The sequence below is a fragment of the Callithrix jacchus genome, chromosome 10, assembly GCF_049354715.1.
Source record: "Callithrix jacchus isolate 240 chromosome 10, calJac240_pri, whole genome shotgun sequence".
NCBI classification, from domain to species: Eukaryota; Metazoa; Chordata; class Mammalia; order Primates; family Cebidae; genus Callithrix; species Callithrix jacchus.
Genome location: NC_133511.1, coordinates 25285657 through 25357745, shown reverse-complemented (window position 1 = coordinate 25357745; position 72089 = coordinate 25285657). Strand labels below are relative to the sequence as shown.

At 41.4% G+C, this 72089-nt stretch overlaps 1 protein-coding gene and 1 pseudogene across 4 annotated transcripts; one reads left to right on the top strand and one right to left on the bottom strand.

The window, feature by feature from the left end:
- Positions 1-46730: 46730 nt before the first annotated feature.
- On the bottom strand, positions 46731-48912 carry LOC100406258 (rac GTPase-activating protein 1 pseudogene; annotated as a pseudogene).
- A 3331-nt stretch (positions 48913-52243) lies between these two features.
- Positions 52244-68927, top strand: ACRV1 (acrosomal vesicle protein 1). Of its 4 annotated transcripts, none has more exons than XM_035265007.3 (5): positions 52244-52364; positions 65443-65547; positions 65713-66099; positions 67462-67578; positions 68514-68927. In XM_035265007.3, the coding sequence occupies exons 1-5, from the start codon at positions 52313-52315 to the stop codon at positions 68636-68638; spliced, it is 786 nt and encodes a 261-aa protein (XP_035120898.3). In that variant the 5' UTR covers positions 52244-52312; the 3' UTR covers positions 68639-68927. The 4 variants fall into 4 exon arrangements, with proteins under 4 accessions (XP_035120898.3, XP_035120899.3, XP_017833123.4 ...); XM_035265008.3 differs by having other exon boundaries at positions 65479-65547; positions 68514-68915; XM_017977634.4 differs by having other exon boundaries at positions 65443-66099; positions 68514-68915.
- Positions 68928-72089: the final 3162 nt, after the last annotated feature.

The following is a 72089-nucleotide window of genomic DNA, read 5'->3' as shown; positions in this document are numbered from 1 at the left end:
CAAGAGAATGAAAAGGTGAAACACAGACTGGGAGAATATATTTGAAAAAGACATCTGATAAAGAATTGTTATCCAAAATATAAAAAGAAGTCTTAAAAATTAGCAATAAGAAAACAACCTGATTTTAAAATGTGCCAGAGACCTTAACAGGAACCTCACCAAAGAAGATATGCAGATGGTAAAGAAGAACATCAAAAGATGCTCAACATCATATGTCACTAGGAAAATTCAAATTAAAACAGAAATGAGATACCACTGCACACCTATTAGAGTGGCCAAAATACAGAACACTGACAACAACAAATGCTGGTGAAGATGTGGAGCAACAGGAACTCTCATTCATTGCTGGTGGGCATGGAAAATGGTACGAACGCTTTGGAAGATAGTTTGGTGATGTCTTACAAAACGGAACCTACTTTTATCATGGGATTCAATGATTGTGCTCCCTGGTATTAACCCCAAAAAGCTGAAAATGTACATCTACCCAAAAACCTACCCAGGAATGTTTATAACAGCTTTATTCATGATTGCCAAAACTTGGAAACAACAAAGATGTCCTTCCATAGGTGAAGGAATAAAGAAACTGTGGTGGATTCTGACAATGAAATATTTACTATTCAGTAGTAAAAACAAATGAACCATCAAGCTATAAGAAGACATGGAGGAAACTTAAATGCATGTTATTAATTGAAAGAAGCCAATCTGAAAAGACTACATACTGTATGATGTAGGAAATGTCAAAACTATTGAGACAGCTAAGAGTCAATAAGAGAGGGATGAATAGGTGAAGCAAAGGAAGGAAAGAGGAGTTTGGGGAAAGGAAAACTGCACTGTATGATACTATAATAGTGGATACACATTAGTCCAGATCCATAGAATATACAGTGACATTCTACAATGACATATAATGTACACTTCGCCAAGAGTGAACTGTAATAGAAACCATGGACTTTGAGTGATAATAATGTGTCATAAGTTTCTTGGTTGTGACAAATGTACCACTCTGAGCTGTTGCAAGTGGGGAGGCTGTGGTTGTGAAGGGACAGAGGGTAAATGAAATTCCTCTGTACATTCTATTTAATTTTGCCATTAATCTAAAACTGTTCTAGAAATGAAATCATATTTTTAAAAAATATATGTAAATGGTCTAGGAACTGACATTAACAAGATAGCAGACTAGGTAGTTCCATACCCTCATTCACCCATGAAAACATTAAAACAACAACAGAAACTAGAGTCTGGCTAGTTTAATTTTACAAGAGCTCTGGAAAACAAAGATACATAGTAACCAAGTGGACACTCACTCAAGAGAAAACTACATTCAACTGGCAGAAATATTTGTGGTGTTTTCATTTGCTATTGCTATTCACTCTTCAGTATGATGACATTGGGAGAAACAGCCCAGTTTTCATTTCTTCCCCTACCTGGAGAGGGCAGAGCAGGCCTTATTCTAGCCTTATTTTTATGCTGGAAGGCAGCATGTCTTGGAACTAAGGCTGAAAACAGCCAAAAGTAGTGGTGGTCCCTTTTCACGTCAGCTGCAAGGTGACTTTAGACCTACGGACATCTAGGGGAAGAGATTTTGGGTAAAAGGATATAATAGAATATTTAAATGTCTAAGAAAAAGTTGAGGGAGACATTTTGGGAAATGAAAACATTAAAAGCAGCTGTGTATATAAAGGAATAGGAAAAAAAAAAGCACATATACAAGCCCAAGGAAGACACACACCCAGAAGAGATTTGAGGAGAACTTAAGTCTTCAACCCAGGTTTATACCAAGGATCAAAACATTCTCTGCTAATGAATAAATATCTTTTCTGCCCTTCTGCAAAGACCGGAGTGGCTGTCTTCTTAAATATCCTTTTTTTAAAAATCACAGACCATCAAAAACAACAACAATGACAAAAACTAACAGGAAAACATGGCCCATTCAAGGGAGGAAAATAAATATCCAGAAACTGTCCCCAAAGAAACACAGACATTAAGCTTAACAGAAAGACTTTAAAACATCTGTATTAACATGTTCAAAGATGCAAAGGAAAACACAGGCAAAGAACTAAAGAAAAATGAGAAAATTATATATAAACAAAATGATAATATTAAAAATAAGAGAGAAAATATTAAAATATCCAAACAAAATGGAGCTGAAAAAAATGTCTAAATTAAGAACCTCACTAGGGAGGACCAAAAGAAAACTAAAACATGCAGAAGAAAAACAAACTTGAAGATAAATCATTTTAAATCAATGAGTCTGAAGAGCAAAAGAAAAAGGAATAAGGAAGAGTGAACAGAGGCTTAGAAACATCAAGCAGACCAACATATGCATTATTATAATACCAAAAGAAGAAAAGGACAAAGAGAGTACATGAAAAAATAATGCCTTAAAATTTCCTAAACTTAAGAAAACACGTGGGCCTACAGATCAAAGAAGAGCAACAAACTCTAAATAGGCAAACACAAAGAGAGAACCAGACTAAGAAACATTACAATCAAACAACCAGTACAGTCATGCATTGCTTGATGATTGGGAAGCATCCTGAGAAATATATTATTAGGTAATTTCATCCCTCTGAGAAGGTCATAGAGTGTACTTACACAAACCTAGATAGATATTCTACTACACACCTACCTAGGCTGTATGGTACAGTCTATCACTTCTAGGCTACAAACATGTATACAACATGTTACTGTGCTGAATGCTGTAGGCAATTATAACACAATGGTAAGTATTTGTAAATCTGAACATAGAAAAGATACAGTAAAAATACAATATAATACAAAAGATAAAAGATGGTACACCTGTATAGGGCATTTATAATGAATGGAGCTTACGGGACTAGAAGTTGCTCTGGGTGGCTCAGTGAGTGGTGGTGAGTGAACTAAAGGCCTAACACATTACTGTATACACACACATAGGCAACACTAAATTTATTAAAAAACATTTTTCTTTCTTTAATAATAAATTAACTTAAGCTCACGGTGCTTTTAGTAATATGAATGGATCTCTATGTCCAGGAAAACTATTCTTCAATTAACAAACTTAATTTTTTTAACTTTCTGACTTTTTTGTAATAATGCTTAGCTTCAATAACATGAACTCTTTGTACAGCTGTACAAAAATATTTTCCTTATATCATTATTCTCTAAGACCTTTTCTATTTTTAAACATTTTTGTCAAAAACTAAGGTACAAATGCACACATTAGCCTAGGCCTACACAGGGTCATAATTATCAATATCACTTTCTTCCAACTCCACATCTTATTTCACTGAAAGTTCTTCATGGGCAATAACATGCCTGGAACCATCATGTCCTGTGGTAACAATACCTGCTTCTGAATTACCTCCTGAAGGATCTACTTGATACTCTTCTTGAGGAGGTGTCACTCTTTTCCTAAGTATTTCTATGGTGGTTTGCTTGTTTGTTTGTTTCACCATAAAGTTGCTTGTAAGCAGGTACTGCATCATGAACATTCCTCTGTATTAATCAAAATCTTTTAGTTTTGGGATCTATGATTTCAACAATTTTTTTTTAGCTTTTTGAGGTCTGCAATAGTTTCTACTAAACCATTAACTGTGGATTTTGTGGGGAGTTCTTTTTCTTCTTCTTCAGTACTTTTTATCTGGCCTTTTCTTCAGCTACTCATTTCTGTTTCAGGGCAGTTATAACCTTGTGGGACCACTGTTGTATATGTGGTCCATTGTTTACCAAAATGTCATTATGCAGACTATGAATGGATCTCTATGTCCAGGAAAACTATCTTGCAGGTTACTGTCTAGAGAACTTTCATTTCAACTCAAAGGACTATAGAGTTTCTTATAGGTTAAGTCCAGTGCTAATGGAATTCTTTCAGCTTTCATTTGTCTGAGAATTACTTAATTTATCCCTTAAAGAACAGTTTTTTCAGATTTAGAATTCTTGGTTGAAAGTTTATTTAAAATTTCAGCATTTTTAAATATAACATCTCACTGTCTTCTGGTCTGCAAGATTTCAGCTGAGAGATCTAATGATAGTCTTATTGTAGATCCATTTTATGTGATAAGTTGCTTCACTCTTGCTTTCAAGATTGTCTCTGTTTTGGTTTTCAATAGTTTCTTGGATTTGTAGATTCCCGTGTACTTCCTCAAGTTTGGGGAGTTTCTGGCCATTACTCTTCAAATAAATTCTCAGTTATTTTTATCTCTCTTCTTTTTCTGAGATTCTTATAGTGCATATGTTGGTCATCTTGACAGTGTTTCATAAGTCCCTTAGGCTCTGGTCACTTTTCTTCTTTCTTTTTACTCCTGAGACTGAATAACTTCAAATTACCTATCTCCCTGTTTGTTGATTTTTTTTTCTCTTTGTTCTCTTGAGTCAGCAGTTGAATCCCTCTAATGAATTTTTCAATTCAGTTAATTTATTTTTTCAGCTCTGGAATTTCTATTTGATTCTTTGTAATAATTTCTGTCTCTTTGCTGATATTGTCATTCATTCATATACTGTTTTTCTCATTTCGTTTAGTTCTTTGTCCATGTTTTCCATTAACTCTTTGAGTATATTTAAAACAATTTCTAAAAAGATTTTTTTTCTAGCAAATCTAAGGCATAGGCTTTCTTATGGTTGGTTTTTGGAGTTGTATTATATTCCTTTGAATGAGCCATGTGTTTGTAGACTGAATTCATATGTTGAAATTCTACTGTCCAATATGACAATACTAGAAGGTGGGGCCTTTGGGAAGAAAGTAGAATTAGATAAGGTCATGAGAGTGGAGATCTGATGAATGAGGTTACTGCCCTTGTGAGAGTCATGAGAGAATTCGCCTCCCCTCTCTGCTCTGCACCATGTGAGAATAAAATGAGAAGCCAACAGGCTGCAATCTGGAAGTGAGTCCTCATCAGAACTCAGCCCTGCTTCCAGCCTCTTTTGTTGTTTAGAAACTACCCATTCTATGCTACTTGGTTGTGGCAGCCCAGACTTACTAAGATGTCGTGTTTCTCTGTTTGCTTTTTGTTGTTTTGTTGTTGTTGTTTTGTATACACTGTAATCTTTAGTTGAAAATTGGACATTTGAGAAAGTGGACCTCCCTCCTAGTCTCTGAAGATTGGTGTGAAAGACAACTAATTCGTGGTCCTCCACACCTTGGGGTCAGCCCTGAGCGGAGGCTTATGGCCTTCTCAGATATTTTGCAGATGTGTCCTGTCTGGACATGTGTTGTGTACATTTTTTAAAATTTCCCTCATATCTAAGGCTGATTTAAATGTCTTAATTTTCCAAAGTGTCTCATTTCAGCTTTGAAAGGGCTTGGATGTTCTATGATATTTCTCTGCCCATACTCGCGTGCCCTGAGGCATTCGTGGTTCTACAGTCCCCTGCAGTTTTCACCACCATGACACCCACTACTGTCTTCTGCAGCTCCCACCAGCCTAAGATCAAACTGTACCACTGTTCCTTACCTTAGTTCCAAGTCAGGCAAGATAGAAACCTAGAAGTTCACAGATTCTAGAGGTTCACAGCCAGGCCAAAATGTTGCATACAAGTTTTACTCTGCTCAATTCTTCCCAAGAGAGAATCAGAAATAATTGGGCCGCTTCCTCTTGATAGCCCTATGCCACACTGAGTTGGAGTTGAAGCAAGGGCAATAAAAAAATACCATAAAGTTTCCTATTATTCAGAATGTGACTTTTTCTTAACTTGGGTGTTTTCTTCATAATTTTAGACCTTGAACTGGTTTCCAGAGCTGCTATAAAGATAATTTAGAGCCTTGAGCAAAATACTAGATTCACTTATGGAGAAGAGTCATTTTTATTGTATTATATATTCATAGCAAAATATTAAAATGTTATAACTTTCAATTTATTTTAAGTCCTATCTCATCTTTCTTATGAAGTTCGTTTTTAGATACTTTTAATTCCAAATATTTTTTACTTTTATCATATATATATACACACACACATACACACACACACACACACACACACACACACACACATATACACACATACTATTTTATTTGAATGCTTTTGGCAAAACCAGAAAAGAGTCAGAAAAGTTCTGATTCTTCACTTTGTATTCAGCCTCTGCACAGATTTCTTTTGGCATTTTAATAGACTTTCAGACTTTCTGAAGCTGCAATTCATGAGTCATTCTCTTCCTTTCCAGTTTTTATACCTCTCATTTATTTCTCCTGTGTATTTGCTTGGTTTGTAATGTTAGATAGCAATGGTTAGTACCTTTAGACATTACTTTAATAGAAAGTATTTTGCTTAATGTTTTATTATCCTTAGATAATTTCCAACTCTTTTTAAATAGCCTTCTCAATTTTATTTACTAATATGTAATTTAATTTTTTCATGTTTTAAAGGGGATGGATGTTATTTTCATTTATGCTCCTTTGTCAAATAAATTGGACAACTTGCCATATTTACTAGTCATATAAAAGGAGCCAACAAGCTTTTTCTGTAAAGGGCAGAGGGCAAAGAGACAAAATTGAAGCAAAATACCAAATTTGGAAATATTTTATAGGTATACATATAATTAATTTCCACAATTTTTTTATTAATTAAATTCAAAATATAATACACTCTGAGTATAAGTTTTGTAATAAAAGTCTGCTACAAAGAAGAATAAAATTCTTTTGGGGGATAACATTTTACTTATTTGGGGTTCAAAATTAGTATTCCCTGTCATTCTAATTGATTGTAAATGTTTATCTGTCATGCTAATCTTTTATAATAAGATTTTATTTTGTTTTTTTAAAATATCTTTCACTCAAGTATATGCTGCCAAATACTGATATTAATCCAAAACCATATTATTTTAATTGAGATATTTATTGTTTGCAAGACATTTATAGATTCTTCTGTATATTTACTTTTTAGCATGCTACTGCACTGCAGATTAATGAACTCCCACTGCTGTTTACTCAGTTAATCTCAAGGGGCTCACCAGGCAGCCAAGGTTTGGGGAAGGAGTGACCTCTTTCCAGCATCATGGCTTCTGGCAAGAGACTATTACAAGATTATGCAAAATTTGTAAATGAGGAGTATGTTGCCAACATAAACCAAAAATTACTAAAATTTTATGATGTCCTTAATGAGTATGTCCAAAAAGTCTCATAGGAGGAGAATGACATCACTGTAATGCTGTACCTGCCCTCGTGGGGAAATGCAGATGTAGTTAAGATTTTGTCTGCACAGCTAGTGAAGTGCCGTATGGGTAGCCTGAAAAATAATGTATTGCAACTGCAGCTGAGAGGCTGTTGAAAAAGGATGAAGTCAAAAAAATCTATTAACCTAATATATAAATAACAAAATATTTACCTGTCTTCTGTACAGAGTCAGTAATTTTAATATTATTATGTATTGGGCATGGGGTACTTAGTGGATGAAGCTAGCATCAAAATGGTTGTAATCCATCACGAGGCATTTTTTCCTTGTTTTCACCAAGGTTTAAAAGCAGGCAAAACTAAACTGTCAAATGCAGAAGCACTGGGGATCTGGGGATAATCACCAATCATTTCCCTCCTTCCTTCCTTCCTTCCTTCCTTCCTTCCTTCCTTCCTTCCTTCCTTCCCTCCTTCCTTCCACCCTCCTTCCTTCCCTCCCTCCCTACCTCCTTTCTTTTTCTTTATTCTTTCTCTTTCTTTTTTTCTTTTTCTCTCTCTTTCCTTCTTTCTTTCTCTCTCTCTTCTTTCTTTTGAACGACCTCCTTTTGTAGGCAAGTAAAATCTCCTGCTTTTTGTCTCCGTCTGCTCTCTGTAGGTTTTATTGTTCTTTTGGCTGTTTACTTGATAATATCCTGCTGGTCCCAAGTGGCCTGTCCATAGGCTGCAGCCTCCCTCTCTAGGGAGCCTAATGACCCCTGAGTTATCTGGATCCATTTCCAGGAGTGTGACAGTGGCCTCCCCAGTGTTTTTGAGGCTCTGGGCTGTGAGCACGATGCCCTTGGCATGCCGGTAAGCAGCAGTGCTCAGTGAAGGCCCCCGTGCATGACCTAGACATTTTACTTTCTTGAATCAATTGCATAAGTTTCTCGGGAGTCTAAGGTGGGGCAAGGATAAAGTGTTCTTTCCCCCACTTTTCTTTCATCAAGCATTTTGCCACTGGTATCCATGGGCATGATCCTTTGTACCCCACTAGATTGGGGAATGAACTGTGACAGCAGAAGGGAAGCAACACCACAGTTGTCCACATCCAGAGCAACCAGGGTTTCTTAGGCGGATGTCTTCACATTGGCTCCACGTGTGGTTCTCAGCTCACAGGTGCCTCTGAAGAGCACTCGGCCTCTACTCAACAGGGCATGCTAAAACGCACAGAAAAGTAGAAAGTCAGTTTGCCCCACCACTTGTCAGTTTTGTCCTGCCCACTGATCAAGCCTGCCTCTTGGCCCTTGGAGGGGAGCAACACATTGCTCCCTTCAGAGGAGACTTTTATAAAGTTAGCTAGTCAGTCAGAAAATGGGTACCCCGGGAGTCCATCTTCCTGGAATCTAGGCAAGTAACAGCTGAGAGCAGAACTCAGAGAAAACTCAGCTTTGAGTTCTCAATTTAGGATGGAAATCTATAGTAACACCCGACAGAGCAGTAACACCAAGTTCAAATGTCTGCCAGCAGGTGGCAGCACCTTCCCAGGAAGCAGCTGCCAGCTGCTGAGACCAGTTTGCAAACCCAGAGCCGACCCACAGTGGCATATCATTCCATTCCATTCCATTCCATGTTTGGCAAATCTAGGCCAAGCAACCCTACTCACTGTGCCAATTGTTTTAAAATGTAAGTTTTGTCATTATTCAGGAAAGTTGAGGCCAAAACATTAGAAGATGATTTAACTATACTTGAAACTGGACCTCATTCCTCAGAATAGTTGGAACTCATAGAACCCAAACAACTGGGGAAAATACAGGCTCTGCTTTAACACATGCCAGCATTAAACCCAGGCTGATTCATTAATCATCATCAAAACGCTTTCCAGTGATTTGCCAATTTCTATCCACAGCAGAAAGAGACTCAACTTCAGCAAGTTTTTTATTCTCCCTTGGCTAATTCTCAAAACAGATTCTGTTAGAAACCAGATAGCACCTTAGCTGGCAGGTGGTGGAGCACTGACTGCTTAATCAGGCTCCCAACCATTTTACAATGCACTCAGCCAAGGCAGATCTCAATCTAAGCCATTTACTTCTGTCAGTACTAGGATCCCTCCTCCATCATCCGTTCCTTTTCTCTGCCTCTTCTCACCCTTCATTGCTCTAGGCTGCTACAACTGTATGTGGACTAAAGATAATCTCACCGCCTGGGGAGAAATGCCAAATGTGGGTGACGGGGAGAAGCAAAGCAAAGCACACGGCCATGTGCGTCCCTACGCAACTGTCTTGCACGCTCTGCTCATGTACCCCAAAACCTAAAATCCAATAAAAAATTAAAAAAAAAAAAAAAGATAATCTCACCATCAGCAAATTTTTGTGCAAAGCACACTACACTATCCACCTCACTGGCACATGGTAAGACTGGATGAGTAAAAAGAGATAAGAAAGAAATAGTCGGGGCCGGGCGCGGTGGCTCACGCCTGTAATCCCAGCACTTTGGGAGGCCGAGACGGGTGGATCACAAGGTCAAGAGATTGAGACCATCCAGGTCAACATAGTGAAACCCCGTCTCTACTAAAAATACAAAAAATTAGCTGGGCATGGTGGCACGTGCCTGTAATCCCAGCTACTCGGGAGGCTGAGGCAGGAGAATTGCCTGAGCCCAGGAGGCGGAGGTTGCGGTGAGCCGAAAATGCGCCATTGCACTCCAGCCTGGGTAACAAGAGTGAAACTCCGTCTCAAAAAAAAAAAAAGAAAAAGAAAGAAATAGTCCTTTCTCTATCGACTCTGTTACTAACAGGAGGGAAAAATGATCATAGGGAATACAATGGGAACGTCACTACAGAATCAAGATGTGTACACAAGGGACTCCTACACAAGGGACTCTGCACAGGCAGAGAGAAGGGAGGCTTTCTCAGTGTAATGGAACAAACTGGGCCTGGAAGATGGTTAATATTAAAGAAAAGAAAAACAGCGTTTGAGTGGGAGTCAGACCTCACTGAAGAATAAAGAAGGATGAGATTATGCCAGATGTGATAAGAGATGTACCTTGAAGCCAGAGCAGCAGTTCCCTTACAATGTGTAACTTGTTCGTTGAAACCACGGCACAAAATTCAAACTTGCTACTTCCTCAGAGGCCCCCACAGACAATAGAGGTCTGGATAGTGGCCTCACCCAACCATAGAATCCTACCCGTGTGCCGTGTCCAATCATAGAACAACAGTGGGCCCCATCTGACCATAGGCCCTGTGGACAATGGCAGCCCATCATTTTCTAGATGACCTGTAGTGTATTCACTGTCTTTGCTAAGAAACTGTCTCTTCTTCAGATTTGGTCTCATTAGAAAACAAGCAGCCGACCGGGCGCGGTGGCTCACGCCTATAATACCAGCACTTTGGGAGGCCGGTGGATCACGAGGTCAAGAGAGAGACCATCCTGGTCAACATGGTGAAACCCCGTCTCTACTAAAAAAATACAAAACTAGCTGGGCGTGGTGGCGCGTGCCTGTAGTCACAGCTACTCGGGAGGCTGAGGCAGAATTGCTTGAACCCAGGAGTCGGAGGTTGCGGTGAGTCGAGATCGCACCATTGCACTCCAGCCTGGGTAACAAGAGCTAAACTCCGTCTCCAAAAAAGAAAAAAGAAAAAAAAATGATGAAGAAAACAAGCAGCCAGGTCAGCGAGGAGCTAAGACAAATGAGATAAAAAATGCAAATCAGGGAGTACAGATGGCTCTCCGGATCACGGAAAAGAAGAGCAGAGGCAGAAAAGGGAAGAACAGAGTTTGTAGGCACTGACAAAAGAACAGGTGGCGAAGGAGAGGAAAACCTGCCCTAAAATAACAAGAAAATCTGCTGGGGGGGCTTTGAAGACATAGCCATCTGGAGCACACATTGGAAGCCCACGTTGGAAGGTATAGAGCTAGATAATGTCTCAGACCTTTGAATTCCCCAGGGTGTGGGCAGAAAAAGAGCACTAGCCCAGTACGCTTGGAAATAATTTGCAATTAGATCCCTTGACCTTCCTGCTATCGGCCATTTTAAAATTTTTGGCAGGCATGTCACATGGTGGTTGAGGCTGAGAGGGTACACACTGAGGCCCAGCCCTCAGCTGACTGGACTAGGACCCATCTTGGTTAGATTAGGGTCCAAAATCCTGATCAAGGATGTCAAGAGCCTAGCAACGTGCCCAGTAGTTAGCATGAGCTGAATAAATATTACTACTCTCCTCCACCTGGTACATTGATACTCAAGGCTCAGCAAAAGCCTTCCCTCACTACCGTCAGCCCTGTCAAACTTCCTCTCTGTGGACACAATCAGCACCTGATGGCCTGTTGTCCTGATTAATGAAATCAAAATATTTTACCTTGAAATAGATTTCTTTGACATGTTTTGAGATGGCTGTCAGAGAACCAACAAAAAAACTGTAGCCCTGGAAAGCTGTGTTTTACGGGAGAGGTTTACACTCATAGAAAATCTGCATTGCTGCAGCCAGAGCTTTGCTTGTGTGGATCCAGGAAAGATTAGCTAAGAGTCTGACGCCTTCACAGCTCGGAAAGAAACATTTGCCATTTATCATCTCTAAAGGCTGCTACCTGTGGGCTTCATCTACAAAACGAGACCACCTTTTCCAGACAGGTCTCCCTTGCTCCCCCTCGCATCACCTATTTTGCCACCATAATGTATTTTGCCATGATCCAAGCCCCCATTCTTTCTGTAACCTCAAGATGGTACATAAGCTTCCACATGCCACTGGGGAGCTGGGCAATCATTCCGATGTTTCCTGTGTACACATCGATAATAGATTTGTGTGCCTTTTCGCTAATTAATCTGCCTTCTGTGAGTTTATTTTTCGTGTCCTTCTTAGGGTGAAGGAGAAGCCTTCCCTTCACCCTTACACTGCTCTGCAAAACTCTTGTTCTCTTATGGTGCATCTGCTGTTCCCAGCTGTATAGCAGGCCCCTTGAACATAGCAAGAATATACCCTCAAAAGATCTATCACAGAATTAAAAGGATTGGGAGTTTAATAGCATTTGGTTAAAGTGGCAGTGGTAGAAATAACTCTTCCCTGGTCTCCAGAGAAGTCCCTGGCCCTACCTGTAAAAATTCCAACCCACAGTTTGGGAATTTCCAGCTCCATGTGACAAAGGACACAGAATTATAACTGTCCACAGGAAAGTCTGTAAGGTTACCACAAAGCCTGACTCAGTCCTCAAAAACATGCATCCTTAGGGTTCCCTCAGTCCCATAGAGTTTGAAAGGAGAAAGTGCCCTGCAGGGTAGATATTTAGAGGGTTCCTAAATCAGGCATTTCTAGGAGGTCATGCACAGTCTCTCCTGGAAGATCTGAGAAGGTAAACCCCATAGTTGGCCAGAAGGCCACAAGGCACATCTCTCTCTTGTATAGAATGGCCCCCCATGACAAAGAATCATAGAAGAAATGCTGAGAAAGTCAGGTGTCCAATGGCTGTGGGTACATTTTGAGGATAGGAGAGAACAGTATCTTCTAGTTAAAGACATGAGGGGGTTGGGTAGACAGGCAGAAGATACGTGGTTTAGAACAAACTCTTCAGTTATCTTGAAATGAATGAGAAGCATAGACGTTAGTGACCCTGAGTGATTCCAGAAAAGTAAGCCTGTAAGAGGAAAACTCCTCCACCTGATGAAGAGCATCTAGGAAAACCTTGCAGCTAAAATCAAACTCCATGGCAAAAAACTAAAATTGTTATCCTAAGATGAGGAAGAAAACAAGGATGCCCATTCTCACTACTTTTATTCAACATTGTACTGGAGGTTCTAGCTAGGGCAATAGGCAAGAAGAAGTAAAAGCACCTAGACTGGAAAGAAAGAAGTAAAACTACCTCTATTTGCAGTGGACAGGGCCTTAGATCTAGAAAATTCTAAGGAACCCCCAAAAAAACAAGTAGAGCTGTTATAGTCAGCAAGTTTGCAGGATGCAAAATTAACTTGCAATAATTAATTAAATTTCTATCTACTAATATAGCAATATGAAAATTAAGAAAAAAATTATTTTTATAAGATATGCCAAAAGAAGTGCAAGACTTATATACTGAAAACTACAGAATATTATTGGAAGAAATTAAAGAAAACCTAAATAAGTGGAGAGACATTCTGTGCTCAAAGGTTGTAAGATTTGATTCTGTTTGTAAGGCAAAACTTTCCAAATTGATCAACAGATATAATGCAACAGCTATAAAAATTCCAGTTGGCTTTTTGCAAGCTGTTTCTAAAATTTATATGGAATGAAAGAGACCTAGAATAGTCAAAACAATCTTGAAAAAGAAAAAATACAGTAAATGACAATAATTGTTTATTTCAAAATTTACTATAAATCCATAATAATCAGAACTTGGAGGTATTAATGTAAAAATAAATATACAGTGCAGTGGAATAAAATTGAGAGTCCAGATAAACTCTCACATGTATGTTCAATTAATTTTTGACAAGGACTCCAAGACAATGAAATGAGAGAGCATAATCTTTTAACAAACAGTGCTGTGACTACTGGATATTTACAAAAGAATAAAGTTAGTCACATATCTCAAACTATACACAGAAATGAACTCCAAATGGATCAAAAGACCTAAGTGTCTAAGTTAGACTATATAACTATTAGAAAAAAGCACTGGCACAAATATTGGTGGCCTGGGATTAGGCAATGTTTTCTTACACACGACACTCAAAAGACAAGCAACTAACCCAAAGAAGAAAAATTAAAATTCATCAAAATTTAAAATGTTTGTGCTTCAGTGGACACTATCAAGAAAGTGAAAGGAAAAGCCTCAGAATGAGACAACATATTTGCAAGTCATACGTCTGATAAGTACATAAATGTATAATAAACATATATATACATTAAAATTGCTCTAATAAATATATAAGAAACGCTTATAACTAAATAATAAATTTATAAATAATTGATTTTTTAAAAATAGGCAAAGAATTTGAATAGGCATTTCCCCAAAGGAAATTTATAAGTGACCAATAAGCACATGAAAAGATGTTGAAGATCATTACTCATTAGGGGAATGCAAATCAAAACCACAATCAAATACCACTTCACATCCACTTTTTTGTAATAAAAAAGATGGACAATATAAAGTGTTGATGAGGACACAGAGAAATTGGAACCCTCATACATCGCCGGTAGGAGTATAAAATGGTGCAGCCACCATGGATAACAGTTTGAAAATGCTTCAGAAAGTTAAACAATAAGCTGGTAGCAGATGCCTGTGATCCCAGCTACTCAACAGGCTAAGGTAGAAGGATTGCTTGAGCTCAGGAGTGCAATTCCAGCCTGGGCAACAGCAAATCCCCATCTCTAACAAACACACAAACACAATTTTTAAGAAATGTAAAAAAGTTAAACAATATGAGTTACCATATGATGTACAGTTCCACTCTAAGGTACATACCTAAAAGAACTGAAACTGAAAAGCTCACTCAAAAACCTGCATGTGAGTGAGTGTTCATGCTAGCGGTATTCATAATAGTCAAAACGTGGAAACAACTTAAATTTCTATAAACTTATGAATGGATAAACAAAATGTGGTATACTCATACATTGGAATACTTCTCAGCAATGAAAAGAAATGAGGTACTGGAACATGCCACAACATGGTCAGACATTGAAAACAGATGCGAAGTAAAAGATAGCAGATACAATAGGCCACATATTGTATGCTCTGATTTATATGTAATGTCCAGAATAGCATAGGCAAATCCAAAGAAAGGGGAAGTAGATTGGTGGGTGCCAAGGACTGGGGTAGGCTGATGTGGGGAGTGACGGCTCATGGATGCAGGATTTGTTTTAGTGGTGATAAAGATGCCCTGGAATTAGACATTGGTGATGATTGTAACACCTCGTGAGTATGCTAACAACACTGAGTTCTACACTTCAAAAGGGTACATTTTATGGCATGTAAAGTATATGTCAATTGAAGAAATAAAAAATAAAGCAAATTAGAGGTTTCCAGGGAGGGAAAGGGTGTAGGGGTTTTCAGGGGGTTGATGAAAATATTATACAATTAGGAGTAATGGTTTCTCAACTGAATATCCAAAAAAAAAACTGAATCGTACTTCATAAAAGAGTACATTTTATGGAATGTCAATTATATCTCAATAAAAAAGAAAGAATGAAAGAAAAGAGGGATTGAGGGAAAAGGGAGAGATGTCAGGGCAGGAGCAGAGAGAAAATCGAGCCTAGGGTTTAAGTTGCATCAGAGGAATGAGGAAAAAACATTGAGGGAAAAGAAAAGGTGTCTTTTAATGTAGGAGAGTCTGCGTCCCTGCTTCCAGGAGAGTGGCTGAAGTGAGAGGAGTCTGTGTCTGTTCTCCTGATCACCTTCATGAGCAGGGCCTTTGCCCTTAGCTGTCTTCCCACAAAGAGAGTTCGGCATTGACATGCAACATGACACTCGAGAGCAGGGGTTAGAAAGCAGAGTAAGGGCTTACAGCTTTGCTTCCCTGCCAGGGGCACAGCGCCACTCTCCTTGTATGTGAGCAGCCACCTGTGGGCTTCCAGGGTGCCTCACACGTGTGTCTCCTCCCAGCGGCTCATGGAATAGGAAAGGATTTTTGTATCCGCTTTTCCATTGGGGACCTTATGGCTTTGAAATGTTAAGCAACTAGAGTTACACTGCCTATCAGTCACAACACTAAGACTCCAACACAGGGCTGACCCTCATTGCAAGTCATAAGAAATGGCAGTGAGGGCAGGGAGCCAGCTCAGCATCATGGAAACCAGGGTTTTTGTTTTTTGTGTTTTTTTTTTAAGGTGAGGAGTGCTCAGATTATATCCCTCCTCTGTCCCAGACCCAGACTTCTCCAAGGGCAACAGCAATCCAGAAGTGCCAGTCAGAGATACAGCAGCCTTTTACCATCATCTCCCAGCTGCCAATGGGTGCAAGCAGATTTCTGCTAAATGCAGAGTAGAGGAAATGGAAGTGGGTGACTTCTGTGATGGAATCAAATGGCTCTGTAATGAAGATAATGTTTCTTTTGGGGATCCTTCCATTGAGTCTCTCCCCGCTATTCCAGGACACCCTCCACAGCCCAGCAAACCCTCCTAAGCTCATGCTCACCTGACCCCTCAGCTGCCCATACCTACAACCAACAGAGGTCAAGGGTTATCTCATAAGGCACACCCATAAACCCCTTAGGACATGTACATGACATAAAGGCCATGCATTCATAGCAAGGTAGAAAGTCCCCTATGGGCTGAGCTGTGTTCCCTAAAGTTCCAAGGTTGAAGCCCTTGCCACAGGTAACACAGAATGCGACTGTATTTGGAGACAGGGCTTTAAAAGAGGTGATTAAATAAAATCGGGCTGAAAGGATGGGCCTTAATTCAACCTGACTGATGATTTTATAAGAAGAGGGAAACGTGAGTATGAACGCAGACATCCAAGGTACGTACACAGGCATAACCACAACACCCTGTCAGGACAAGGAGAGAGGGCAGCCATCGGAAAGACAAGGAGAGAGGCCCCAGGAAATCAATTTTTTTAAAAATTGCCTATGCAGGTTTGTTTCAAACAACCTAGGGTAGAGAGGTTGGAGTAGTGAGAGGGAAGGAAAAGAAAAGAAGATTGGTCATGTCTGCATGATCGTTGAAGCTGTGTGATGGGCATGTTGAGCAAGGTTTCTGATGCTTTCAGCTGAAAAAAATGCTTATTAAAAATCCCCTAGGCTGCCTGGTGCAGTGGCTCACACCTATAATCCCAGCACTTTGGGAGGCCAAGGGAGGCAGATCACCTGAGGTCTAGAGTTCAAGACCAGCCTGACCAACATGGAGAAATCCCGTCTCTAATAAAAATACAAAATTAGGCAGGCATGGTGGTGCATGCCTGTAATCCCAGCTATTGGGAGGCTGAGGCAGGAGAATAGCCTGAACCTGGGAGGCAGAGATTGTGTTGAGCCAAAAATAGCACCATTGCACTCCATCCTGGGCAACAAAAGCAAGACTCCGTCTCAAAAAATAAATAAATGAATAAAAATCCCCTAGGCAAATTTGCTTCAAAATAACCAAAGGGCGGGGGTTGCAGCAATGAGAAGGGGAAGGCGATGAAATGAGACTGGTCCTGTGTGCATCATTGTTGAAGCTGTGTGATGGGTACATGGGGGTACTCTCAACTTTTGTATATGTTTGAAACTTTCTTACTGAAAAATTTGAGTGGAGGGCAGAAAAAAAATATCTATTTAACAAACCTAGATGATGAATGCCTTATTTAAAATAGCTTCAGGGAAGGCAGAGAAGTCTTCTCTAACATGTGTGCACATTAGGGCTTAGATAGTAGCGTAACCACTTCCTATCATACAAGTATCCTACACCCAGGGTCCACTTCCGGAGCAGGCACACAGGCCCACACTCAAAATGGCTGTGGTTTCATGCTTTGCTGTCAATCTCAGGAAATTCTTCATCACTTTCTAACAAAGGTGCCTCATTTTTGCTTTGCACTGGGTCTCACAAGTATTGTCTCCAGTCCTGCCTAGACCTCATTTTCCAGTCCCCTTAGGAGAATCACTGTCTGCTGTTAGAAAGCTTTGGCCTCTGCAACCGGGAAGCTTCCCTTTAGGAAGAGCTGGGCACCCCTAAGTCCAGGCTGCTGACAGTTCCTCCCCTTCTTGCACTCTTCCCTACTTGATGAATACCTTCCCAGATAAGTTTCTTTGTGCTCTGATTTTTAGTAGATGGGAGGACAAGAGTGAAGAACTGTACCCTGTGGCCTGGAGCATGGCAGCCTCTGCATTTGCCTCTGACTGAGTCCGGACGCTGGTACCTGTCAGGGACTCCCCGAGGTGCACCCCCAAGCATGCCACTTCTGTACAGCTGGTGCACAGAGCTGACCGCTGGCAGGGTCCTTATCATGGTGTTCCTGACTGTTCTTCCATGGGAAGAATCACAGAATCTGTTTTGTCACACATCAAATCCACAATGACTTGGTGGAGCTGCTGTCTTGGAAAGAATCGGGAGCAAGCAAAAACCCCCACTGCCTATTTCCCTAGCAGTGTTTCTGTCTCCAGCTGTTTGCCAGATGTAGAGGGCAGGGTGGGTGGCAGTGCAGCTTCCACATATGCAGAGAGCTGCTTCTGCTTCTCAGGGCAATCCTGTGGCACAGGCACTGGCAGTGAAGCCTTTCAGGACGTCACCTCTGGCTCCTCTTGATGCTCTGTAGCTCTTCTGTGGAATTCGGCTTCGTCCATTTTTTGGCCTTTGTGTTCTTGGATGTAATCACAGCTTCTTCACTCTCTGTGCTGCATTCCAGCACTCATGCCTGCCTGGGTGCGGCCTCCTAGAGTACAGTTACCACCATTTTATTCTCCTGCTCAAAACACTTTCCTGGTCCACCTGTGATGAAACAGCAACTCCTTGGCGAGGCATTCAAGAGTCTTCCCAAATGGGCCTCACCTCATATGCAGTCTTCCAGGCTTACACTCCAACGTCAGCTCATCCCCAACTCGTGCAACTGATGATCTCCCCAGACATTTCCAAATGTGCCCTGGAGGGAAATTCACTCCCAGCTGAGAGCCACTGCTATGGTCCCACCCCCATAATTTTATATAAAATATTTGATACTCTTGTCTTCTCCCTCTGCCTCCAATATTTCCTGTTTCCATTTTAACCTCCTTTATAATGCTGACTCCTATCCTGCCTTATACTAACATTATTTATGAACAGCCTTTCCCTTTTCCATCATCACCTTTCTGTCTTTGGGGGACTACAAGGCATGATTGAAAAAGAAATTGAAGCAAGAATATATCTTAGGCTCTGAAGTCAGCTGTCTGTATATTAGAATCTCAGATCTATCACTTACTGACTGCATGGTCCTGGAGAGGATACTGAATCTCTCTTTGCTCATTAAAAGGTGATAAAATGTTAAGGTAAAGATGAAGAAATTGGGTCATCATTTTAGCACAGCACTGTATCTGGCAGAAGTTGCTGCCTGAACAGGGTTTGAGCAGCCAAGGCCTCCGTATGCTCTGGGAAGATGGCACTCGCTCCTGTGTCCTGAGACCTGAGGTTGTCAGGGCCAGGTGTGTGCTGAGGTCAGGGTAGGGAGTGGTGGGAGAAGGCTTGCAGTGAGGAGCTGGCCTCAAGCCTCTGAAGAGAGGGCCTCAGAGCTCATAGACTCCTCCTCCCTGCCAGCCACCGTTCTGGTCATTCTCCCTGGAGCATTCGCCCTGGAATGTGTTCAACACACATTATTACCCATCATGGAGCATCATGCACTTGTGAGCATGATGGGATGGGAAGTCAACATAAATGAATTACATCATGTGTAGTTTCTCAGAACCTCCTCTCTGTAAAATAGGGATAATATATGCCTGGCTGTATCACCGATGTAAAGGGTAAACTATAAAGTACCATGTGAACAACTAGTAAATTAAATAGTTATTATAGTATCAGCAAAACTGAAATGCTCAAGGGAAGGCAAATCATACTCAGTGGTGACTCTGGGAACACCTGCCTCGTGCCAGGAACTGTGCAGAGTCTGTCCACCTACATGGCCTCATTTCATCCTCAGAAGCCTGAAACATGGAAATGGTATTATCTTGATTCTACAAATGAGGCCACTGAGGCTCAGAGAGGGTGAGTCTCTTTCCAAGGTCACACAGCCAGAAATACGCAGAGCAGGTTTCAATTCAAGTCTGCATGGTGGCCTTTCCTTGGTGGCACCGTGCCAGTGCAGCCACATCAGTGGGGGGCAGAGCTGGAACATGTGGGGGGATGCACACGAGACAAAACTGATGCTCTTTCCGTTCTTCTCCTCCCTCTCTGCTTGCTCTGGCTCCTAGTCAGCACCAACTTGAGAGGCCTCCTGGTGCCCATATTGGCTTCACCAACCTGCAGGAAGGGATTTTTTTAATGCAGAATGGATCAGTGGTCTGGGCTTGCAGAGGTCAGAAGGGGTTCCTGCTGAATAAGCTGTGAGAGGCTAATGGGATTGGAGCTCCTCTATGAAGCTTGTCCAGATTTCTCGGAGTTTCAGATGGTTAAGTAATAGCACTCATGCGTGGACTGCTGCTAATTAAGAAGTTCGGCCATCCTTCCCCAATCTCCCATCCACTCTACCCAACACCCACACCCACCCTCCTCAGCTACACTCAGCCCGTTCTTCTGGAATTTACCTCCATGAAATAATCAGTTTATATCACTATTTTTGACTCGCCTATCTTACACATTATCTATGACTTCTCTTGATGATAGATAAGGATTTCCCTCCCTTACACACCCCCCTGACCCTCCCTCCACACTCTCAGCAGAGTTAGTTCACAATGCAGGATAAGTCAATGCTTAGTCATCCTTTCAGACATCTATTTCATGTCTAAAATACGTCAGACTCTGGAGATAGGGTAGTGAACACATGGAGAAACTTCTTACAGATGACAAATAATCAAGCTAGTATAAAATATACTGTCACATACTGAGAAAAACAATGAGGAAATGTAAAGGTGCCTATGTCAACAGATAGCTACAGGTGGTGCCTTTTTAGAGGGTTTCTATGGCAGAGATATTTGCGTAGAGAATCAAATTAAGGAAATGATGGAGGGAGGGCAGCATGAGGGTATCTGATGTTAAAACAAGTTTTCAGGACAGGGGGTAAAGACATTAAAGAAGACTGTTGGGGGGAACTGTCACCATAGATACAGGGACCATTGCATTGAGACCTTGTAGTGGGAAGAGACTGGGCTAAATCCAAACACAAGAAGGGCAAGTAGGGAGATATAGCCAAGGAGCAGGGTAGAGGTCAGTGGATGGAATTTCACCCTGTGGAGGCATCAGAAGCAGGGCAGATCCTTGCTAGGTGACCGAACAGACTTCTTGCTGAAGGCAGGCCAAGGTGACAAGATATCCTAGTGGCTAGATACCAAGGTTTGGGATTTTCACTGAAATGACCTAAAAAAATTGTTAGTCAATGTGGATTTTGCAAGGAGAAAGAGGTCAACCCACAGTCAGATGCAGTGGAGGAGAGGGCTCAAAGGAGCATAACTAAAGTATGGTCAGAAAGAGCCTTTGTAACTGTGAGAAAAGGACTCCAGCAGAAAGAGCAGTAAAAGTGAAGGCCTTGAGATGGGGACTAGGTTGCTCTGGCCTTGGAGTATTCACACTCAACATCTTCCCAATCCCTTTGAACTGTGTTTCCCAGTGTAATTAAAAACTCACCAATTAGGAGGGTCTTCACAAATTTTGTGGAATATGCATATTATAAAGAAACTATGCACAAATTTTATTTTTATTTTTTACAGAAAAAAACTCCTACTAAATTTCTGAAATGTGTCTGCACAAGCTGTAGTTGAAGGCACAAGAAGGATAAGACATTCGTTTGAGAAGAGCCTGACTGCAACAGCAAGTTCCACTGCAGTTCAACATCAGATTTATGGAGAACCTTGAGAGAAACAATGGTGAAGTCATTGATTATTTATGAAAAGCTAATGGGGAAAATGGCCTTAAAAATCAGCAGTTGACAAAAGGATAACTCATTTTAAGAAGGAATAAAACGATATAAAGAAGAAGCTTGTAGCAGCAGAGCATTCATACTAATTTGGGAGGGAAAAATTCATCCTGTGTGTGCCTAATTAAAAAAACAGCTAATAATTAAGACCACAGAAAATAGCCCAAAAAAACCCACACATCTCAGTTCATTCAGCTTACACAATTCTGACTGAAAAATTAAAATTGAACAAACTTTCTACTCAATCGGTGCCAGAAATCTTGTGCCCTGATCAGCTGCAGACAAGAGCAGAGAGTTCAATGGAAATTTTAAATACATGGGATCAAGATCCCGAGGGATGTCTTTGAAGAATTGTAACAGGAGATGGAACAGGACTTTCCCAGTACAATCCTGAAGACAAAGCACAACCAAAGTCATGGCTACCAAGAAGTGGAAGTGGCCCAGTCAAATCAAAAGTGAACTGGTCTAAAGCAAAGGTCATGGCTCCAGTTTTCTGGGATGTTCAAGACATTTTTCATGTTGGCTTCTAGAAGGTCAAAAAACAAAGACATGTGCTTATCATAAGACTGTTCTGAAAAAGCTAGCCACAACTTAAGCAGAAAAAGAACTTCCTCCATCACAACAATGCTCCTGCTCATTCCTCTCATCAAACAAGGGTAATTTTGCAAGAGTTTCAACAGGGTGTTACTAGGCATCCACCTCACAGTCATGCTTTGGCATTTTCTGACTTCTTTTATTTTCTAATTTTAAAAAATCTACAAAGTTCACCCATTTTCCTTTAGCTAATAAAGTTAAAAATGACTGAATTGGCTGGACAAAGTTGCTTACATCTGTAATCCCAGCACTTTAGGAGGTCAAGGCAGTAGATCACTTGAGGTTAGGAGTTCCAGAACAGCCTGACCAACATGCTGAAGTCCCATCTCTATTAAAAATACAAAAATTAGCCAGGTATGGTGGCAGGTGTCTGTAATCCCAGCTACTTGGGAGGCTGAGACAGAAGAATTGCTTAAACTTGGGAGGCAGAGGTTGCAGTGAGCCAAGATCACGCCTTTACACTCCAGCCTGGGCAACAAGAATAAAACTCCATCTCAAAAAAAAAAACTGAATTAAGACGGTTAAATTCCCAGGAGCCTCAGTTCTTTAGGTGAACTAAATGGCTGGGATTGACAAAAGTGTCTTAAACTTGATGGGGCCAGTGTTGAGAAGTACTGTTTATATTTTTTATCGTTATCCCGTGACTCAATTTTTCCACAACTTTTTGAAGACCCCACACATTTACTCATGCTGGAGGGTAACTGATCTGTTCATAGGACCTCACTTGGGTCCCTGGAGCCCACAAGGTCAGTGTTCTGACCCACTGTGACACCCCCAGCACCCAGCTGGTGTCTGACACATAATGAGTCTCAGAATGTGTTCAGTGCCTAAGACAAAGATGTTTTAAGTCACAATTTAAAAAAAAAAAGAAAGAATGTGAATTGATTAAAGAAAGAGTTTTTCCCAGCATAAACAAACCTTGTGAATAATTTAAACTTCCTAGGTCTTAACAGTTCCACAGGGTCTGCCACCTCCCTCAATGTCAGCTGAGCCCTCATCCCCGAAAGAGAGACCTCCCTAGGTGATGTCAAAGAAGATTCAACCACCTGTGATTTCCAGTTCATTCAAAAAGAATTCCCAGGTATTTCAGAAGGCAGTATTTATAGAAGCTTCATATTTCAACAGAAAATGAATGAGTGCAGTTAAATCAATATCCTTGCTGTTTCTCAGACTGGAATCTGGGGTGGCCATATGATTTGCTTCTCCATTTTCCTTTCAGTGGGAAGTGCCAAGTTCCCCCTGATCATAGCAATTCTCAAAGTACTTCAGTGCTTTGACCTTTTGTTGTATTCCACAGAACGTGTAACTCTGCAGCCTCTTCTCAGTTCTGGGTCTCATTTTCCCATCTAAAGATTGATCAAAGAAGCAGGATGGCACTTCCAGTAGAAACTGAGGTTCAAGTAAAGAACTGTTCAGTCAGGCCTAAATCCCATTGCTCCCTCTCATTCACTGTGTGACTCTGGACAAACTCCTCTACTTCTCTTTCTAAAGTGCAACATGGCATAAAGCCTATGCAGTGACATTGTTATGAGGATAATATGCAGCGATGCCTGTACCCATGGATGCTTCTCAGGCCAACAGCTACTATGTGTGAATGTATATGGAATGTGTCTGCCAAGGAAAAGGCCATTAATCCAAGTCTTGGACTTTAGTGGCACTAAACGTACAAAAATATAAAAGACAGAAATGGAGAAAATGCTTACAAGAGTTAGCTATGCCTTTGTTTTTACGGTTTTGCTTCTTTAAAAACAAGAGTTCGGGAACAGTGCAGAAAGCTGCTGTTTGGTGGCTACGGTGCCTTTGTGCCTGGCTGACCTATCCCTGGAACAAAGTCTGGAGCTTTCTCCAGTCTGGAGACCTGTCCTGGCACCTCTGTCAGGCAGCCCTCAGGGCTTGTGGGGTCAGGAGTGTCAGCAACTCTGCATTTCCCAGTTTGGACTGTGAGAATTTCTATTCTATGCTATATCCTGAGGGCAGCAGGTGAGGCCTCCTTCTCTAACTCCTCATTATTCCAAATTATGTGAATAACTTCAGAATCCAGAGCAGGGGGAAGGTTGAGGGGTCTTATCTCTCATTCAGCCAGAAAAGAAATGGAAGCAAGATTGCTCACCATATGCAGCCTCTGAAGCCAAAGGCACAAATGCAGACTGCCCTTCCTTCCACAGTACCCTGTTGCACTCTGGGGTTACATCTCTCTGCCCACATCACATTTCAAGCCTCCTTCTCTTTTGTGTGAGGGGACAGGGGATATTTTGACAGAGAAAGCCCAGCTGCTTTCAGCCTGCCAGGGAGACCTCCCCTTGGTCTCCTTCACCTGCTTCAGAGACCTGCCAGTGCAGCAGTGTCTGTGTGCAGCACCATTCAGAACCTTCCTCTCCAGTCCCTGGCTCTGTACTTTCAAAAGGAAACCCTTTGTTTCTGTAATATCCGTACTCCAGGATGTGCTCCCAGTACATGAGCCCAGCGTCCAAGTCTGCATAGATGAGGCAGAACAGGAACAGTGGACTAGGCCAAGCTCACCTAGACCAAGCCTTTCCTCTTTCTGGTGACCCCGCTCACCCAGAAACAGGAAAGGCTCCAATTCGTGCAGAAATTCTTTACCCATAATTGGGTGTACACATCACTTTGCCTCCTTCCTCAAGGTCATTCTTGGTCCCCAGTTCCACCTCTCCCTGGGCTACTGCCCTCGTTGGCAGTTCATCTTCCATAACTCATGGCTGTACTCAGCACCGACACACACAGGGAGTTTACACTTTTTCTGCATTCACCCCTTTGCCTGCAAGGTAACAAAGACATTCATGTGAACTGGGATTTTTATACCACAGGCTGCCTGTCCTCTGTCCTTCTCCACCCCCTATCTGAGCACTAGCCTTACCTACCTGGAGCTGCAGACACAACTGTTTCCCTGCAAGACAAAGGCCTCAGCTTTTACAAATGGGAAAGATTGAATGTTTTTTTCTTTCTTCTCTCTCATCAATGTTGAGCTATATCCATCTAAGAAAATATCAGTTCACTTGGAACAGTTTTCACTGACTCTGTTTTCTCTGTTATTTGAATAATATTCTGATTTAATTACAGTGAATAAATACAGATTTCTGTCAGGGTCAAGTAGACTTCTCTATAAACTTTTTATCAAGGAGTCAGAAGACAATTTCTGAACTCTTTCTCTGTAGAAGGAGTTCTGAAAACCTTTCTATGAACTCTTTCTATGTAGAAGGAGTTCTACAACACATACAAGGAACTACTGGATACAGTCCGATAGCTCACACACAGGCAATGCTCAGGAGTCTAGTTCTGAGCTTCACTTCCTCTGTCACTCCTTGGGCCATGGACTGATGAATGAATGCTTCCAGTCATCCTACGGGGCACCATGGGCCAGCCCCACACCCCATTCAGGCAGCTCAGACTCCTTGGCAGTGTTTGGAAGACCAATTGGAAATGATTTCAGTTTGCTTGTGTTCATTACAAAATTTTAGGTGGGAAATTGAAAAATAAAAACCGTGGTGCTGGAGAAAAGAACTGTAGATTCTATAAAGGTAGAACTTGATCTAAAAATAGAAAGCAATTAATTGACGGAAAAGCAGGATCTACAACTTCAGTTGGATGCTCACTGAACTTCCTCTGTTTCTTCACGAACATTTGCGGAAATAATTAGACATCAGCAATGTGTTTTTTAAATGCTAAAAGTAAATAAGCAATAGACTTGCAGAAGTATCATTAGGGATTTGATACTATTTTTAGGCATGGAAACCTGGTTGTAACACAGAAGGTAACTTTCACAATTCTACTTTCATGTGTATTTTCAAAATCAGAGGATGTATAGAAGTAGCTGAGTACCTATGTAATAATGTTCTCACGTTCCACTTATATCATCAGAGCAGATCCTCAGAAAACAACTCAATAAAGTAGACAAGGTACAATTACTTTCCCCATTTTTCAGACACCACCTTGGTTTGTTTTGCTCCTTCATTCCCTCCATCCCATTTCTAAAGGACAGCATCCTTGAAGTGGCCAATGGTTGAACTGTCTCTCTTATATCCCTCCTCTCTGATTATATTCTTTTATAACCTTTAGTTTGGCAAGTAATTATTATATTGAACACAAAAATGCATAAGCATTTATCTTAGTCTATTCAAGCTGCTATAACAAAAAATGCCATAGACTGTGTGTCTTATAAACAACAGAAATTTATATTTTACAGTTTTGGAGACTGGGAAGTCCAAGATCAAGGCACTGGCAGATTTGGTGCCTGGTGAGGGCCCATTTCTGATTCACAGACAGATGTTTTCTCATTGATTCCTCCTCACATGACACAGGATCTAGGGAATTCTCTGGTCCCACACCTCCAAACACCATCACATTGGGGAATTAGTTTCAACATATTAATATCAAAGAAACATGAACACTCAGTCCATAGCAGTCATAAAAGAAGAAACTGATCATTTGACTTTATTAAAATTAAAATCTGCACCTATTGGAAAAATACTGTTAAGAAACTGAAAAGATAAGCTACAGACTAAGATAAATATTTGCAATAACTATATTTGACAAGGAACTTGTACCCAGAATAAAGACTTTTCACAACTCAGTAAATGTGATTAAAAAATGAGAATGATTTGAACCAATACTTAACCAAAGAAGATATTCCAATGGCCAAAGAAAAAGCACATGAAAACATTTTTAACATCATTAGTCATTAGGAAAATGCAAATTAGAACCATCGCAACCATCAAGAAACCACTGGACACCTATTAGAATGGCTAAACAACCAAGAAATATCTGACAACACCAAATGCTGGTGTGCGTATGGAGCAACTGGAACTCTCATACATTGTCTATCAGAATGCAGCATGACACAGCCACTTTGGAAAAGTGTGGCAGTTATTTATAAAGTTAAATAATACATTTACTACAAGAAACTTCTAGATAATTTCCCAGGAGCATTGGAAACAAGTGTCTATAGCACAAGTGTCTATAGCAGTTTTTTTCAATAATCACCTAAAACTAGAAACAACCAAAATGCCCATTCAGATGACAAATGCATCAGTTTTATTTAATCCATACATACAATAGAATACTATTCAGCAAAGAAAAGGAATGGACAATATATGCAAGAACATATATGACTCTAGAGAGCACTAGCCTAAGTGAAATAAGCTAGATACATGTACTACATGAATCAAAAACTATGGAAAAAGCAGTGGTTGCCAGGGGCTGAGGGTGAGGTGAGGAGAATGATTATAAAGGAGAACAAGAGAATGTTTGGTGGTAACACAAATATTCTGAATTGTTCATGGTGGGTATAAGACTGTATGTCTGTCAAATCTTCTGGAGCTGTACCCGTAAAAAGCATGAATTTCTTGTATATAAATAATACCATAAAAATCAGATTTTTAGAAATTAAACACAATCTAAACTGTTATACAGATTATAGATCATGCAATGCATTAAAGTGCAACCAATAAAATGGCCAGATACATATATAGTTGCAAAGACATGATATAAAAAGCTGATTATAATTTTTCATGTATGTATATGTATAAATTTTATAACTAAACATATGCAGACACACACACACACACCATAGCCTATTTCTGCCTTTAAGGATACTTGGATAATAGGAAGCAGTTAAGCTACTGTCTAAACCCTAATGTGTACACATACTAGAGAAGACTTCCCTGTATCCCCTGAAGCCATTTTAAATAAGGAATTGATCATCTCAGCTTGTTAATTAGGGATTTTTCTATACTCCACCCTCAAACTTTTCAATAAGAAAGTTTCAAACATATACAAAAATAGAGAGCACCCCCATGTACCCATCACACAACTTCAACCCTCATGCAGATGTGATGAATCTTATTTTATCTCCTTTTCCCTCTCATTGCTGCAAACTCCCGCTTGGTTATTTTGAAGCAAATCGCATCGGGTATTTGTAATAACCATTTTTTTTTCAGCTGAAAGTATCCGGAATCTTGCTTCACACTTTTATTTCCCACTATTTTATCATAATGATAGTCTATCACATAAACACAAGAGAGGTGGGACCAGAGGGTTTAGAAACAGTGTTTCACAGAGTAGAGGACAGGGATACATTTGCACCTGTGCTTCTGTGGATCTCAGGGTAAAATTCCCTCTGGCTCTTCTGACAGATTCACTTCAGCTTACTCTGTGAGAAGATTCAGAGGGGTTGTGAGTCCGTCCTTGAACATTTGCCAGCACACAACTGGGCTTAACCCATGCACTTGTAACCTGGAATAAGTGGATGCCCAACTTGTCTTCAGGATGCTGAAACCTGTCAAACCTCTTCAGCATAGGAACTGATATCTGACACAATATCTGCTAAGTGTGTTTAAAACAAATTGCCACATATTCTGTGGAGAAAGGGTGGTAAGAAATGACAATTTGCACTAATGGTTGGGCCCAGTGTATGCATTGGTTCTCCTCACTGGTTACTGAGAACGAATATGAGTCACTTGCTTTTATTTTTTATTTTATTTTATTTTTGAGAAAGTCTCACTCTGTCACCCGGGCTGGAGTACTGTGGTGCCATCTTGGCTCCCTGCAACCTCCATCTCCTGAGTTCAAGGAATTCTTGTGCCTCCCAGTCTCCCAAGTAGCTGGGATTACAGGTACGTGCCACCATGCCCAGATAATTTTTGTATTTTTAGTAGGCATGGGTTTTTGCCATTATGGCAAGGCTGGTCTAGAACTTCTGACCTCAAGTGATCCACTGGCCTTGGCCTACCAAAATGCTGGGATTACAGGCGTGAGCCACTGTGCCTGGCCAGACATCAGGAACTTTCACATGAGCCTCAGCGTTGTCTGGAAGTCCTAAAGTTTTGCCCCCTTGTGCCAGGCCTGCCCTGGAAGGATTCCTGAGACAGGAAGCCCAGGACAGTCCTTTCTTGGGGTACATCCACAGTTATTCTTCATCTGAGTCCTTAGGACACAGCTAGGGAGCCAGGCTACTTTCTTGTAATTGAAGGTAGGGATGAGAAGTAGCAAGCAGCATACAAGCTAATCTCAAGTTACCACAGTACGTAACTGTTCTTTCTACATCAGGTAAGAAGGGAATAGGATTGCGGAGAAGGTCTATGGAGCAACACAGGTCCTGCTGGGAGCATCCACAAGTTATTTGGTTCCTTGTCCTAAGTAAGGGGGGAAAGTGTGAGGTGGACATTTCAGGGCACCATCAAGGTATCCTCACAGCGTGGAGTTGCGGGGATGTGTCCAAAAGTTGCTGCCGGGCTGTAGGCCACATGGCAGGGATCTGGGGAGACACTGTCTGGAGGATCAGAGCTAAATGAGGAACTCATTGCTTAATGAGTCTCTGGCAGTCTCTGGGTCGACTCTGCACCCAACTGGGAAGAACTAAGTTAAATTATGGCTTTCTCATCACCCACCTCACCACTTTCATAGTCTTTAAAGAAAATGTAGACCATTTTTTTTGGTAAACATATAAAATCTTATTTCACACTAAGGAGGTCCCTCTTAAACCTTCTTTAAGTGTAGCTGAGAAGGGCATGACTGCTTTCTGATGTCTCTATGTGCTGAAACGATTTTGTCAAGTTGTACTTCTGCAGTATCTACTAAGGAAGCAATTAGGTTTTATTTTCTATTGTTCAGCATATTATATTAGATATCATATTTCATTAAGATGATACAGGCTTCCTCATCATTCCTGAGATTCTGATCTGCCCCACCCCCCACTCCTGCACCATGCACAATGTTGAGCCCCCCAGCCTACAGTGAGTCTTGTAGTCTGTCTTTTTCACTGCAGGAAGCACTGTGAACAGGAACTAGGGACCATCCCTGGCCTGGGGAGCTCGGACAACTGGGCACTATGGAAGGAGGATCAGGGAGAAGGTCCAGGGAGGGGAGAGAAAAGAATTCCCTAGGGCCGGGCTAAACAGCAGGGCCCACCCCATCCCTGTGCAGAGTGTTCTAGGATGAGGGTGACAAGGGAATCCCAGGAGAACCACTTGGTCAGAAATGTACTCTTAGGAAAGTAAAGAAACTTGTTTCTGCTGACACATGTCCATTCTTGTTCACAGTGTGGGGCTGGTGCTTGGGACCTTCTGTGTCTAAAAGAGCCCAAGGTGGCATCTCTGGCAGCAGGGATCTTTTTGTCTGGTTGTTGGACACCAGTTTGGAGGCTCTTCTGGAAAAGTGACCGTCGAGTCTGAAGAGCTGGGTTTGAATCTGCCGTTTATCCTTTGTCACCTTAGCCAGACTGTCCTCTCACCAATAAAATGGAGACATGGTTACCACCACATGAGCTGTGATCATCAAATGGAATGATCGTATTCAAGGGTTTTGCACTATGTCTGTCAGACAGTAAGCTCTCAATCAATGTCATGCTGCTTTTGGGTGGGCTGGGGAATAATTCTACCCTTGCAGAGTAAATCCCCCATTTCTGTGATTTACAGATCTTATGCTGGGTGAGAAGGTGCAGACAGGAAGGGGGATATTAATTGCTGAAGTTCCCTGTTTGAGTGAGAGTGGACCCAGTTTCTGGGGATTCCCTGGGATGAGAGAAAAGCCTGAAGCCAAAACTACAACACTTTTTCTACAGATCCATGTTGTTAAATTCCATTCATCAAGTGTATAAGGAAATCAGAATCTCTACCTAGTCAGGACTGCAGCCTGTCTGGAAGACAAACCCCAATCTGCCATCTTGGGTTTACTGCTTTCTGTAACAACAGTCTAGGTACACATCCATTTCCATGAAATAGGAGATGTAAGCATCTGGACTCACAGCCTATTACACAAGGAGTGTGTCCTCAAGTATGGAAGGTCACAGTATTTGCGCCTCACCCCTTCAGGTCCGTCGGCTTCCTTTGGCTGAGTAAGGCAGGCAAAATTCTCCCAGTTTGAAGCTAAGAATCATATGAGGGAAAGATGGGGCTTGCTGAGTAGGGTCATTGCAGGTGAGCAGAGCCCTGACCAGGTAGGACCCAGGGCCCACAGGGCCCACCTGTCCCTGCGCAGAGCATTCTAGGATTAGGGTGACAAGGGGGTCCCAGGGGCTGCTCTCAGGCTCTACGGACTCCGCCTCCTGGGGAAGCACAGCCTTTTTGCCTGGGCTCCCATTGGCTGCCCCTGCCAGCCTGGGCCATGAAGCAGGGGTTTTCAGGGCTGGGCCCTGCAGCTCTGCCCTGCCTTCTGCTGCCCACCCCTCCCTCCACCCTGGGTCCTGGGTCCTACAATGATGGGTGAGCTCTCGCTGCTGCTGCTGCTGCTGCTGCTGGGCCTCTCCATGAAGTTGGACTTCTTGTAAGGTGAACCCCCTGGGGATGGGGGATTGGGGTCTAGGTGAGAAACCCACATAGAGGTCTGGCTTCTGGAGCCATGAGGAGCTGAGGAGCCAGGGCCAAGGACCTACCCCTTCCTCTGGAGAGGATCATCACAGCCTCATTCCCCATCCCCTCTTTTCTCCCCCTTTGCATCCCTCTCTTCTTTGCTTCCTCCACTTTCAGCCCACTGTGCCCTCTTTGCTGTCTTCCTCCTCTTCCCTCGTACGTTTTCCTTCAGGCTTCTCTGCCCTGCTCCTGCCTCAGTGATCATCCCGGACACTCCCAGATTCCTCGAATTTTCTTGTGGGAAGCCCTAAGATTGTGTGGAAAGTGAGCAAGGAAGGTACTTTGGGGACGGTGAAGACAAACAAGGAGAGTTGCTAAGGAAAAGACAGGGAGGAAAGGTCACTGGCCTCGGGGTGGGCTGGGACATAGATGGGACCTTCCTTCCCCCAGCATAGTCTACTCCTGGGGTGTGGGGAGATTGTGTCTGCACTGACCCGGACCCAGCTGCATGCTGCCTCCTCCCAGGTAGAAGCTGGGCCCAGCTCAGCTCCTTCAGCCTGTGGTGGGAATTGCCTTTGTTGAGGGTTCATGCCGGCCATAGAGGGAGTTCCTTCTCTTGACAAGAGGCCAGGCTGTGTCAGCAATGAGCTGATTTCTGCTGGGTTTACTTTCTAGCACTAAAGTGTTTGCAGTGCCATCAACTCAATGCTGATGGAATTTGTGAGCATGGAGAGGGCTCCTGTGAGACTCAGCATTATCAGGAGTGCTTTCTGAGGAGGGTCTATGGAGGTAGGTGGAGCAAGAGAAGTCTCCTGGACACGAACCTTGCCTGATCATGAGGGTCGTAGCTCTCTCAGAAGCCCTGGGGCCAGGAGCAGAGAATGGAGGTAAGCTTTCCCCCTAAAATCTAGAAAAAGGCTCCTCTGATTCTGGCCTGAGCTGCCACCTGGTTCTTGATGGGATCTGTAAACCTACCAGAGGAAAAAGAGCTTTTCGACGGGTCTCTGGCACCTTGGCTTGTCCTCAGGGACCTTCCAGGTACACATACTCAGGGTTGACAGGAATTGGTCCACACACATTTCACTGGTAGCACTTTAGGGTCTGGAGGTCTGGGTGTGGGCAAGGATAAGAGTTGGGGAGGATGGTCCACGAGGGCCCCACTTGCATCATCATCTCAAGGCGGCTGATGTCCCCGAGCACCTGGGAACTTGAGTCTCCAAGGCAATGTGCTGTTTCTCCGTTCAGTGAACCAGTGGTGTTTTCACATGTATTTCTTGTTTACCTCTGGTATTGTCTTTCTTCCTCTCCAGATGACAGGCTCCGGTACACATACAAGGGCTGTGGGGACTTGTGCATTCCCATGTCCTTCTTCAGACCACATGCTCTCGTAGATGTGGAGTGCTGTAGTGAGTGACACTCCTTTTTGTAACGAGTTTTAGAGGTGGCCTTTCCTTGGCCCTGGCCAAGGCCTGCAACGGCGCATACTCAGCTGCAGCTGTTGACCTTGCACCAGCTCCACCCCCACATAGTTGCTGTCTCCCTCCCACCACCCTTGGTGCTCCCCCTTTCTCAGATTTTAGTGTTCTTTCCTTTTCTCTTTTCCTTTTCTCTTTATGGCTCCATTGATGGGAATATAGCACACTCTCCCTCTTCTCCTCTCCCTCTCTTCGTTCCTTCATTTTTCAAGAAATGTGTGTCTCAACTGTTAAGCCCCGTAATTAAGTGCTGATATACAACAGTGAATATTACAGACCTGACCCCTGACCTCAATGTACCTTCAGATGAGTGGCTTCTTCTCTGCCAGGCTGGCCAGGGAACCATGGCTCCAGCGTCTTCTCTTCATTATGTTCATAGAATAAGGTCTGGAAGGGACTCCTGTGCGTCCTCTCCATTTCACATACACAGACACACAGTCTTCCTCAGCCTTGCTCTCTCTCCACTACTGAGCTTTTTTCCGAATAAATATCATACTTGTTAAGGTTGGTGTTGTTTGGAATTTTTATTTCTGTGTTTTAATTATGTGAATAGAATACATGTCCAATCTACAAAATTATATACTACTTGCAAAAGGAGACATCACTAGTAATTCCAGTCTGTCATGCAGAGACATATCTTGTTTACATTTTCAGGTATATCTTTTCAAGCTTTTAAAGGCAGAAATAGGTCATGGTGGGTGTGTTTCTACATGTATGTGTTTAGCTATAAAAATGTATACATATACATACATAAAAAATTTTATCAGCTTTTTATATGATATATCATATCTTTGCAACTATATATGTATCTTGCCATTTTTATTGGTTACATTTTAATGCACTGCATGACCTACAGTATCTGCTTAATCAATTCTGTATAATTGATTAGACTGTTAACTTTCTAAAATTCAGATTTTAACTGTATTATGTATATACAAGAAATTCATGCTTTTTACGGGTACAGCTTCAGAAGATTTGACAGACATACACAGTCTTATAGCCACCACGAACAATTCAGAATATTGTGTTACCACTGAACGTTGCCTAGTTCTCCTTTATAATCATTCTCTTCACCTCATGCTCAGCCCCTGACAACCACTGCTTTTTCCATGTTTTTTTGACTCATATAGTACATGTGTCTAGCTTATTTCACTTAGGTTAGTGCTCTCTAGAGTCATATATGTTCTTGCACGTACTGTCTATTCCTTTTCGTTGCTGAGTAGTATTCTATTGTATATATAAATGAAATAAAATTGATGCATTTGTCATTTGATGGACATTTTGGTTGTTTCTAGTTTTAGGGGATTATTTTTTATAAAAACTGCTACAGATACTTGTGTATAGTTTTTGTGTGAACACATTGCCAATGTTCCTGGGAAATTATCTAAAGTTTCTTGTACTGAATGTGTTATTTAACTTCATAAGTAACTGCCACCCTCTTTTCCAAAGTGGCTATGTCATGCTACATTCTGATGGGCAATGTATGAGAGTTCTAGTTGCTCCATATGCACACCAGCGTTTGGTGTTGTTAGTTATTTCTTGGTTGTTTACCCATTCTAATAGGTGTCCAGTGGTTTCTCGATGGTTGCAATGGTTCTAATTTGCATTTCTTAATGACTAATGATGTTAAGCACGTTTTCATGTCTTTTTTTTGCCATTAGAATATCTTTAGTTAAGTATTGATTCAAATTATTCTCACTTTTTATTCACATTTACTGAGTTGTGAAAAGTCTTTATTCTGGGTACAAGTTCCTTGTCAAATATAGTTATTGTGAATATTTATCTTAGTCTGTAATTTATCTTTTTAGTTTCTTAACAATGTCTTTCCAATAGGTACAAATTTTAATTTTAATTTTAATGAAGTCAAATGATCAGTTTCTTCTTTTATGACTGCTATGGACTGAGTGTTCATTCCCCTTCATATTAATATGTTGAATGTGAATCCTCAGTGTGATGGTATTTGGAGTTGTGGGGCCTTAGGGAGCTCTAAGGGCAGATTAGGCTCTAAGGGCAGAGCCCTCTTGAATTAGATTAGAACCCCAATAAAAGAGACTCCAGAGAATTCCCTAGTTCCTCTGTCATGTGAGGAAGAATCAATGGGAAGATAGCTGTCCATGAAATCAGAAATGGGCCCTCACCAGGCACCAAATCTGCCAGTGCCTCAATCTTGAACTTCCCAGTCTCCAGAACTGTAAAATATAAATTTTTGTTGTTCATAAGATACCCAGTCTATGGCATTTTTTGTTATGGCGGCTTGAATGGACTAAGATAAATACTTATGTGTTTTGTGTTTGATATAATAATTATTTACTGACTAAATGTTATAAAAGAATATAACCAGAGAGGAGGGATATGAGAGAGACAGTTCAGCCACTAGCCACTTCAATGATGCTGTCCTTTAGAAATGGGATGGGGGAATGAAGGAACAAAACCAAACAACAAGGTGATGTCTGAAAAATGGGGATAGTAATTGTACCTTGTCTACTTTATTGAGTTGTTTTCTGAGGATCTTCTCTGATGATGTAAGTGGAACATGAGAATGTTTTACACAGGTACTCAGCTACTTCCGTATCTCCTGATTTTGAAAATGCATGTGAAAGCAGAACTGTGAAAGTCAGCTCCTGTGTTATAATCAGGTTTCTATGCCTAAAAATACTATCAAATCCCTAATGATACTTCTTCATTTAGACAGCCTAACACTGGTTTACTTTTACCATTTAAACACATTGCCGATGTCCAATTATTTCTACAACTGATCGTGAAGTAACCTGGAGGAAGTCCAATGAGCATCCAATTGAAGTTCTAGATCCCGCTTTTCTGTCAATTAATTGCCTTCTATTTTTAGATCAAGTTCTACATTTGTACAATCTACAGTTCCTTTCTCTGGTCCCTTGGTTTTAATTTTTTCAATTTCCCACCTAAAATTTTGTACTGAACACAAGCAAAGTGGAGTCATTTCCGAATGGTCTTCCAAACACTGCCAAGGAGTCCGAGCTGCCTGCATGGGGTGTGGGGCTGGCCCATGGTGCCCCGTGGGATGACTGGAAGCATTCATTCATCAGTTCGTGGCCCAAGGAGTGATAGAGGAAGTGAAGGTCAGAACTAGACTCCTGAGCGCTGCCTGTGTGTGAACAATCAGACTGTGCCCAGTAGTTCCTTGTATGTGTTACAGCTTGCGTTTTCAGAGCTCCTCCTACATAGAAATGGTTTTCTGACTGCCAGATAAAAAGTTTATAGAGAAATCTACTTGACCCTGACAGCAATCTGTACTTATTCATTATAATTAAATCAGAATATTATTCAAATAACAGAGAAAACACAGTCAGTGAAAACTGTTCCAAGTGATTGATATTTTCTTAGATGGATATAACTCAACATTGATGAGAGAGAAGAAAGGAAAAAACATTCAATCTTTCCCATTTGTAAAAGCTGAGGCCTTTGTCTTGCAGGGAAACAGTTGTGTCTGCAGCTCCAGGTAGGTAAGGCTAGTGCTCAGATAGGGGGTGGAGAAGGACAGAGGACAGGCAGCCTGTGGTATAAAAATCCCAGTTCACATGAATGTCTTTGTTACCTTGCAGGCAAAGGGGTGAATGCAGAAAAAGTGTAAACTCCCTGTGTGTGTCGGTGCTGAGTACAGCCATGAGTTATGGAAGATGAACTGCCAACGAGGGCAATAGCCCAGGGAGAGGTGGAACTGGGGGCCAAGAATGACCTTGAGGAAGGAGGCAAAGTGATGTGTACACCCAATTATGGGTAAAGAATTTCCACATGAATTGGAGCCTTTCCTGTTTCTGGGTGAGCAGGGTCACCAGAAAGAGGAAAGGCTTGGACTAGGTGAGCTTGGCCTAGTCCACTGTTCCTGTTCTGCCTCATCTATGGAGACTTAGACGCTGGGATCATGTAATGGGAGCACATGCTGGAGGACGGATGTTACAGAAACAAAGGGTTTCCTTTTGAAAGTACAGAGCCAGGGACTGGAGAGGAAGGTTCTGAATGGTGCTGCACATAGACGCTGCTGCACTGGCAGGTCTCTGAAGCAGGTGAAGGAGACCAAGGGGAGATCTCCCTGGCAGGCTGAAAGCAGCTGGGCCTTCTATGTCAAAATATCCCCTAAGCTCTCACAGGGAAGAGCAGGAAACTTGAAATGTGATTTCTGCAGAGACAAGTGTAACAAGGTGCACAAAACACCCATGGCCACGAAACAGAAGCTTTCTGGGCTGTTCTGCAATTCTTTTTGAAGAAGCAAAACTATAAAGACAAAGACACCTGATGCTAATAACCATTTTCTCCATTTCTGTGATTTATGTTCTTATATATTTAGTGTCACTAAAGTTCAAGACTTGGATTAATGGCCTTTTCCTTGGCAGACACATTCCATATACATTCACGCATAGTAGCTGTTGGCCTGAGAAGCATCCATGGGTACAGGCATCGCTGCATATTATCCTCATAACAATGTCACTGCATAGGCTTTATGCCATGTTGCACTTTAGGAAGAGAAGTAGAGGAGTTTGTTCAGAGTCACACAGTGAATGAGAGGGAGCAATGGGATTTAGACCTGACTGAACAGTTCTTTACTTGAACCTCAGTTCCTACTGGAAGTACCATCCTGCTTCTTTGATCAATCTTTAGATGGGAAAATGAGACCCGGAACTGAGAAGAGGCTGCAGAGTTACACATTCTGTGGAATACAACAAAAGGTCAAAGCACTGAAGTACTTTGAGAATTGCTATCATCAGGGGGAACTTGGCACTTCCCATTGAAAGGAAAATGGAGAAGCAAATCATATGGCCACCCCAGATTCCAGTCTGAGAAACAGCAAGGATATTGATTTAACTGCACTCATTCATGTTCTGTTGAACTATGAAGCTTCTGTAAATACTGCCTTCTGAAATACCTGGGTATTCTTTTTGAATGAACTGGAAATCACAGGTGGTTGAATCTTCTTTGACATCACCTAGGGAGGTCTCTCTTTCGGGGATGAGGGCTCAGCTGACATCAAGGGAGGGTGGGAGACCGTGTGCAACTATTAAGACTTAGGACATTTAGATTATTCACAAGGTTTATGCCAAAAACAATTAATCAATTCACATTCTTTCTTTTTTTTTTAAATTGTGACTTAAAACATCTTTGTCTTAGGCACTGAACACATTCTGAGACTCATTATGTGTCAGACACCAGCTGTGTGCTGGGGGTGTCACAGTGGGTCAGAACACTGATGATGTGGGCTCCAGGGACCCAAGTGAGGTCCTATGAACAGATCAGTTACCCTCCAGCGTGAGTAAATGTGTGGGATCTTCAAAAGTTTGTGAAAACTTGAGTTAAAGGATAATAATAAAAAATATAAACAGTACTTCTCAACATAGGCCCCATCAAGTTTAAGACACTTTTGTCAATGATGATCCCAGCCATTTAGCTCACCCCTAAAGAACTGAGACTCCTGGGAATTTAATCATCTCAATTCAGTTTTGTTTGTTTGTTTTTTGAGATGGAGTTTAGCTCTTGTTGCCCAGGCTGGACTGCAATGGCATGATATCAGCTCACTGCAACCTCTTCTTCCCAGGTTTAAGCTATTCTCCTGCCTCAGCTTCCCAAGTAGCTGGGATTACAGGTGCCAGCCATCACACCTGGCTAATTTTTGTATTTTTAGTAGAGATGGGGATTCACCATGTTGTTCAGGCTGTTTTCCAACTCCTGACCTCTAGTGATCCACCCATTTTGGCCTCCCAAAGTGCTGCAATTACAGGTGTGAGCCACTTTGCCCAGCCAATTCAGTATTCTTAAACTTTATTAGCTGAAGAAAAATAGGTGTACTTTGCAGATTTTTTTAAAATTAGGAAATAGAAGTCAGAAGAAGCCAAATCATGACTGTAAGGTGGATGCCTAGTAATGCCTTATTAAAACTCCTGCAAAATTACCCTTGTTTGATGAGAGGAATGAGCAGGAGCATTGTTGTGATGGAGGAAGTTCTTTTTCTGCTTAAGTTGTGGCTAGCTTTTTCAGAACAGTCTATTGATAAGCACGTCTTTGTTTTTTGACCTTCTAGAAGCCAACATGAAAAATGTCTTGAACATCCCAGAAAACTGGAGCCATGACCTTTGCTTTTGACCAGTTCACTTTTGATTTGACTGGGCCACTTCCACTTCTTGGTAGCCATGACTTTGGTTGTGCTTTGTCTTCAGGATTGTACTGGGAAAGTCCTGTTCCATCTCCTGTTACAATTCTTCAAAGACATCCCTCAGGATCTTGATCCCATGTGTTTAAAATTTCCATTGAACTCTCTGCTCTTGTCTGCAGCTGATCAGGGCACAAGGTTTTTGGCACCGATTGAGTAGAAAGTTTGTTCAATTTTAATTTTTCAGTCAGAATTGTGTAAGCTGAATGAACTGAGATGTGTTTCTTTTTTCTATGTTGTTAATCATTAGTTGTTTTTTTAATTAGGCACACACATGATGAATTTTTCCCTTCAAAATTGGTATGACTGCTCTGCTACTACAAGCTTCTTTGTTCCTTCTTAAAATGAGTTATCCATTTGTTAACTGCTGATTTTTAAAGGGCATTTTCCCCATTAACTTTTCATAAAGAATCAATTTCACCATTTTTCCCCTAAAGGTTCTCCATAATTTTGATGTTGAATTGCAGTGGAACTCACTGTTGCTGTGATCAAGATCTTTTCAAACTAATGTCTCATTTTTCTTAGATCCTTAAACTACAGCCTGTACCGACACATTACAACAATTAAATAGGAGTTTATTTCTGTTAAAAAATAAAAATAAAATTTTTGTATAGTTTCTTCATAATATGCATATTCCACAAACTTGGTGAAGACCCTCCTAACTGGTGGGTTTTTATTTTCATTACACTTTTAGTTTTGGCATACATGTGCAGAACATGCAGTTTTGTTACGTAGGTATACATGTGCCATGGTGGTTTGCTGCATCCATCCCCCCATCATCAACATTAGATATTTCTCCTAATGTTTTCCCTACCCTAACCCCCACTCCCTACTATACCTCTCCTAGCCCCCTATTCCTGACAGGCCCTGGTGTGTGATGTTCCCCTCCCTGTGTTCATGTGTTTTCATTGTTCGACACCCACTGATGAATGAGAACATGCGGTGTTTGGCTTTCTGTTCTTGTGTCAGTTTGCTGAGAATGATGGTTTCCAGCTTCTTCCATGTCCCTGCAAAGGACATGACCTTATCCTTTTTTATGGCTGCATAGTATTCCATGGTGTATATGTGCCACATTTTTTATTCAGTCTATTATTGATGGGCATTTGGGTTGGTTCCAAGTCTTTGCTATTGTAAACAGTGCTGCAATGAACATACATGTGCCTGTGTCTTAATTATAGAATGATTAATAATCCTTTGGGTGCCCAGTAATGGGATTGCTAGGTTAAATGGTATTTCTATTTCTAGATCCTCCACACTGTCTTCCACAATGGTTGAACTAATTTACACTTCCACCAACAGTGTAAGTGTTCCTATTTCTCCACATCCTCTCCAGTATCTGTTGTCTCCTGATTTTGTAATGGTTGCCATTCTAACTGGTGTGAGATGGTATCTCAATGTGGTTTTGAATTGCATTTGTCTAATGACCAGTGAGGATGAGTTTTTTTCGTATGTTTGTTGGCTGCATAAATATCTTCTTTTGAAAAGTGTCTCTTCACATCCTTTGCCCACTTTTTGATGGGATTGTTTTTTTCTTGTATTTTTGTTTAAGTTCTCTGTAGATTCTGGATATTAGCCCTTTGTCAGATGGGTAGACTGTAAAAAAAGTTCCCATTCTCTTGGTTGCCAGTTCACTGTAATGATTGTTTCTTTTGCTGTGCAGAAGCTCTTAAGTTTAATTAGATCCCATTTGTCTATTTGGCTTTTGTTGCCATTGTTTTTGGTGTTTTAGTCATGAAGTCCTTGCCTATGCCTATGTCCTGAATGGCTTTGTCTAGGTTTTCTTCTAGGGTTTTTATGGTGTTAGGTCTTATGTTTAAATCTTTAATCCATCTGGAGTTAATTTTTGTATATGGTGTAAGGAAGAGATCCAGTTTCAGCTTTCTGTATTTGGCTAGCCAGTTTTCCTAACACCACTTATTAAATAGGGAATCCTTTCCCATTGCTTGTTTTTGTCAGGTTTGTCAAAGATCAGATAGCTGTAGATGTACGGCATTACTTCTGAGGCCTCTGTCCTGTTCCATTGGTGTATATCTCTGTTCTGATACCAGTACCATGCTGATTTGATTACTGTAACCTTGTAGCATAGTTTGAAGTCAGGTAGCTTAATGCATCCAACTTCATTCTATTTGCTTAGGATTTTCTGGGCTATGCAGGCTCTTTTTTGGTTCCATATGAAGTTTAAGGTGTTTATTTTTCCAATTCTGTGAAGAAAATCAATGGTAGCCTGATGGGGATAGCATTGAATCTATAAATTACTTGGGCAGTATGGCTATTTTCATGATATTGATTTTTCCTAACCATGAGCATGGAATGTTTTTCCATCTGTTTGTGTCCTCTCTTACTTCCTTGAGCAGTGGTTTGTATTTCTCCTTGAAGAGGTCCTTCACATCCCTTGTTAGTTGTATTCTTAGGTCTTTCATTCTCTTTGTAGCAATTGTGAATGGGAATTCACTCATGATTTGGCTCTCTGTTTGCCTGTTGGTGTATAGGACTGCTTGTGACTTTTGCACATTGATTTTGTATCCTGAGACTTTGCTGAAGTTGCTTATCAGCTTAAGGAGATCTTGGGCTAAGATGATGGAGTCTTCTAAATATACAATCATGTCTTCAAATAGAGACAATTTGGCTTCCTCTTTTCCTAATTGAATACTCTTTATTTCTTTTTCTTGCCCGATTTCCCTGGCCAGAACTTCCAAAACTGTGTTGAATAGGAGTGGTGAGAAAGGGCATTCTTACCTTGTGCCAGTTTTCAAAGCGAATACTTCCAGTTTTTGCCCATTCAGTATGATATTGGCTGTTGGTTTGTCATAAATAGCTCTTATTATTTTGAGATATGTTCCATTGATACCTAGTTTAGTGAGAGTTTTAGCATAAAGTGCTGTTGAATTTTGTTGAAGGCCTTCTCTGCACCTATTGAGATAATCATGTGGTTTTTGTCTTTGGTTCTGTTTATGTGATGGATTACGTTTATAGATGTATGTATGTTGAGCCAGTCTTGCATCCCAGGGATGAAGCAGAGTTGATCATGATAGATAAGCTTTTTGATGTGCTGTTGAATCCAGTTTGCCAGTATGTTATTAAGGATTTTCACATCATTGTTCATCGTGGATATTGACCTGAAATTTTCTTTTTCAGTTGTGTCTCTGCCTGGTTTTGGTATCAGCATGATGTTGGTTCCATAAAATAAGTTAGGGAGGATACCTTCTTTTTGTATTGTTTGGAATAGTTTCAGAAGGAATGGTATCAGCTCTCCTTTGTACCTCTGGTAGAATTTGGCTGTGAACCCATCTGGTCCTGGACTTTTTTTGGTTGGTAGGCTATTAATTCCTGCCTCAATTTCAGATCTTGTTATTGTCTATTCAGATTCAACTTCTTCCTGGTTTAGTCTTGGGAGGGTTTAAGTGTCCAGGAATGTATCCATTTCTTCTAGACTACTGGTTTATTTGCATAGAGGTGTTTGTAGTAACCTCTGATGGTAGTTTGTATTTCTGTGGGATCAGTGGTGATATTCCCTTTTATCATATTTTATTGCATCTAGTTGATTCTTCTCTCTTTTCTTTTTTATTAGTCTGGTTAGTGGTTGATCTATTTTGTTGATCTTTTCAAAAAACCAGCTCCTGGATTTATTCTTTTTTTTTTTTTTTGGTTATCTCCTTCAGTTCTGCCCTAATCTTAGTTATTTCTTATCTTCTGCTAGCTTTTGAATTTGTTTGATATTGCTCCTCCAGTTCTTTTAGTTGTGACATTAGGGTGTCGATTTTAGATCTTTTCTCACTTCTCATGTGGATATTTAGTGCTATAAATTTCCCTCTAGACACTGCTTTAAATGTTTCCCAGAGATTCTGGTATGTTGAGTCTTTGTTCTCATTGGTTTCAAAGAACATTTTTATTTCTGCCTTCATTTCATTATTAATCCAGTAGTCATTCAGGAGCTGGTTGGTCAGTTTTCATGTAGTTATGCAGTTTTGAGTGAGTTTCTTAATCCTGAGTTCTAATTTGTTTGCACTGTGGTCTGAGAGACTGTTTGTTATGATTTCCATTCTTTGCATTTGCTGAGGAGTGTTTTACTTCCAATTATGTGGTCAATTTTAGAATAAGTACGATGTGGTACTAAGAAGAATGTATATTCTGTTGATTGGGGTGGAAAGTTCTGTAGATGTCTATTAGGTCTGCTAGGTACAGATCTGAGTTTAAGTGCTGAATATCTTTGTTAATTTTCTGTCTCATTGATCTGTCTAATATTGACAGTTGGGTGTTAAAGTCTCCCACTATTATTGTACTTGAGTCTAGGACTCTTTGTAGGTCATTAAGAACATGCTTTATGTATCTGGGTATTCTTGTATTGGGTGCATTATATTTAGGATAGTTAACTCTTCTTGTTGCATTGATCCCTTTACCATAATGTAATGCCCTTCTTTGTCTCTTTTTATCTTTGTTGATTCAAAGTCTGTTTTAGCAGAGACTAGGACTGCAACTCCTGCTTTTTTTTGCTTTCCATTTGCTTGGTAAATATTCCTCCATTCCTTTATTTTGAGCCTATGTATGTCTTTGCACGTGAGATGGGTCTCGTGAATACAGCACTTGATGGGTCTTGACTCTTTATCCAATTTGTCAGCCTGTGTCTCTTGATTGGGGCATTTGGCCCATTTACATTTAGGGTTAATATTGTTATGTGTGAATTTGATCCTGCCATTTTAATGCTAGCTGGTTGTTTTACCCATTAATTGATGTAGTTTTCACCTGCAGGGGCAGCAGAACAGCAAAGATTGCAGCTTGTTCCTTCCTCTGGTAGCTTCGTCCCAGAAGGGTATCCACCAGATTCCAGTCAGAGGTCTCCTGCATGAGGTGTCTCCCTCAGTGGGAAATGTGGAGATCACTTGCCTTCTGGCTCACTCTCGCTGGGAACTGCAGACTCGAGCTGTTCCTATTCAGCCATCTTGGCCAATTGAGTTTTTAATTACACTGGGAAACATAGTTCAAAGAGGTTGGGAAGATGTTGAATGTGAATCCTCCAAGGCCAGAGCAACATACTTCCAATCTCAAGGAGTCCTTTTCTCACAGTTACAAAGGCTCTTCCTGACCTGACTTAAATTAGGTTCCTCTGAGCCCTCTGCTCCACTGCATCTGACTATGGGCTAACCTCTTTCTCCTTGTAAAATCCACATTGAGTAACAATTTTTTTTAGGTCATTTCAGTGAAAATCCCAAACCTTGGTATCTAGTCACTAGGATATCTTGTCACCTTGGCCTGCCTTCAGCAAGAAGTCTGTTCAGTTGTCTAGCAAGGATCTGCCCTGCTTCTGATGCCTCCGCAGGGTGAAATCCCATCCACTAACACCTACCCTGCTCCTTGGCTATATCTCCCTACTTGCCCTTCTTGTATTTAGATTTAGCCCAGTCTCTTCCCACTACAAGGTCTCAATGCAATGGTCCCTGTACCTATGGTGACAGTTCCCCCTGACTGGCCTTCTTTAATGTCTTTAGCCATTGTCCTGAAAACTTGTTTTAACATAAGATACCTTCATGCCTCCCTCTCTCCATCATTTCCTTAACTTGATTCTCTACTCAAATATCTCTTTCACTAGAAACCCTCTAAAACAGCAGGCAAAATGTCTTCAACATCCCAGAACACTGTAGCCATACACTTAGCTCTTGACCAATCCACCTTTGCTTTGACTCGGCCACTTCCTCCTCTTGGTAGCCATTGCTTCTTCTGGTATTTACCTCCATGAAATAGTCAGTTTATGTGACTTCAAATCTCTCAATCGAGTTGATTCACGATGCAGGATAAGTCAATGCTTCTTCAACCTTTCAGACATCTATTTCGTGTCTAAAGTATGCCAGACTCTGAAGACAGAGTATTGAATACACAGAGGACACACATACAGATGATAAACAATCAAAATGATACATAAAATACTGCCAGGTAGCAAAAAAAGCAATGAAGAAAACTGAAGGAAGCTAAGACATAGAAGGTGTCAGGGAATGCTTTTTTAGAGGGTCTCTCTAAGAAGTGATATTTCAGCAGAGAACTGAATTGAGGAGACTGAGGGAGGGAGACATGCTGGTATCTGGTGTTAAAACAAGTATTCAGGACACTTGGTAAAGACAATGACTTGTTTCAGGGGGAGCTATCACCATAGATATAGGAACCAATGCAGTGGGGTCTTGCAGTGGGGAGAGATTGGGCTGTAATCTGAACACAAGGAAAGGGTGTTATTGTCAAGGAGCGGGGTAGGGGTTGGTGGATGGGATATTACCATGTGGAAGCTTCAGGGGCCGATTCTTGCTAGACTCAATAGAATTCTTGCTGAAGGCGAGCTGGGGTGATAATATATTCAGGTGACCTGATATCAAGGGCACAGATTTTCACTGCACTGACTTAGCAGGATTCCTGCTCAAAGAAGATTTTACAAAGAGGGAAAACAGCGAGTCAAAGGTTGGGCCTAGTGGGTCAGAGGACTCAAGGGAGCCTGATTCAAGTTAGGTCAAGGAGAGTTTTTGCCACTGAAGGAGAAGGACTCCAGGCAGAAGGAGCAGTAATGTGAAGGCCTTGAGATGGGAGCTATGTTGTTCTGGCCTTGGTGCATGAGCCCTCAACATCTTCCTGAATCTCTTCTAACAGCTCTTTTTGCTGGAAAGCCAAGAACTACATTTGCCAGTTGATTAAAATTTTACTGATTAGTTAACTGAGAATGCAGAAATGAGGATGATCTTTCTGCTATGTCTGTAGTTTTCCGATTAAGTTTATAGTTTAAGTTGGAATTTTGTGGGGTATTTTTAAATTGGTTTTATGATTTTTTATTTTACTTTTTTCATTTTGAGAGAGCTACTTACTGTTTTCCAAATATTTTCCCAAATAGGTGTTTTGCAGCAAGTGTCAATATGAAGTCAAACATTCTATAGAAGGAAATCATTTTTACAGACATTAAAAATAATTTCAACAGGAAAAAAAGCTCACAACTATCTAGATGTGGCTATGTTCCATGGGAAAATTTCAGCATCCAAAATGCAAAGAAAAATGATGTTGCTTTTCTTACCACATAAAATATGGACCATCTTTTCTTATAGCCTACTCTTTATTGTTAGTTGAAATGCCAAAAAACAACATAGTGACCTTTAGAAGTTGGGCTCCACTGGACAAGTTTGGGGATATAGGGGTCAAACATCAGAATGAATTCAATTTTAAAATAAAAACTGCCTTTGACCCCAAATGAACCCAAAGTTCAGCCAGCAGCACATTCTCGATAAATACAACTTGTACTTTCACATTTACAAGGTTGTGCCACTCAACACTATTAAGATCTAATCATCCAAAATAAAGCTATGCATACTCCCATCACTAGTTCAGTCCTTAATGTATCCCATTTTTATGAAAACTCCATGTTAGAGCTCAGTTCATAATGGGGAATGGAAAATTCCGGATCTTAGAAGGAGGCATCCTAAATCCTCTGGTCTAATCCTTTCTTTGCCCCACCCTCCCACTTCCCATCCTGAGACAAGCCAATCTTATCATATAGGTAAGGTTTCTGTCATTGTCTCATGGAAATTAGTTCTAAATGAAACACGAGAAAGATCATTCATTCCATGAGCAGCATTTGGCTTTAAGCCACAGGGGTAATAACTCCCTTCCCCAAAAAGAATCACAGCCAATTCCATACTTACCCTCTATCCCTGGAAAGATCTCTCATCTAAAAGCTCCCAACAATGACCAACAAAAGGTATTGATATTACGTGACTTGAGGAGCAGGAAGGGGCGATATATATATAGTTTTAATAAAGCCCTCATGCACAATTAAACAATTAAAATCCTGGAGAATGCTAAAAGCAGTAATGAGTGCAGGAGGCTGCAGAGCAGAGAGTACAGATGTGTCCTTTCTTATAGTTGGTCAATGCTGGGGAGTAATAGGCAGATGTGACTTCACTTGAGCATTGGAGAAGCAAAAAAGTTGCCTTGTCATCCTAGGTTGGTGGCAGACTTGCTTTTGCGCCCAAATCTGGGAGTGTTCTTGTTGAGGGTAGAATGAATTCTCTATGACAGGGAACCAGATGAAGGAGTCTTGAGAAGCTGACATTTGGGAGTGGTCACAGGTCCCAGTAAACTCACTTTAATATCTGGTGTTTGTGGTGTTGAAAAGGCATTTGAGTTTTCGATGACATGTAGGGCGTCAATGTTCTCTTGTTCCATCATGATGAACTGATTCCAATACTCCAGGGACAAGGAAAGCAGGTGCTCAACTACCTTGGGTTGACACTTGATGTCCTGTAACATTGTCACTGGGTCTGGATTGGGCACAGCATGGGCCACTATTGTAGAGCCAAAGATTATAGCCAGATTGGCAACATCCATTTTAGTATGTGGACTCTGAACCACTCTCTGCAAGTGAATCATGAGGAAAGCTAATGTGTCCCTGTTGGCCTGGGGCAGTTCACCAACACCCTGGTACTTGGCAGCTATGCTATTGACTTCATCTGTGATTTCTGCTGCCTCCATAAAGGCTTTGTTTAGGCGAAAGGTCAGAAGAGGTTCTTTGAGGTTTTGAAGAAAGTCTTTCAGAAGGCTACAGATCACAAAGATACCATCTACTTTGCTGAGGAGGGGTACAGTTTTCACTCTGAGGAATTTCTCTTTCGGCTCTTTTACTGTGCAGTCACAGCCAGAGATCCTATACGGGCCTGTCTCAGTCACATCTCTGCTCACTCTCATTTACACAATGCACACCAGTGGCGGGGGATCATTGGAGAAGTCTGGGACACAAAATCTGCCAGCATTCTCTCTCCAGTCTTGACAGGTGTTCCTATCAGGGTAGAAATGAAGGGAACGGGACAGCGGTCCCAACATCCTGGATGAGACACCACACAACAGTCTCGACACTTCAGAGATAGTTTGCTGAATTTTATCCACTTTCCACATGGAACATAGGACTCAGGTTTAATAACTGTCTTAGAGACAATGTCATGCAGGTGCACGCCTCTGTTATTCTGTGGCGTGCCCACATTGTCTGTCTCAGTTCTTGGCTCCAGTTGCCTGCTGTTCAGGGTGGAGTCACTGTTCCAAGGTTGAATGTACCTGTTTTCCTCTGGCTCCTGGTCCAATATGGCACAGTCTCAATAGTGGACACAGCTTTGATGGGCCCGCCACTATCAGGAACTGTCACTGTAGTTTTTGCAACTATGGATTCATTACCCTGGTCTGCTGTGGAGCCAATGGAACAAGTTTTCTTTACAGATCCAGAGGAACCATCAACAAAATGTCGGCTACTGGAGTGTCTCTTTTCTCTCTCCTTCAGTTTGAAAGTCTTCACCAAAGAAGAGTCCCAATCCTGTGATTCATCAGTCTTGTCAAAGCTGATATCTGATAAAATGGAACCAGATTCATCAATGGTTGATAGTCTTTTGTTCCCAGCATTGCTGCTGGAGGGTTGGCCTCTGTTGACAAAACCCAGAGCTGACTTTTGCTCCTCGCTTTTGCTGCCAGATGTGTCACACATGAGCATCTCTCAAATCAGCTAAATCTGTCGTTCCAGCTTTTTGCAGTCAGCCTCAGCTCTGTCTCCATTTGATTTCTACATCCACCTGATTACCTGCACACTTCAGCTTAACATCCAGAGCACTTGGCTCAGCCTCTGCTTTCATCAAAAGATCCTTGTATTTCCCCAGCTCATGGTCAGTCTTCTACCACTTTTTACGGATATCCTCAAAGTCCTTCGCCAACTGGATAAATTGGAGTTCATTTCCTTCACTGGGAATGTCTGCCTGGCGCACAAGCTGCTCAAATAGATTCCACATATTCAGCATCGTAGTATCCATCTTTTTCAGTCAGCCTGGCCCCACCTGGGCCGCCCTTCACTTCGCCCAGTGCCTCACCCCTTGTTTTTCATTTTGTTTGTTGTTTTTGCAGAAGCAGTATTCTAGATCCAGGTACCAGCTTTACAATAGTGATAGAAAGGGAACAAGACACCATGTCTTGCCAATGCCTATCTAGCACATGTGGAGTGCATCTACAGCTAAAAGTCCTGGTGGCACCCCACTCCTGATTCCTGGCTCACATAGTGGTGTCCTCCTGTAGCCAACAGTTCCTGTGGAAGCTGACTGACACGCCATGGTCACTTTCCTGATTGTTACAGAGGTGGTAGCCATTAAAAAAAAAAGGCAAAACCGCAATTGCTTTTGCACAACATTCTGCTGAAGCTAAGTCACCTGACAAGCTCCTGTGTCCTGCAAGTGAGCCCTAACTGATATATAAAGAGTATTCACAAGTGAGATGACATTTTTTATTACATGATTTTATATTCTTTTTCCTACAAATAATAATTACCTTATTATCATTTGCTCAAGTAACTTTATGCTTCTGGCTAAGCTTTCCCACCTTCCGCACCTTCCAAGAGCTTCTCAATATGCATTTTTAATGGCTGTCATTGGAGCTGTCAAATAATATATTATTTTACTATTTCCCTGGAGAGTCCCACTTTGGACTGTCCATTCTCCTGCCCTGATCTGGGAGGGTTGCCTTCAAGCCTGCTGCACAGTAATCATACTGAGGCCTTCCTTTAGGGCAATCCTGGAAATTTCTTTGTGACATAATAAAAATATCTATTTGGTGTTTGCTCATGAACCTGGCACAGGGATCCTAATACCCTTGGTACTGTCTTTTTATGCTAATGAGATGATTCATCAAGTGGCCCTAGATAGCTTCAGGGTGGGGGTTGGTCATCAGAGAAACCAATCCCATGATTCAAGGGTTAGGAAGTTTGGCTCCACAAATGGCCAGCAATTTCATCAATTTTGCCTGTGTAATGAAGCCTCCAAACAGGATTGAGATCATTTGGGTTGGTGAAGACGCTGAAGTGCTGGGAGAATGGCTCACCCATAGAGGCCATGGAAGCTCTGCACCCACCACTGCCCCCATAGCTTTCTTATGTATCTCTTCCATGTGGCTCTTACTGTGCTGTATCCACTAGAATCACGTGGTAAGCATAAGTCAAGCACTTTCCTGCGTCTTATGAGTCCTTCTAGCAAAGCATCAAACCTGAAGAAATCTAAGGAGTAGAGGGATAGGTGGGAAGGGATGTTTCTGAAAAATCGTCTACTAAAAATCAGAGCACAAAGAAACTTATCTGGGAACATATTCGTCAAGTAGGGAAGAGTGCAAGAAGGGGAGGAACTGTCAGCAGCCTGGACTTAGGGGTGCCCAGCTCTTCCTAAAGGGAAACTTCCTGGTTGCAGAGGCCAAAGCTTTCTAACAGCAGATGGTGATTCTCCCAAGGGGACTGGAAAATGAGGTCTAGGCAGGACTGGAGACAGTACTTGTGAGACCCAGTGCAAAGCAAAAATGAGGCACCTTTGTTAGAAAGTGATGAAGAATTTCCTGAGATTGACAGAAAAGCATGAAACCACAGCCATTTTGAGTGTGGGCCTGTGTGCCTGCTCAGGAAGTGGACCCTGGGTGTAGGATACTTGTATGATAAGGAACAGTTACTCTACTATCTAAGCCCTAATGTGTACACATATTAGAGAAGACTTCTCCATCACCCCTGAAGCTATTTTAAATAAGGCCTTGATTATCTAGGCTTTCCAAATAGGTATTTCTGCCCTCCACCCTGAAGATTTTCAGTATAGAAAGTTTCAAACATATACAGAAGTCGAGAGTACACCCATGTACCCATCACACAGCTTCAACGATCATGTACACAGGACCAGTCTTATTTCTTTTTTTCTTTTTTTTTTGCAACAGAGTTTCGCTCTTGTTGCCCAGGCTGGAGTGTAATGGTGCAGTCTCAGCTCACTGAAACCTCCACCTCCTGAGTTCAAGTGATTCTCCTGCCTCAGCCACCCAAGTGGCTGGGATTACAGGTGACCACCACCACGCCTGGCTAATTTTTTTTGTATTTTTAGTAGAGATGGGGTTTCACCATGCTGACCAGGCTGGTCTTGAACTTCTGACCTCAGGTGATCCGCCCACCTCAGCCTTCCAAGGTGCTGGATTACAGATGTGAGCCACTGCACCCAGCCTTATTTTACCTCTTTCCCCATTCATTGCTATAATCCTTGCCTTCCTTTCAAAACGTTAACATAATTACATCTATTCTAGATCTAGCATTCAGTGGTATGTAAAATAAAGTTGTCCAAGAGAGCTGGGCCGAAAGCAGCAAGAAAGGTAAGCTACCAGATCTTTACCACCCAATCCCCCGTTAGTTCTAGCTTCCACCAGGTAGAAGCCTCAATGCATCCATCTTCTCAGCTTGGCCACCCCTTTGGTAGAAGTCGTAGGTCAAAACACAGCTTTCTACTATCTCTTGATCTCTTTACGCTGCCCATATCTGTGTAAACTCTCCTCAGTTACCCATTTTGAGTTCCACCTGTTTCCTGCTAAAAACATGGTTGATAAAGGTCTGTATGAAAAGACTATTTACAGAAGTGGACAAGGTTAAGGGAACAGAAAAAAAAAAGAGGAAAGCTAGGGCATCCAGGTTTTAGTAATAGCAGGAAACCATTATCATCCCTAGGCCTAAGAGGGCAGTGGGAGGAAAACATATTACAGTAGAATGGATGAGAGCTGGAGCCATGGAAGAGAGGACACCCATCAGAAGCTCTGTCATGTAGAGACTCAGCCAGTGTCAACTGTGGCAGGAAGGGAATATAAAGAACAAATATTCCAATCTCTCTCTTTCTCCCCATTCCTCCCTTTCTTCCTTCTTTCCCTCTCTTCTCCCCTCCAATCCTGTATGAACTCAATCGGAAGCGAAATTCAACCAGCATTCAGTTGATAAAGTCAACAGAGGTCAGTCTTCCAGGGTGCAGATCAGAGCCAAGAAAGGCTGATTTAGAAAGCCAAACAGAAAATAATCAATAATCATACCTTGTTGTCAAAAGCACCTTTAAAAGAGAGTAGATATCTTTTAAACTTTATTACAAAAAGTATGTGCTTTTTGGTAATACTTTTTTTTTGTTTTAAAGATAGGGCACACAGCCCCAACACACCACCTTGTACATAGAAAATAGTCACTGGTCTTCACTAGTGAAATTAGCAGTTTGTGGCTAAGGGCCAATTTGCCCGAACAGGCTACATAAGAACCTAGGAACCCAACCTATTGTGAAGAAACATGGGTTACTTCTGAGGTTCTAGAATTCCCAGATGCTTTGCTTCAGTACTGAGAGCTTTTGCTCGCAGTTCTCTTTATAGCTCTGTGAAGCAGCTGTGCCCCGCACTAGGATCCCATCTTTTCCTAAATCCCGATGAACGTGCTTCTCTTACTAATGAGTCTTTATCTGCTTGGATTTGCCAGAGGTGAGTGTTCAATCTGGGCTTCAGGTAAATACAAAAAGGGGTCTCCCTTAAGACATTTCAGCCCTTAAAAAAGGAAGACCAGTCTCTCATGCACTGAAACCAATCTGAGTCAGAATCAAGAGCAGCTAAACAAGTCCAACTCTGAGAGCTCCTGAGCCAGCTGATTTCTCTAGTCATAGCTTTACAGTCAGAGGGGTCCACCGGCTAGGCGCAGTCTGGTTTCTACTTATTTTAGCCACTCAACATTTATACCTGATGTGCGTGAGATGAAAGAGTATGCGTAGGGGTTCTGTAGAAGTCCAATGAAGGTTTGTTCCACCAATTAGATGTGAGGTATCCTTGTGTCATTAATGTGCCAAGGAAAGACAGGAGATTGGAAGATGTGAAGTATTCAGAAAAAATCTCAGAACACGGCAGAGCTATAGGCCAGAAACCTCATAAGCTTCTTCATGGCTGTGTTCTACCAACCCAGTTTTCTATATCATCTCTTCTTTGGGATCCCCCATTCACAGTGGACAGTGTTGCCTCCTGCCTCCTAGAGAAGAAAGAGGCCATGAGCTCTGAACTGTTAGTGAAATAACAATGTATTTTATATAATGTTGACTGTCAGAGGTTTTGCTTTTGCTTTGTTAGACTTTCAAATGTTGACTCAAAAATGTAGATACACAGCCACCAGATGATAGTATGTGCCAGTCACATGGTGAAGCAATGAGTCGTCATAAACTATAAGATGAAGAAATTAGCAGCTGGGCATGCTGATTTCTTCATTTTATAGTTTTATAATTACAGGCGTGGTGGCTCACACCTGTAATCTCAGCACTTTGGTAGGCCGAGGTGGGAGGATCAGTTGAGGTCAGGAGTTCAAGACCAGCCTGGCCAATGTAGTGAAACCCCGTCTCTACTAAAAATACATAAATTAGCTGGTGGCACATGTCTGTAATCCCAGGTACTCAGGAGGCTGAGGCAGGAGAATTGCTTGAACCTGGAAGGTGGAAGTTGCTGTGAGCCAAGATCGCTCCACTGCACTCCAGCTCTAGGGACAGAGCGAGACTGTCTCAAAAAAAACAAGAAAGAAAGAAATTAGCATGCTTTTTCATGCCTCCTTCCTATATCAGAAACATCTCTTTATCAAAACTTTTAATTATTGAATATTCAGTCAAGTAAATAGTATTTATGTAATAAGTTTAAAAAATAAAAATCTCGGCTAGGCACGGTGGCTCATGCCTATACTAATCCAGTACTCTGGGAGGCTGAGGCAGTTGGATCACCTGAGGTCAGGAGTTTGAGACCAGCCTGACCAACATGGAGAAACCTCATCTCTACTAAAGATACAAAAATTAACCAGGCATGGTGGTGCATGCCTGTAATCCCAGCTGCTCAGGACGCTGAGGCAGGTGAATCTCTTGAACGTGGGAGGCTGAGGTTGCAGTGAGCTGAGATCATGCCACTTTACACTCCAGCCTGGGCAACAGAGTGAGACTCCATCTCAAAAAAAAAAAAAAAAAAAGGATTAAAGGTAGAAGAGACTGGTTTGAAAAAGTAACCATCTAAGTAATTCCCAGGGTAAGGTGGGAAGAAAAGAAAACTAAAATTAATTGAGTATTAGGCAATGGTGCACTTCACAATTTATCTTAAATACTCATGACAACTCCACGAAGTGAATATAAATGGTATGTCACAAGGATGCAATTCATATATGTGTGTGTTTATATATATATTTGATATGCCTAGACTTTTTAAATCTAGGCTGGTTTTTTTTTTTAATTGCATTTTAGGTTTTGGGGTACATTTGAAGAACATGCAATATTGTTGCATAGGTACACACAAGGCAGTGTGATATGCTGCCTTCCTCCCCATCACCTATATCTGGCATTTCTCCCCATGCTGTCTCTCCCCAAATCCCCACCCCACCATCCCTACCCTATTTTCCCCCAACAGACCTCAGTGTGTAGTGCTCCGGACCCTGCGTCCATGTGTTCTCATTGTTCAGCACCTGCCTATAAGTGAGAACATGCGGTGTTAGTTTTGGCTTATCATTTTTGATGGCTGCATAATATTTCATGGTGTATATGTGCCACATTTTCCCTGTCCAGTCTATCATCGATGGGCATTTGGGTTGATTCCAGATCTTTGCTATCGTAAACAGTGCTGCAATGAACATTTGTGTGCATGTGTCCTTATAGTAGAATGATTTATAATCCTTTGGATATATACCCAGTAATGGGATTGCGGGGTCAAATGGAATTTCTATTTCTAGGTCCTTGAGGAATCGCCACACTGTCTTCCACAATGGTTGAACTAATTTAGACTCCCACCAACAGTGTAAAAGTGTTCCTATTTCTCCACATCCTCTCCAGCATCTGTTGTCTCCAGATTTTTTAATGATCGCTGTTCTAATTGGCGTGAGATGGTATCTCAATGTAGTTTTGATTTGCATTTCTCTAATGATCAGTGATGATGAGCATTTTTTCATATGTTTCTTGGCCTCATGTCTTCTTTTGTAAAATGTCTGTTCATATCCTTTGCCCATTTTTGAATGGGCTTGTTTTTTTTCTGTAAATCTGTTTGAGTTCTTTGTAAATTCTGAATATCAACCCTTTGTCAGATGGGTAAACTGCAAATATTTTTTCCCATTCTGTTGGTTGCCAATTGACTCTAATGACTGTTTCTTTTGCTATGCAGAAGCTGTGGAGTTTGATTAGGTCCCATTTATCTATTTTGGCTTTTGTTGCCAATGCTTTTGGTGTTTTGGTCGTGAAGTCCTTGCCTACTCCTATGACCTGAATGGTTTTGCCTAGATTTTCTTCTAGGGTTTTTATGATGTTAGGTCTTATGTTTAAGTCTTTAATCCATCTGGAGTTAATTTTAGTGTAAGGTATCAGGAAGGGGTCCAGTTTCTGCTTTCTGCACATGGCTAGCCAGTTTTCCCAACACCATTTATTAAACAGGGAATCCTTTCCCCATTGCTTGTTTTTGTCAGGTTTATCAAAGATTGTATGGTTGTAGATATGTTGTGTTGCCTCCGAGGCCTCTGTTCTGTTCCATTGGTCCATATCTCTGTTTTGGTACCAGTACCATGCTGTTTTGATTACTGTTGCCTTGTAGTATAGTTTGAAGTCTGATAGTGTGATGCCTCTTTTTTGGTTTCATATGAAGTTCAAGGTGGTTTTTTCCAGTTCTGTGAAGAACATCATTGGTAACTTGATGGGAATAGCGTTGAATCTGTATATTACTTTGGGCAGTATGGCCATTTTCACGATATTAATTCTTCCTAACCATGAACATGGAATGTTTCTCCATTTGTTCGTGTCCTCTCTTATTTCGTTGAGCAGCGGTTTGTAGTTCTCCTTGAAGAGGTCCCTTACGCTCCTTGTAAGTTGTATTCCTAGGTATTTTATTCTCTTTGTAGCAATTGTGAATGGCAGTTCGTTCTTGATTTGGCTCTCTTTAAGACTGTTATTATTGTATAGGAATGCTTGTGATTTTTGCACATTGATTTTATATCCTGAGACTTTGCTGAAGTTGCTTATCAGTTTCAGGAGTTTTTGGGCTGAGACGATGGGGTCTTCTAGATATACTATCATGTCGTCTGCAAATAGAGACATTTTGGCTTCCTCCTTTCCTATTTGAATACCCTTTATTTCTTTTTCTTGCCTGATTGCTCTGGCTAGAAATTCCAGTACTATATTGAGTAGGAGTGGTGAGAGAGGGCATCCTTGTCTAGTGCCAGATTTCAAAGGGAATGCTTCCCGTTTTTGCCCATTCAGTATAATATTGGCTGTTGGTTTGTCGTAAATAGCTTTTATTATTTTGAGATATGTTCCATCAATACCGAGTGTATTGAGGGTATTTAGCATAAAAGGCTGTTGAATTTTGTCAAAGGCCTTCTCTGCGTCAATTGAGATAATCATGTGGTTTTTGTTTTTGGTCCTGTTTATGTGGTGAATTACGTTTATAGACTTGCATATGTTGAACCAGCCTTGCATCCCCAGAATGAATCCTACTTGATCATGGTGGATAAGCTTTTTGATGTGCTGTTGCAATCGGCTTGCCAGTATTTTATCAAAGATTTTTGCATCTATGTTCATCATGGATATTGGCCTGAAGTTTTCTTTTGTTGTTGAGTCTCTTCCAGGTTTTGGTATCAGGATGATGTTGGTTTCATAAAATGATTTAGGAAGAATTCCCTCTTTCTCGATTATGTGAAATAGTTTCAGAAGGAATGGTAACAGTTCCTCTTTTTGTGTCTGGTAGAATTCGGCTGTGAACCCATCTGGACCTGGGATTTTTTTGAGTGGTAGGCTCTTAATTTCTGCCTCAACTTCAAATCTTGTTATTGGTCTATTCATAGTTTCAACTTCCTCCTGGTTTAGGCTTGGGAGGACACACGTGTCCAGGAATTTATCCATTTCTTCCAAGTTTACTAGTTTATGTGCATAGAGTTGTTTGTAATATTCTCTGATGATGGTTTGAATTTCTGTGGAATCTGTGGTGATATCCACTTTATCGTTTTTTATTGCATCTATTTGGTTATTCTCTCTTTTCTTTTTTATCAATCTGGCTAGTGCTCTGTCTATTTTGTTGATCTTTTAAAAAAAACAGCTCTTGGATTTATTGATTTTTTGAAGGGATTTTCATGTCTCTATCTCCTTCAGTTCTTCTCTGATCTTAGTTATTTTTTGCCTTCTGCTAGGTTTTGAGTTGTTTTGATCTTGCTTCTCTAACTCTTTCAATTTTGATGATAGGGTGTCAATTTTGGATCTCTCCGCTCTTCTCATGTGGGCACTTATTGCTATATATTTTCCTCTAGAGACTGCTTTACATGTATCCCAGAGATTCTGGTATGTTGTGTCTTTGTTCTCATTGGTTTTGAAGAACTTCTTTATTTCTGCCTTCATTTCATTGCTTATCCAGTCAACATTCAAGAGCCAGTTGTTCAGTTTCCATGAAGCTGTGGGGTTCTGAGTTAGTTTCTGAATTCTGCGTTCTAACTTGATTGCACTATGGTCTGAGAGACTGTTTGTTATGATTTCAGTTGTTTTGCATTTGCTGAGGAGTGCTTTACTTCTAATTATGTGGTCAGTTTTGGAGTAGGTGTGATGTGGTGCTGAGAAGAATGTATATTCTGTGGATTTGGGGTGGAGACTTTCGTAAATGTCTATGAGGTTTGCTTGTTCCAGGTCTGAGTTCAAGCCCTGGATATCCTTGTTAATTTTCTGTCTGGTTGATCTAATATTGACAGTGGAGTGTTAAAGTCTCCCACTATTATTGTGTGGGAGTCTAAGTCTCTTTGTAAGTCATTAAGAACTTGCCTTATATACCTGGGTGCTCCTGTATTGGGTCCATATATATTTAGGATCGTTAGCTCTTCTTGTTGTATTGATCCTTTTACCATTATGTAATGTCCTTCTTTGTCTCTTTTGATTTCTGTTGCTTTAAAGTCTATTTTATCAGAGATGAGAATTGCAACTCCTGATTTTTTTTGCTCTCCATTTGCTTGGTAAATCTTTCTTTTTTCCTTTATTTTGAGCCATTGTGTGTCCTTGCTTGTGAGATGAGTTACCTGGATACAGCACAATGATGGGTTTTGGCTTTTTATCCAATTTGCCAGTCTGTGTCTTTTGATTGGTGCATTTAGCCAATTTACATTTAGGATTAATATTGTTATGTGTGAATTTGACACTGCCATTTTGATGCTAGATGGCTGTTTTGCCCGTTACTTGATGCAGATTCTTCATTTTGTTGATGCTTTTTAGCATTTGGTATGTTTTTGGAGTGGCTGGTACTGGTTGTTCCTTTCTGTGTAGTGCCTCTTTCAGGAGCTCTTGTAACGCAGGCCTGATGATGATGAAATCTCTGAGTACTTGCTTGTTCACAGAGGATTTTATTTTTCCTTCACTTCTGAAGCTCAGTTTGGCTGGATATGAAATTCTGGGTTGAAAGTTCTTTTCTTTAAGGATGTTGAATATTGGCCCCCACTCTCTTCTGGCATGTAAGGTTTCTGCTGAGAGATCTGCTGTGAGTCTGATGGGCTCCCCTTTGTGGGTAACCCGACCTTTCTCTCTTGCTGCCCGTAGCATTTTCTCCTTCATTTCAACCCCTGTGAATCTGATGATTATGTGCCTTGGGGTTGCTCTTCTTGAGGAATATCTTTGTGGTGTTCTCTGTATTTCCTGGACTTGAATATTGGCCTGCCTTGCTAGATTGGGGAAATTTTCCTGGATAATATTCTGAAGAGTATTTTCCAGCTTGGATTCATTCTCTTCATCACATTCAGGTACACCTGTCAAACGTAGATTAGGTCTTTTCACATAGTCCCACATTTCTCGGAGACTTTGTTCATTCATTTTTGCGTTTTTTTTCTGTTATCTTGCCTTCTTGTTTTATTTCATTGAGTTGATCTTCAACCTCTTATATCCTTTCTTCTGCTTGGTCCATCCGGCTGTTGAAACTTGTGCATGCTTCATGACGTTCTCGTGTTGTGTTTTTCAGCTCCATCAATTCACTCATATTTCTTTCTAAGTTGTCCATTCTTGTTATCATTTCCTCAAATCTTTTTTCAAGGTTCTTCATTTCTTTGCATTGAGTTGGAACATATTCTTTTAGCTCACAGAAGTTTCTCATTACCCACCTTCTGAAGTCTGATTCTGTCATTTCGTCACAGTCATTCTCCGTCCAGCTTTGTTCCCTTGCTGGTGAGGAGTTGTGGTCCCTTGTAGGAGGCGAGATGTTCTGGTTTCGAGTATTTTCCTCCTTTTTGTGCTGGTTTCTTACCATCTTTGTGGATTTATCCACCTGTTGTCTGAGTAGTTGCTGATTTTTCGATTGGGTCTCTGAGTGGATGTCTGGATTCTTGATGATGAAGTATTTCTGTTTCTTAGTTTTCTGCCTAACAGTCTGGCCCCTCTGCTGTAGGACTGCTGAGGTCCACTCCAGGCCCTGCTTGCCTGGGGAACACCTGTAGCAGGTGCAGAACAGTGAGGGTTGCTACCAGTTTCTTCTTCTGCTATCTTTGTCCCAGAATGATGCTCACCAAATGTCAGTCTCCTCAGTCCTTTGTGAGGTGACTCTTTGGATATACAGGGGTCAGGGAGCTGCTTGAAGAGGTGATCTGTACTTTATAGAAGCTCAAGTGCTGAGCTGTGAGTTCTGTTGTTCATTCAGAGCTGCTAGGCAGGTCCGTTTAAGTCTGCTGCAGCAGAACTCATAAAGCCCCTTTTTTTCCTCAGGTGCTCTGTCCTGGGGAGTTAGGCCTTTATTTATAAGTATCCGTTGCACTGTCCTGCCCAGCAGAGAAGCAGTCTACTCACTGCCTGCCTGCAGAGGCTATACTGAGCTCCTCTGAGGTCTGCCCTGCTGCCCTGGGCTCCACCCTGCTGCCGTGTGTAATTTCCTGGAGTCCTGTTTATATGGGTGTGGTTAGAACTGCCGTGGCAATGGTGGCCCGCCTCTGTAATGGCAGACTGTCTGTGTTGTGGCACGTTGCCTCAGCAACGGCAGGCTGCATCAGCAATGGCAGAGTACCTTTGTAGGGGTGGAGTGCCTCGGTAAAGGCGGACGCCCCTCCCCTACCGAGCTGCCTCATCCTGGGTTCAGCTGTGTTTGCTGTGAAACTCTCAACCCTGAGCATTTCCAATTGCAGTTTTTGTTTGTTTGCTTGTTTTTGTGGGGGTGGGACCTGCTGAGCCTGATCACCTGGATCCCTGCCTCAGAGCCCTTGTTTTTTTAAGTTGAGCAGTTGAGTCTCTCCCAAGTATTCCAGTTACCTGCTGAAAAGGCACCGGGATCTGTGAGATGTCCCGTGTGGCGACCCACTGCACCGGCTGAAACAACATCACTGCCCGGGAATCTCCTGGCCTGGCTTCATGTTTAAGTCCTGTTTAATCAGATGAATGTGCTAATCTGCCTTCCCAGATCTTCAATTGCCGGTTTAACAGGGCTACCAGACCAGTGTATTTTGTACAGAGTGCTGCTGTGCTGCGGCGCTGGCTGAAACAGCCATGCTGGCGACCCGTGGGGCTTCTACACCTGGGAATCTCCTGATCTGTGGGCAATAAAGATCCGTCTGGAAGATAAGTTTACAGCCGAATTCTACCAGACACATGAAGAGGAACTGTTATCATTGCTTCTCAAACTATTCCAAATAATCCAAAAAGAGAGAATCCTTTCCAAACCATTTTATGAGACCAACATTATCCTGATACCAAAACCTGGCAGAGAATCAACAAGAAAAGAAAACTTCAGGCCAATATCCATGATGAACATAGACGCAAAAATCTTAAATAAAATACTGGCAAGCCAATTGCAACAGCACATCAAAAAGCTTATTCACCATGATCAAGTAGGATCCATCCCAGGGATGCAAGGCTGGTTCAACATATGCAAGTCTATAAACGTAATTCACCACATAAACAGAACCAAAAACAAAAACCACATGTTATCTCAATTGATGCAGAGAAGGCCTTTGACAAAATTCAACAGCCCTTTATGCTAAATACCCTCAATAAACTCGGTATTGATGGAACATATCTCAAAATAATAAAAGCTATTTACGACAAACCAACAGCCAATATCATACTGAATGGGCAAAACCGGGAAGCATTCCCTTTGAAATCTGGCACTAGACAAAAATGCCCTCTCTCACCACTCCTATTCAATATAGTACTGGAATTTCTAGCCAGAGCAATCAGGCAAGAAAAAGAAATAAAAGGTATTCAAATAGGAAAGGAGAAAGCCAAAATGTCTCTATTTGCAGATGACATGATAGTATATCTAGAAGACCCCATCGTCTCAGCCCAAAAACTCCTGAAACTGATAAGAAACTTCAGCAAAGTCTCAGGATATAAAATCAATGTGCAAAAATCACAAGTATTCCTATACAATAATAACAGACTTAAAGAGAGCCAAATCAAGAACGAACTGCCATTCACAATTGCTACAAAGAGAATAAAATACCTAGGAATACAACTTACAAGGAACGTAAGGGACCTCTATAAGGAGAACTACAAACCGCTGCTCAACGAAATAAGAGAGGACACGAACAGATGGAGAAACATTCCATGTTCATGGTTAGGAAGAATCAATATTGTGAAAATGGCCATACTGCCCAAAGTAATTTACAGATTCAATGCTATCCCCATCAAGCTACCAATGACTTTCTTCACAGAGCTGGAAAAAACCACCATGAACTTCATATGGACCAAAAGAGGGCCCGCATAGCCAAGTCAATTCTAAGCAAAAAGAGCACAGTGGAAGGCATCATCACCCTACCGGACTTCAAACTATACTACAAGGCAACAGTAATCAAAACAGCATGGTACTGGTACCAAAACAAAGATATAGACCAATGGAACAGAACAGAGGCATCGGAGGCAACACAACTTATCTACAACCATACAATCTTTGATAAACCTGACAAAAACAAGCAATGGGGAAAGGATTCCCTGTTTAATAAATAGTGTTGGGAACACTGGATAGCCATGTGTAGAAATCAGAAACTGGATCCCTTCCTGACACCTTACACTAAAATTAACTCCAGATGGATTAAAGACTTAAACATAAGACCTGGCACCGTAAAAAACCCTAGAAGAAAATCTAGGCAAAACCATTCAGGACATAGGAGTAGGTAAGACTTCATGACCAAAACACCAAAAGCATTGGCAGCAAAAGCCAAAATAGACAAATGGGACCTAATCAAACTCCACAGCTTCTGCATGGCAAAAGAAACAGTTGCTAGGGTGAATCAGCAACCAACAGAATGGGAAAAAATATTTTCAGTTTACCCATCTGACAAAGGGCTGATATCCAGAATTTACAAAGAACTCAATCGGATTTACAAGAAAAAAACAAACAAGTCCATTCAAAAATGGGCAAAGGATATAAACAGACACTTTACAAAAGAAGACATACAAGAGGTCAACAATTATATGAAAAAATGCTCATCATCACTGGTCATTAGAGAAATGCAAATCAAAACTACATTAAGATACCATCTCATGCCAGTTAGAATGGTGATCATTAAAAAATCTGGAGACAACAGATGCTGGAGAGGATGTGGAGAAATAGGAACACTTTTACACTGCTGGCTGGAGTGTAAATTAGTTCAACCATTGTGGAAGACAGTGTGGCGATTCCTCAAGGACCTAGAAATAGAAATTCCATTTGACCCAGCAATCCCATTACTAGGTATATATCCAAAGGAGTATAAATCATTCTACTATAAGGACACATACACACAAATGTTCATTGTAGCACTGTTTACAAAAGCAAAGACCTGGAACCAACCCAAGTGCCCACTGATGATAGACTGGACTGGAAAAAAGTGGCATTTTAGGTTTTGGGGTACATGTACAAAATACATATACATATATACATCATGGAATATTATGTACATATACACCATGGAATATTGTGCAGTCATCAAAAACGATGAGGTCATGTCCTTTGTAGGGACATGGATGAATCTGGAGAACATCATTCTCAGCAAACTGACACAAGAACAGAAAATGAAATACCGCATATTCTCACTCATAGGCGGGTGATGAACAGTGAGAACACATGGACACAGGGAGGGGAGCACTACATACTGGGGTCTATTGGGGGCAATAGGGGAGGGACAGTGGTCGGGGGGAGCTGGGGAGGGATAGCATGGGGAGAAATGCCAGATGTGGGTGAAGGGGAGGAAGATAGCAAATCACACTGCCATGTGTGTACCTATGCAACTATCTTGCATGTTTTGTACATGTACCCCAAAACCTAAAATCCAATTTTAAAAAATCCATCTGGAAATGTGGCCTCCACTCACCCTCTGCGCTTTCACTGGGAGCTGCAATCCTCAGTTGCTCCTACAGTGCCATCTTCTCTTCTTCTCTGCTCACAGAAGTTTCTTATTACCCACCTTCTGAAGCCTGATTCTGTCATTTCATCACACTCATTCTCCATCCAGCCTTGTTCCCTTGCTGGTGAGGAGTTGTGATCCCTTGTAGGAGGAGAAGTGTTCTCATTTCAGGTGTTTTCATTTTTTCTTTGCTCTGGTTTCTTCCCATGTTTGTGGATTTATCCATCTGTCTTCTTTGTAGTTGCTGACTTTCAGATTGGATCTCTGAGTGGACATCCAGTTTGTTGATGATGAAGTTATTTCTGTTTCTTACTTTTTCTTCTAACAATCTGGCCCCTCTGCTGTAGGACTGCTGAGGTCCACTACAGGCCCTGCTTGCCTGGGGATCACCTGCAGCAGCTGCAGAACAGTAAGGGTTGCTACCAGTTTCTGCTTCTGCTATCTTTGTCCCAGAGGGATGCCCGCCAAATGTCAGTCTGATCTCTCCTTTATCAGGTGACTCTTTGGATATACAAGGGTCAGGGAGCTGCTTGAGGAGACAGTCTGTCCTTTATAGGAGCTCAAGTGCTGAGCTGTGAGCTCCGTTGTTCATTCAGAGTTGCTGGGCAGGTATGTTTATGTCTGCTGCAGCCGAACTCATAAACCCCTTTGTTTTCCTAGGTGCTCTGTCCCAGGGAGTTAGGGCTTTATGAGTTTCCATTGTGCTGCTGCCTTTTTTTCAGGGCTGCCCTGCCCAGCAAGGAGGCAGCCTAGTCACTGTCTGCCTGCAGAGGCTTTGCTGAGCTGCTGTGGGCTCTGCCCAGCTGCCGTGTGAACTTCCCTGCAGTCCTGTTTATATGGGTGTAGTTAGAACTGCCTCAGCAATGGTGGCCCACCTCTGTAATGGTGGACTCTCTCTGTAATGGCAGGTTGCCTCAGCAATGGTGGGCTGCCTCAGCAATGGCGGACTACCTTTGTAGTGGTGGAGTACCTTGGTAATGGCAGATGCCCCTCCCCCATAAAGCTGGACCATCCCAGGTTCAGCTGTGCTTGCTGTGAAACTCTCAACCCAGAGCACTTTCAATTACTGTTATTTTCTGGGGGTAGGACCAGCCGAGCCTGATCACTTGGCTTCCTTCCTCAGAGCCTTTTTCTTTAGTTAAACAGTCGACTCTCTACCAGGTATTCCAATCGCCTGTTGAAAAGGCACTGGGATCTGTGTGATTTCCCATGCAGCAACTCACTGCACCAGCTGAAATAGCAGAGCTGAAATTCGTGGCACTTGTTTGCCCAGGAATCTCTTGGCCTTGCTCCCTGTTTCAGTCCCCTTTTTAATCAGATGAATGGGCAACTCTGCCTTCCTGAAGCTTCAATTGCCAGCTTAAAAGGGCACCCGGACCACTGTATTTTGTACAGAGAACTGCCGTGCCGACCAAAACAGCCATGCTGGCAACCCGCGGGGCTCTTCTGCCTGGGAATCTCCTGGACTGTGGGCAATAAAAATCTGTCTGGAAATGCGGTGTCCACTCACCCTCTGTGCTTTTACTGGGAGCTGCAATCCTGGGCTGCTCCTAATTGGCCTTCTTAGATCTCTCAGTGGCTATTTTATCTTAGTAGCTTATAGCAACTTTGCTCTCTGAACCCCCAGCTCACATGGACTGGGGATTCAGTGTGAGAAGTAACTTGACATTACCAAATACAGGTGACTTAATCACTTCTGATAATTTTTGTGGGCTCATAGATAATTGTCATCTTCTAGTTTAAAGTTTATAATGTCCAAACATTAACTCTTCTACCCTTAATTTAGGTTACAAATACTCAGGTTTTGAAAACTACTTGCTTTCCCTCTCTCTCTCTTCTGTCTCCATTCTTCTTGTCTTTCACCTATAATGGAATGGGAGAGAGTGTTGGTGGTGGACTTCTGATTTCATCATTGATAGTACATTGACTTCCTGATGCTGACTTTGTCAGGGAGGTACATTCATTTTCCTTCAGGTTCTTTTGCTACATGGATGAGTGCATTCCCCTACGTAGTTCTTAATATTGGGGAACTTAAGATTCTTCCCTTCAATCCCAGAGGTGGCCTTTGTGTGACTCACTAAACACTTCTGTCCTACATGGTCTTTTGGGGTACTTAGTTGACTTCTCCCAACATTTGCACTGTCTTCAGGTGCCCAATATAGGCCCACAGGAAAACTAGGAATCTCATAACATTCACCTAACTCCACAGGAAGATGGTACTTATCCCATTCTTTCTCTCAGCTTTACCATCTCTCTTCTGTTCCTTCTCCACCCCAGGAACATCAGGTCAGCCTGATGAGCCTTCTGCTTTCATAGATCATCAAGCTTCAGTTCAGCAACTTTCAGGTGAGTACTTTTCACTTGAAAACCCTTCTGATGCTGCGGCTTTATATGAGACTTCTTCAGGCCAGAACACTTTAAGTGAGCACGATTCTAGTGAGCATGGTTCAAGAGAGCACACTGTGGCTGAGCACACTTCTGGAGAACATGCTGAGACTGAGCATGCTTCAGGTGAGCCTGCTGCGGCTGAACATGCTGCTGGTGAGCAGCCTTCAGGTGAAAAGTCCTCAGGTGAGCACATCTCTGGTGAGCAGCCTTCGGGTGAGCATGCATCAAGTGAACAGCCTTTGGGTGAGCACGCCTTGGGTGAGCAGCCTTCAAGTGAACAGCCTTCGGGTGAGCCTGCCTCTGGTGAACAGACTTCTGGTGAGCACACCGTGGGTGAACAGCCATCGGGTGAGCATGAGTCTGGTGAGCAGACTTCTGGTGAGCAGACTTCCAGTGAGCACGCCGCAGGTGAACAGCCTTCGGGTGAGCAGTCTTTGGGTGAGCATGCTTTGAGTGAAAAGCCTTCAGGGGAAGAGCCTTCAGGTGCAACAATTTCAAGCACATCTATAGGTGAGCCACATTTGGGTGGGTGCCATTCATTGACTTCAGGAGGGAAATGTCAAATACATCAAGAAAACCCAACTGTAGGGATGGAGTGCAGAAGAAAGAATTGTTAACACTTCACCAATAGCTCTCTCAATGACTCTCTAGTTTTCTTCACCATCATACCAAGATGCAGGACCTAAGTTTTGTGGGCAGTTTTGCCATCTCTAATGCTAAATAACTTGGAGGGCCCTCTTTAAGAAAAATAAATACAAAATGCCAGTACCCCTCCAACTTCACTCTCCATAAGAAATTATGAACATAGCCCTTCCAACTTCCTTAGAAGGGGCTCATGGAAGTGAAGAGTTCTGAAGACTCTCATTGGCTTTATGCTAAACCTGCCTCTTAAAAAACCATGTTAGAATGCTATAACTTCACAAATTCTGTAAAGAGATGTGTGCAGCTGGTTTTTTTTTTTTTTTTCTTCTTGGGGTTCAGGTGTCCAGAGATGTGCAGCTGGTGTTTTATTTGAACATGGAATGTAAAGCTTTTTTCTGTTAGATCCAGAAATAAGTTCCTAAGCCAACTGCTAGTCTGTGGCTCCTAATTAAAAGTGTTTGTTCAGGAAAGGAAAGCAAGACCCAAAGTTTGATGCCTCCAGTTATTACCAGACATAGTTCACATTTCACTCCATTGTATAAGCATCATTATTATGAATTTTCAGATGAAAGAAGTGAGGCAAATGGAATATGTCCAATGTCACATGGCTAGAAAGTGGCAAACCTTGGATTCAAACTTAGGACTGTGCAAAGCCCATAATCTTTCCACTTCTTTATGCTTCCCAAACTGGGGGATTAGCAGTAGAGCTAGCAGAGGCAACATGGAAGTATTTCAAAGTGCTATTAGTGACCATTTATAAGGTTGATTTGAAAATGGAGGACACAGACTCTTCACAGGGTTTGCAATGTTAGAGCACTCTAACATAGCTTATTAATTGGTTGAACATGACTCCAAGTGTTTGTGTCTTGTGGGTGAGAGTATGATGGGGAGTACAAAAGGGAGATGAAAATCATACATACGTTTTGCTCCTATGGTGTCACATGATGAGGGCATCTAAAGATAAATGCCCAGGAAATCAGTTGGGATATAGACTGGAGTAAAAACATTAGAGAAATTTAGGATTCTTCAGCAATGAGGGTCAGAGATGAAGAATGAAGGAATTTCCTCTGACACATGTTTATCAAACACAGGGCCCTCAGATCCCCAATAACTAAGAAATGAATGTGTAGTATCCATGTTACCTATTGTCCATCACCCCTCCCAGATGTGACTCAAGGTTACACAGCTGGTCCAAAAGGAAATGTCATCACTTTTATCTTAAATTTTCAGGCATATTAAATTGCTACGCATGTGCTTATATGAATGATCAAGGAAAATGTCTTCGTGGAGAGGGAATCTGTACCACTCAGAATTCCCAGCAGTGCATGTTAAAGAAGATCTTTGAAGGTATATGGGGATTTCATGAGGCAATCTATGCCTGAGAACACATCAACTTACTAATGATAGGGGGCAGTTGGAGTGGCAGGGGCCCAGGAAAGAATCAAAGAACTTGAAGATTCAGAACTTTATTCTTTCAAGGACCAAGCACAGAATACCTGGCCGAGTGAGGTGGCTCACACCTGTAATCTCAGCACTCTGGGAGGCCAAGGCAGGTGGATCCCTTGAGGTCAGGAGTTCCAGACTAGCTTGGCCAACAGGCTGTTTCTAAAAATACAAAAATTAGCCGGGTGTGGAGGTGCACACCTATAATATCAGCTACTCAAGAGGCTGAGGCAAGAGAATTGCTTGAATCCAGGAGGCAAAGGTTGCAGTCAGCAGAGATTGTGCCACTGCACAACTCCAGCCTAGGTGACAGAGCGAGACTCCATCTCAAAAAAGAAAAAAGAGGATGTAGTCAGCAGTATCATGTGCAAGCAAAGTGGTAAAAAATTCCTCAGAAAAGGCTGCAGATTGATGAATAGATTTCTATGATCTTTGAGAGAGAAGTTTCAGTGTAGTAGGGTCATGATTCAGAGGGTGAGGGGCCAAGATGTGAATGGAGAGGAAGTGAAGGTGAGGAGGATAGGCAGACTCTGGAAAGGTTGTAGGGAAAGAAAGGATAGTGCTAGGAGAGTAGCACAATTAGGAGAAAGTATTTTAAATTTAGGGGAACTTGAGCATCCTTGTAAACCAAAAGGGAGTCGTAGAGATTGATAATATAAGAAAGGAAAAGGCAACTGATGGGGGGCAAGGTCCCAGAGGAAGCAAAGAGAAAAGAAAGAGGGGATAATGTACAAGTGGAGGTCTTGGCCATCCTGAATGGGGACACTGAGGATTACAGATAAAGGCTAAGGTTGGAGGATGAAGCTTTCTGCTCATTAGTCTGTCTCTGCTCCTTTTAGGTGAAAAACTCCAATTCATGGTTCAAGGGTGTGAGAACATGTGCCCATCTATGAACCTCTTCTCCCATGGAACCAGGATGCAAATTACATGCTGTAGGAATCAATCTTTCTGCAACAAGATCTAGAAGCCTCGGCCCTTGCTACTTATTTTGACTCAGGCAGCAAAAAGCCTCCATCACTCTGTTTGGTTCATTTTATATTTAGTTCTCTCCCCAGTCAACAACTGACCACATCTGCCTCTGCTTGAGCATTAGGATGCACAAACATCCTATCTTTCTTCCCCTGTTCATGCTTTTATCCATTCTTCTCTGTCCTGTCTTACTCCAACTCTATCTCTCAATATTCCTTTTTTTCCAATAAATTTCACATGGTTCAAGAACACAGGCTCAAGACACTTTTTTTCCATCAATCTAGTTGCAGGGTTGACATGAGTTTTCTTCCACTCTGACGCTAGAGTGGGAACATTTTGTAAGCATTCCATATTTATGAAGGAGTCTCCAAGGGCAGAGACAACAAAGAGGAATGCAAAGTAGGTATTAATCTTTTAAAGAGCTGTAAACAACATTGCAGGTATATCTGACACCCCCACTTTTCCATCCCTGTATTCCCCCACACTCTTCCATTTCTTATAGCATATAAAACTCAACTTTTCTTTGGCTCTTGAGTTTCCAGTCTTTAGTAGTCCACTATTAACATAATGATAATAATAAAATGATTTCTTATTTGCTATATATTGCAGTTCCTAATGCTTAAATCAATTTTCACGCACAATGTTACTTAATCATCTACTCAGGATAGGAGGGCAAATGGAAATACTAAATAGTCCCTCAACCTATGTGTTATGTTCTTCAAGGTGTTTCACATACATGGTCTCATCTGATCCTCAGGAAAGAGCCCAGAAGGGTAGACAGGAAAGATGGCATCCTCCTTTTTTAACAAATAAGGAAATGCGACACAGAGAGGTTTTCTTTATTCATACTCCATGTTGTTCCAAATTTACCAAGGTTACAGAGCTAGTGAGAGCTAGAGGCAGATTCCAAAACCAAATCTGCATGAGCTAAATCTGAGCTGTTTCCACCACACTGATAGTAGCCATAATGGTTCTAAGAACTCTTAGAATAGTAAAACAGTAAGTCAATTTTATTGTATATAAAATTTAAAATTTCAACATATATACACATCATGGCCCCTCCCGCAAAATATATTGGTAACAAGTTCTTCACTGGCAATAATTGTAAGATGGAAGAAAATGGAACATCTTCAAATTTCTGAATGAAATGAAACTGGAAACCATCATTCTCAGCAAACTGACACAAGAACAGAAAACCAAACATCACATGTTCTCACTATTACATATATGTTCAAGAACTTAAAGGAAATAAGTGGGTGTTGAACAATGAGAACACATGGACACAGGCAGGGGAACATCACACACTAGGGCCTGGGGGCTGCGGGGCAAGGGGAGGAATAGCAGGGGGTGGGGGAATTGGAAAGGGGGAGCGTTAGGAAAAATAATGTAGATGATGGGGCGATGGATGCAGCAAACCACCACGATGGCACATGTATACCTATGTAACAAACCTGCACAATCTGTACATGTATCCCAGAACTTAAAATATAATACATTTTTAAAAAAAGAAAATTTATTTTGAACATATAATCATATCACTAGATAAAATAGAACAGAAAAACAAAATCCCCAAACCAGGAACTAAATTCCCAAATGAATTTTTAACTTGGTCAAAAGACAAATGAAAGCCTGCCAACATTGTCAACACTATTTTTTTTTTTTTTGAAGGGAGAAGATAAATAGTAATCTATTAGGTATAGGTGTTGAGGGGAAAATGTAAGTTCAAATATGTTGTTAAAATTTATGGAGCCAGGCATAAATTATGGCTCACACCTGTAATCCCAGTGGTTTGGGAGGCTGAGGTGGGAAAATCATTTGAGACCAGGAGTTTGAGACCAGACTAGGCAACACAGCAAGACCCTACAAAAAGTTAAAAAATTAGCTGGGTATGATGACTCATATCTATAGGCCTACTTACTTAAGAGACTAAGGTGGGATAATCACTTGAGCTCGGGAGTTCAAAGACACACTGGGCAAAACAATGACACCCATCTAGAAAAAAAATTTAAGGGTGGGGAAATTCTGGCTTTCATTTATCATGAAGTAATTTGAAGTCACCTCTTACAGATAACAATTGTATGTTCTGGACAAAATATAAAAAATGATTTGAAAGCTCCTCCAAAGGAACTGATGAGAAGTCACCACTAAAAAGAGAGATTTGTGAGTTTATGCTTGAGGGTATTTCTCAATCCATGCCACAGGCTCACTGGTTTGAGGTTTCAGAGAACATAGGTTTGGGCTAGCAGAGCAGCTGCAAAATTTGGGGGTACTCCTGAAAAGAAGAGAACCATAGAGAAGCCCCCTCTGACCAAATTCTTGTCTGGTCACTGACTCCAGGAGGCTCAAAAAGAACATCTGAAAGCTGAAAAAACAGGGCAGAGATTTTATCTTCTGTCCACAATGAAGGCGACAGACCTAATAGAACAAAAGTCAACACTCTTCAGAGGAACATACAGAGTCCAGAATCTCTACAATTCCTCATTTACTATGTCTATTGTGTAATAAAAAATTACTAGAAAAAGCAGAAAACTGTGACCCATAGCCAAGAAAAAAAAAGCAGTCTATTGGAATAAAGTGAACAAAGGCAATAAACAGCTACTACAGATATGTTCAAGAACCTAAAGGAAAATAGTGCCATATGAATAAACAGATAATCCATGTTAACATAGATACTGAAACTATAAAAATGAACTCATGGAAATTACTGTATTAAGAAGTGCAATAATTGAAAAAATCTCTACATAGTTTAATAGCATAGTGGAGACTATGTTGAGTCACCAAATTTGAAGAAAGATCAATAGTAGTCATTAAATCTGAAGCCCAGAGAAAAAGAATTAAAGAAAATAAAGCTTCAGTGAATTGTGGAACATAACAAATAATATGTAAGATACTGGAGTCAAGAATAGGGAGGAGATGAGGCAGAAAAAGCATTTAAATAAATAATAAATTTTGCCAAATTGGGTGAAAAACATAAACTTATAAATCTAAGAAGCTCAATGAACCCAAGGCAGGATAAATACAAAGAAATATACCTAGGCACATAATAAGCAAATTACTGAAATTCAAAGACAGAGAAAAATTCAAAACTGGTCTAAAGAAAAGATATATTACATATAGGGGAACATCGAGAGAAATGTTGACTGACTTGTCATCAGAAACAATGGAGAGTAGAAAACAAGAGAAGATACTTCCAAATAATGAAAGAAAAATACTGGCAGCAGAATGTGATCTCCAAGATAATAACCCTTCAAAAGCAAAGGGAACACATTTTCATACAAACCAAAGCTAAGAGAATTCCTAACCAGTTAAAAGACCTTCAGGCTAAAGAGAAATGACACCAAACGGAAACTGTGACCTACAGGAAAAAATGAACAACAGAGTGAGACCTTTCCTTAAAAAAAAAAGAAAAAAATCCCAAGTTAGCTGGATCAAATAAAAACAAAAAC

Bases quoted from the DNA above. Each gene is read 5' to 3' on its own strand.
- ACRV1 (XM_017977634.4), top strand. From the start codon at position 52,313: ATGAACGTGCTTCTCTTACTAATGAGTCTTTATCTGCTTGGATTTGCC. The intron at 52,365-65,442 runs GTGAGTGTTCAA...TCTTTCTCTCAG, and splicing joins TCTGCTTGGATTTGCCAGAG to CTTTACCATCTCTCTTCTGT. The intron at 67,579-68,513 runs GTATATGGGGAT...TGCTCCTTTTAG, and splicing joins GTTAAAGAAGATCTTTGAAG to GTGAAAAACTCCAATTCATG.